Source organism: Diabrotica virgifera, chromosome 7, assembly GCF_917563875.1.
Source record: "Diabrotica virgifera virgifera chromosome 7, PGI_DIABVI_V3a".
Taxonomy (NCBI): domain Eukaryota; kingdom Metazoa; phylum Arthropoda; class Insecta; order Coleoptera; family Chrysomelidae; genus Diabrotica; species Diabrotica virgifera.
In genome coordinates this window covers 4,637,854-4,709,942 of record NC_065449.1, presented here as the reverse complement: position 1 = coordinate 4,709,942, position 72,089 = coordinate 4,637,854, and positions in this window count along the sequence as shown.

The following is a 72,089-nucleotide window of genomic DNA, read 5'->3' as shown; positions in this document are numbered from 1 at the left end:
TATAATATTGCATATAAATAAATTTTTTTTTAAACTGACTATTACACCTATTTATGAAATATAAACGTATTTTAGTCCTCTTGTGCTATAAGAGCAGTTTAGTTTTGTTCTATTTTAAACAGTTTTGGTAAAATTTCCCATTCCAAAAGGAAATTTCTATGAAAACTTGTCACACGATTATAATACCTTTATAGTACTTTACTTCCAACAGAAAATGAACAAAGAGATTTAGTTCCATTATTTTGCTTTCTTGTTACATTAGAGTCACTATGGTCGGAACACTAAACTTTTATATTAACTGCTATTATACTTAAAGCGGTTACAAAAAAGCAGTTCCGTTGCATATACTAAATTACGGGTAATTTTAAGCTTAAAGTGTAATTTCGTAGACCTTAATGGTTTATATAATTAACACTTTTTTAATTGCCTTAATTAATTCTAAAATAAAGCGCCATTGTTATAACTATTTAGAGATGGACGAGACGAGATTGAGACAAGATTTTCATGTATCGTATGAGACCAGGGCGCATCTCTAAAAATATTAGTACATTTGGATGTTGAGAGGTGACTCATATTTTTTTGCAGAAATTGCTTGCAAATAACTCATATAATAATATTTGAGTTATCCTCCCACTTAAAAATGTCCGGAACATTGTTTAAATAATCAACATGTCAAAAAATTAAGGAAAATTCGATCTTTTTCTTGTTTTTTTGATTATAACTTTAAAAGTGTTCATTTTCTAGAAAAGTTTCACTGACATAAAAATTGCGTAATTAAATTTCCTACAAAAAACGATTAGTTAAGAATATTAAAAATTGTCACCCTTGTTGCAAAATAGCAATAATTGCGAAAAAAAACATAGAAAAACAAGTATTCGGATTTTAGGTTTTTCGACCATTTATGCTACACCTAGGACCTTCATATTTGACCTAGAAAAACTTTATAAAACAATAAAACAATACTCTAAATTTCATTAAGATCGGTTTAAAAGATTTTACAAAATAAATTTTGCAATCCAGCATTCGCAAAAAAAAATTCATTTTTTCAAAATGTTGCAGGACTGATAATAAAGCAGACAGCAAGTTGAATTTTCTTTTACATCATAATATATAAGAATAGTGTACGTTTTATTTGCAATTTGCAAAATTAAAATCGGTTAATTACCACGACGCCAGGATTTTTTTAAATAAACATTAATTTTTGGTGCTACGCCCAGGATAGAAGATACGTTTGCTCTGATTGGGCATTTCAATGGCCTTCGATAATGATTGATAAATTTTAATTTTTAGTACATTTCGATATAAATAAATAAATGTGTTTATTGCAAAATAAAAACACATACTCTGTCCTTTGAAATAACACTTTTTTTAGCAAAAATTTTCGTTTTTCATATATTTTAACTTAGAGAATGAAAGTTTATTATTTTTAAACTAATGCAATTGTTTAAACAATATTTCACAAACAATAATCACATTAGTTTGATATTTGTGGAATTAAAATATTAAAATACAACAAAATATAGGGTAAGAAAATAATATATTAAATAAAGATTGGACGAAATTTTGGTGGAAATCAACTTGTGTGAATCGAATACCGCTATCTTGCGCGTAGCACCAAAAATTAATGTTTATTTGAAAAAATTTCTGACGCCGTGATAGTTAACCGATTTTAATTTTGCAAACTGCAAATGTACGGTATTCTTCTATATGAAAAAAATTTCAACTTGCTATCTGCTTTATTTTCAGTCATGCAACATTTTGAAAATGAATTTTTTTTGCCAAAGCTGGATTGCAAAATTTATATTGCAAAATCTGTTGAACTGAATTAAACGAAATTTACAGTATTGTTTTGTTGTATCACAAAGGTTTTTGGGTAAAATATGAAGGTCCTAAGTGTAAAATTAATGGTTGAAAAACGATCAATGGAAGGGATGAGAATGCGGAGTCGGAATTTCGCAAAGAAAAGATATACACTGTGAGATGAATATCGGAAGAGAGCAGTCCAGTTTTTGAAAAGTGAGAAGTCAGTGTAAAGTGGTGAAATCGATCTTTGCGAGCAGAATCAAGTTGAAACAAAATTGTTGACCGGTTGAGAAGTAAAATTTTCCTGTGTCCGAGGAAGATTCCTTTGTTCTGTCTAGAACGAGTAGCTGATTTGTATCTATTTGCCCAAGATATCGAGAAAGGAGAAACTGAGGAGAATTCGAGCGAGTCCTGGTTTTGTTTGTTTTTTGAAGCAGTTTGGACGAGAGGGACCTTTTCGCAACATCCAAAGAGTACGTGTGGGAGAATCAAGGACGAGCCAATCTGGGAAAAGAAGGAGTGAAGAAACAAAAAGGTTAGTCAAATCATTTGTCGAAACGGAGAGAGCTTGTTTATATCCACACCATATATTATATGCTTAATTTTTTTTTGTATTGAACAGTTCTATAACTTAGTTAGTCATTCCAACTTTAAGTAATCAATTCAAAAGGAGAAAGTAAATTTTATTAAATTTTATTAAATTTAGTGTCAATAAATAATCAAGTCAAGTCAAATTTATTCATCACATGCTACATTATACAAAGTACATATCTGTATGAGACATGTCAAAGTTACGGACAATCTTAAAAGTATATTAATTAATAAATACGACAATACATACTTAAAAGTTCTTTTTAGAATATGGCTCTAGGTCACAAATGTATTGATAATAATTTTTCCACCTACCTCTACCGAAAGTATACTTTTCCGGACCTGATTATAGGGAGCAAAGTTGTACTTTTCCTCCCTAGGGAGCAAAATAGGGAGGAAAAGAAAAAGTGACGTCATCAAATTCATTCATGAAATATAACTTACGGACGCCCTGTACAATATCTATTTTCTATTACGTAAATATCTATACATTTTAACGTTTATTTATAAAACACCCTGTATTTTGTAGAACGGTAAAAAACAGTAAATTGTTATTTTTATTTAACAATATTTACAATAATTTGTAACTATTGGTAAATATTGGTATTTGTAACTAAATATTTAACTTCATTCTCGGGAGGAAAAGTAGCACTTTCCTCCCTTGTTATACAAATAGCTATATTTAGATAATTCTTTTGTGTTAAAACAAGGAAACATCAGAATTAAAGCTTGATTTATTAAGTAAGAAATTGTTGCAACAAATTTAGATTTTAGTATTTTTGTTTAAATCTTATTTATACGGCATATTAAATAAATATATAATAGATTACATTTATATGATATTGAATGTGTTTAATTTCCCTGTCTTATCATGGAAGGAGTAAGCAACTAGAGATACTAGAAGCTACGAATTTAAAGGTATTGCATCGAATACAAAATTAGCCCTGAGAATAAAGTTGATTATAAAATTTAATTAAATTTGGTTTTGTTTTACATAGGCAGAAATTAAATTAATTGAGTAATTAATTGAATTAAGAATTTGCTAATCAATCTAATGAAAGAGATAAAGTAGAGTATAACAGTATAGTATTGTAAATTTACAGTCACGAAGTGACTGACAAAATAATACGAAATGACTGACAAAATAATATAAATAAATACTCTGTTTTTTGTTTTTTGGTTTTAGTCACGAAATTTCACAGTTTTGGTACATATCTCTGAGTAATTCTCACTGCGGAGAACAATATTCCAGAGAACGTGTCGGTGGAAAAGAGAAAAGTGTTCGACCGCAAGAAGCACTTAGCAATGAAGTAGGTGTAGGTAGAAGCAGACATACACTTTCGATACATCAGAAATGGGAAATTGGGATTCGGTACACACAGGGATACGTGACAGATTTACTAGACATCTAAAGTGGATGTACGTACATCTGTACTTAAATCTAATTTGATTTTATCCTGAAATCTGATTTTGAATTATACGGATTAGAGTAGAATATCTTTTTAGATTAGCATAACCCAACATATTTCAATATTAAACTACACTGCGCGTCATTAAAAAGAGGCCCCTAAAATTTTTGGCATTTTTAAATTTTTATTTAGTGAGAGAAAGAAAGTGATTGTCATAGTAGGGGAGCAGAGTATGCTAAATGTGCAGTTACTCGAGCGCTTTGGGGACCTATTGGGTTGTGATTATTAGGGCCTAAAACCAAAAAAAGGTAAGTAAAGTTTACCATTTTAGTGGGGACTTTCCTTTTTTAATTTAGTTTTCCATTTTCAACAATCTTTTTTTTCGATTATAGCGCCATGTATCCAGAATTTGAAAAAATGTTTCGAATAAAAGTTGCTTATTTTTACGTAGAGAATCCAAATCTGGAATAAAAATTTGGTACTCCTATTTAAGATTTTAAAGTAACCCCCCACCCCACCTGCGTGGGGGGTCGTGTTTGGTACCATTCGATAGATTTTTCAAAAATATTGATTAAGTGTATTTTGCAGTTTTCGATATAATGTTTATTTTGCGAAATATCGCGGGTGTTGTATTTAAAATTTTAAATTTACCCCACCCTTCTCCATGGGAGTCATATTTGGTATCGTTCGATAGATTTTTGAAAAATATTGAACACGTATTTTTTAGTTTTCCGATCTAATGTTCATTTCGCGAATTATTCGTTTTTTTTTGTGAAAGTTTTTCACTCGCCCATTTCCTTACTCAAATCGTCAGATTTTTGAAATATACACTCTTTTGCATGTAATTAAGTTACCTTATCTTAATCTGGCAATTTGGAGTATTTTTAAGGATAGATTTTTTTTCGGGCCCCCATTAAAGAACTTCCCTGTGTTAAGAGCCAATATATGGTAGAGGTACATCTGCAGGCCTAAAAGACCTACAAGTCCTCATGGGCAAAATCACGTATTACAGTCAACAATATGGACTCAATGTAAACGTAAAGAAAACAAAGCTTATGATCGTCAGCAAGAAAAAGATAACAGAAGGTCAACTCTATATCAACCAAACCCCTGTAGAAAGAGTGAGCCACTACAACTACCTCGGCAGCATAATAAATGAAGAATGGACCAACAAACAAGAAATAAGAGCGCGCATCGGAAAAGGTAGATCAATCTTCAACCGTATGGGGGCGTTTTTCAAGAGCCACAACCTTTCTCTTGATATAAAAGTAAGAATGCTGAGATGTTACGTCTTCTCTGTCCTCTTTTATGGTGTTGAATCATGGACCTTGAACGAGGATATGTGCCGAAAATTGGAAGCATTTGAAATGTGGCTATATCGGAGAATTCTTAAAATCCCGTGGACTGATCGGGTCACAAAAATGAGGAGGATCTTAAAAGAATGGGGAAGGATCGAGAAGTACTAACCACCATCAAATCTCGAAAGTTGGAATACTTTGGACACATTATGCGAAATGAATCCAGATATGCCCTCCTACAAGCCATCCTGCAAGAAAAATATTTAGAAAGCGCGGTCCAGGAAGGAGAAGAACATCTTGGTTAAAGAACCTCAAAACATGGTTCAACACAACATCTGTGCAGCTTTTCCGCGTTGCTGCAGATAAAGTGAAGATTGCCATGATGATCGCCAACATTCGTCACGGATAGGCACATCAAGAAGAAAACATCTGCAGGGCACCAGGTTTCTTCCCATAAGATAATCTGACGCGCTCGAGTAACTGCAAAAATTCTTGCTTGGGCTCCCCTACCATTAGATGTTTGTGTAATGTTTAAGAATATGTTGAGTATGCAATTATTACTTAAGAGGAAACAGTAGCGAGCAGCAGGTAGCGAAAACGCGTTCCAAGATTGCGGCTGTAATTTTGAATATTTTTTCGAGATATTTGGCACACGTATTCGTAATATATTAAAGAATGGCGGTACAGAGCCCAATTTGAAAAATATATTATTATGTGGAAATTACTCTGTAATTAAATACAATATTAAAAAAACGAGCCTGTACCGCCATTAAGAAGAACAAAAAAAAATACACTTTCTTCAAATAAACTTTTTTATCCGATGCCTAGATTTTGTGTCATTTTGGAACTACTAAAATTTTTCATTTCATTAATTGTTCCAAAATGACACAAAATCTAGGCATGGATAAAAAAGTTTATTTGAAGAAAGTGTATTTTTTTGTTCTTCTTAATGGCGGTACAGGCTCGTTTTTTTAATATTTTATTTAATTACAGCGTAATTTCCACGTATTAATATATTTTTCAAATTGGGCTCTGTACCGCCATTCTTTATTATATTACGAATACGTGTGCCAAATATCTCGAAAAAATATTTAAAATTACAGCCGCAATCTTGGAACGCCTTTTTGCTACCTGTTGATCGCTACTGTTTCCTCTTAAATAGCAAATGTCAGAAAGAAACTTCTCCCAAAATAATGATTTTAATGAAAAATTAAAAAAATTGGCATTGTATATTTTTTCTGTTTCTTTATAAAAATTACAATAAAGTCGTGATTTTTAAGATTCTGTATTACCATCTCTATTTTGAATTACACTCCTCATTCGACTTGGCATTGAATTAATCAAATTCTGGATGTTGCCTTGAGGAATAGCTTCCCATTCTTCCAAGAGCGCCAACCGAAGCTGCTCACAATTTATTCGGGCAGGTATTCTGTTCCTTACTTTTCGTTTGAGTTGGTCCCAAACATGCCTAATCGGGTTAAAATCTGAGCTTTGAGCCGGCCAATTCATTTTTGACGCAACGACGGTTAACAAATATTGCATTATCACCCTGCGCGTTCTCTTGCTTAAAAATAAAGGTTTTGACCATAAACCCAGCAAAACATTACATGCGCATCTAGAATTTCGGCAATGTATCGGTGAACATTCAATATTCTGTATCAATAAACACGAAATCGGCACTGCCTTCGAATGAAATGCCTGTTCAAAAGATTACCAAACTTTCTCCAAAAGCAACACGTGCTCGTCTAACACAACCAGCACATAGTTTCCTACGTCTTCTGTATGATTTTATGCGACGATTTGAGCCATAAAGAACCATCCTGGACTCATCACTAAACAAAACATTTTTTCAATCTTTTGTTGTCCAATATTCGTGGTCTCTAGTAAACTGACGTCGGCGTTGTGGATGTGCTGCTATCAACAAATGTCCTGCTGCTGGACAGTGAGCCCTTAGACCAAATTCCCTCAACCTTCTTACGATAGAAGCGCTTAATGTCCACCCGTGAGCATTTTGAAAATGATTTTGGATTGCTCTAGCCGAAAAAAAACCGTTTTTGCAAAGAAGTTAGTTGTAAAGAACGGTATTTTCTAGCCGTCGTGATTCTTCTCTGGCTCTGATCTAGTCTCTACGAATCGTTGGTATGTTTTTTGGACCACACGATGACTGACTTCAAGATGTCTGACCAATTCTCTTTGACTCGTTGCATTATCAATCAAAGTAATAATTTAACAGATCTAACAAATGTTTCAGCCATAGTTTTAAACATTAAAAAGTGCACAAGTTTGCTCTTTGAACAACTGTTCACCAATGAAAGATTTGAGCGACAATTGATCCAGTCTCCCTGAATTTTTCAATTACTCTCTTCTTCTTTTTCTTCTTCGTCCTCTTTATAAGCAATTCTGCTTGTTTATTGGCGGAAGATATCTCTATGGAAGATTATCACTCCATCTATTGCGCGGTCGGCCGATACTTCTACCGATTGGCGATTTATCTCTTGCTATTCTGACCACACGTGTCTCCCCATTCTGGTTATGTGGTTATTCCACTCTTTTCTTCTATTTAGAGTCCATTCGTTTATTCACTGTACGTTACATTGTCTTCTAATATCTTCACTCCTTTTTCGATCTCTCAGCGTATTTCCTGTAATTTTTCTCAGTACCCTCATCTCTGCCGTTTTCAATTGTCTTTGTGTTGTGGTTGTATCAGGCCTTTTTTGTGCGTCAGATGCATCAGAAACAATTACTCTATTCTTAGTAGTAAATATTCCCACCATATATTGTTCGACATTTTCCAACTATGACCGCCAAACTCCATTTTTACTATTCTTAAACTGTCAGCTGTCAAACTGTTTTTGTTTTATTTTTGTTAACTCTTTACTGTACATATGGCGGTAAATTCAAATCTTTCTCGAATTTTGTGACACCTTGTACAACTTATTTTTTAATCTACGATGCTTTTTTCATTAAAAGTTCGTGAGTCGATTATCTGTCTTAACAAGTTTTTTTAACCTGTTACTTAAGTGTTTCTCGGTTACAACCCTTTTATATGAATTGACAATCAATCTTGAACATCGTTACCCTCAAAAACCAATTTATCACCAACTTATCAAGGGAGTCCATTTTATTCTCCTTACTCTTCGACTTTGGAAGTATCAAGTGCTCTTTAGAGGATACAAGGGCTAATCTCGTTCTTGCCTGTCACAAATTCTCTTATGTACTTCTACGGGGAGAAAACCGTAAAGGTTTGCTTAATGTAACTTTGTCAAGTTGCATCGAATCGTATTCCGTACCTGATGCTGTTTTCAAAATAGTCAACCAAATAAAACTTAAATGAGATAATGTTATTCAATTCAAACCGTTGCGTTGGCGCAAAATTTAGGGCCAATGCTTTTTACATATAAAGTATGCGGCAAAATAAACAGTACTGAAATGAATATTGAAATCTTTATGATTATTTTTATATCCAGTATACTATATGATATAGCCTTGCAAACATTATTCACGACCACGCAGGTTCCCGATAAAACAGATGTTAAAAATAATATGTGCTCTGACCAGTGGCGGATCTACGCCCCTAACAAGGTACAAAATTAAAAAAAAATTGTTCAAACATAAAAATATATTAGCTGACATGAAGCCGAAGCCATAAAAAGACAAATTCGTCCCTATAAACACGCTAGCTAGGAAAATTAAGGGAACTTAATGCCTATAAGTTTTTATTTGTCTTTTATGTAATCTGAGTTTATCTTTTTTATGTCTTTAGGTTGGTTTTGCCATGGAAGTTCCCAGATAAGGCAAATTTCCCCTCCCAAGGCAAATTTCCAGATCCGCCACGGCCTCTGGGGCGAAAAAATCTTTAATTCTAGTCCGTAATTTCGAAATGGCAGACGGTGGATCTGTTTCACTCCTTCAGCATTCCCCATGTGTACGCATCTGGTGGCGTTATTTCTGGTGAGTGGCAACTCCCAAAATGATCGCGCAGTATTCGAAGAGACTCCCTGGCAGTGTGACAGGTTATCCCGTCCTGCTAAAACCATTGTTGTTTATAAGATTGGACCGTTTTCGTGAGCTTTTCCGTATGACCGAAAATAGTACTCCACCATAAAATTTTTTTCTGCAAAACTGAGGACCACTCTGAAGTACCTAACATTATCACGACATTCACATATATTCCAGGGTAATAAGGTTTTTTCCATGAAACTTGAACAGCCAGGGTACTGAAGCGTTTTTTCGACAGGTAATACCTCGAGGGTTTAGTGTCAAACAACGTTATCTACATTTTTTGTGAAATTGAGATATATCTATAATCGAGTTCACCGTTTTCGACTTCATTTAGTAACAAAAACCTGTATCTCTATCTGCAGCCGGTTACAAAATACATTAAACGTTAACTACCAATTGTGAAAAAATTGTTCATGTCAAAAACATCTAAGGGGTGATAACGTTATTTCACAGTGAATTTCGTGATACATCAAAGACAGTTATCGACTGTTAACGTTTATTGACACTAATATTTTAAGCTGTAATTGTAGACAGCGTTATTATTTATAATTCGTATTTGTTTGAAAAACGTCATTTTGATACTGGATAGCTAAATACATTTGTTTATTTTTGATTTGTTCGATTCTACCATCTGATTACTCATTACATGATTATATGATTACAATAATCTGATTACTCATTACATTTTTTAGTTTTGCCGAAGTTAAAAGAAAACATATATGTTATTTTCTTATTGTCGGTTACGTATATATTTGTCGTAATTATTTAATATTTTGATTTTGTCAGTGTTTAACAGAAAAATATCCAGTCGTAGCACAAAACTTTGTATGACACGAAGCACTAGCGAGTCGTGGACCTTCTGATGTAGCCTCTTGCCTTACAAATACAATGAAAAGTGATGTTATTGGGAAAGACTTCGCTTTTATGCCTGAAAGTTGTTCGGGCCAAAATGTTTCTGTTTGCTGTTGAAACACTAAATATTTCAAAAATCGACCAGTTATTTTTTGAGCCCGGATATTCCCAAATGGAACGTGATATGGTCCATGCCCACATTGAAAACGCGAGTAAAGGCTTGGAAATTTATGATCCATCGGGATGGTATATGTACAGTGATTAAAATTGCTTTAAAGAAATCAAAATACGAAGTAGTTAAAATAGATCAGGAAGACATTTTGAATTTTAAAGAACTTTAAATTCAAATGATTAAAAATAAAAAACTGACATTGAAGGAAATGTTGTCAAATGGTTGAACATAGTTTGAGTTTGGCTACAATATACATATTATAAAAGAAGACACTGCACACAGTTATTTCAAATACAATTTTAAATCAGATAACTTTACGAAATTAAAAATACAGAGAAGGCAACTTAGAACATTTTCAATTAACAAACTTGTGCCAAGAAGAAAAGATGACAAACCGTTAACGATTAATAATAAAAAGTTAAAAGGTTTAGTAGAACTCTGTGAGCAAAAATCAAAGACCAATATCACTTCTTTTACTAGAATCTTCAAGGAAGGGGTGATGATCATAATGAAAATTTTTCAGAAGATGAAGACGTTTAAAGATGGTGCCTATAAGTATTTAGACATTTCATAAGTTTAATATTTGTATGTTATTAGAAAAATAAAGTTTGTTATTTAAATACACTTATAACATTTTTTATAATACAGGGTTAGTGCTGCATTGGATATCCTGAAAATTTTGAAAATACAAGCGAATTTAAGTTAAAGGATATCCTGAAAAAAGCGGAAATATCAGTGAAATTTTCTAAACATTTTAAGGAAATTACATTTTTACATTTTCAACCAGCAGTGTTAACCCTGTAGTAAAACTATTATTATCAGGTGCGACGTTAACGGTTACAAAAAATATATATCGGTAATAACAAAAAACGTTATCAGGTCATTATTAGAAAAAAATTCTATTTTTTCTCTGTAGAATAACAATAACCTGTAATAATTTTTTTCATATGTCAAAGAAACCATAATAATACTATATAAATTTACAGATTTATATTCTAATGTATTTTGCCTCCGTAATCACAAATTTGTTGGCCGATATTACGTTTCAAAACAGTTTTTCGCATTTTCTGCCACTTCACGTTTTTGTAGTTAACGATGTTTGATACTAAACCCTCGACCTATAAGAGCAAATTGTAATTATTTCCTGCGTAGGATCTGGCGGCCATCTTTATTTATAAACAATTAAGTGTCAAAAAATGACAATTTTTCAGATTTTTGTTCAAATCAATGGAAAACAGGGAAACTTATGGATTTTTTAGTACAAATATCTTCGAGATTATGGAAAAAGCTTTAAAATGACGTATTACAAAGGTTGATATACTCATTTATTATTAATTTAATTGCGAAAAAAGGTCGGAATCGCAAAAAAAATTATTTTCGCAATAACTGTTGTAAAAATTAGTGTACAGCTTTGAAATTTTTGTCAAATAAGGGTTCTTTGGTTCTTAATATGTAATAAAAATTTCAAAACGATTCATACAATTTTTTAAATTTTATTCAAATTGTTTATCCCAGAGAGCATTTTTTTGCAATAACATAAGTCGGAAGAAAATGACGTTAAAACCATTTCACAGGTGTCAAATAAAAGAGCATGAGCTATATTTTCAATTTGGTTTAAAAAAGTGAATAAAAAATGCATTTATTAGTAATAAATAATTATACAAAAGTATCGTAAATCTTTCCTTATAAACTTTTTATTTTGTTATATAAGAAATTATACATATCTATTACAATTTTTTATCAATTATGATATAGATATCATAACTTGGTAGTTGTGCACTTAAAACAGGGTAAACAAGTTAATTTTTTTTTGGAAAAAGTTATTCAAAAAGTTTATAAAGAAAAATTGACGATACTTTTGCATAATTATTTATTACTAATAAATTATTCACTTTTTTTAAACCATGTTGAAAATGTAGATCATGCTCTTTCATTTGACACCTCACCTGTGGAATGGTTCTAAGGTCATTTTTTTCTGACTTACGTTATTGCAAAAAAATGCTATCTGGGATAAACAATTTGAATAAAATTTAAACAATTGAACGAATCGCTTTGAAATTTTTATCATATATTAAGCACCAAAAAAACCCTTATTTGACAAAAATTTCAAAGCTTTACACTAATTTTTACAACAGTTATTGAGAAAATATTTTTTTTTGTAATTCCGACCTTTTTTCACAATTATATTAACAATATTAACAATAAATGAGTCTATCAAACTTTGTAATACGTCATTTTAAAGCTTTTTTCATAATCTCTAAAATATTTGTACTAAAAAATCATAAGTTTCACTGTTTTCCGTTGATTTGAAAAAAAAGGGAAAATGTCATTTTTTGACAGTTGATTGTATATAAATAAAAATGGCCGCCAGATCCAACGCAGGAAATAGTTATAATTTATTTCCTACGCAGGAAATAGTTATAATTTGTAATAGGTATTACCTGTACCCTATAGCAGCAGTATCCTGACTGTTGAAGTGTCACGAATATTTTTGTCTTATTACACCCTGGCCTAATACGAATTTGAAGCATACGAATTTCAGTACTGTTTACTTTGCCGCATACCGTAGATAGCAAATACTGACCATTACAATTTAGAAACAAAAGAATTTGTAATTTTCTTCTATGTTTGCACTAATAATAATTTTATACCTATTTCTTTAAATGAATGTAAAACATATTATCAGTTAAACATGTATTTTTGCTTGTCTTTTATCCCTAAGCCAAAATAATAGTCCAAAAATTCTTAAAATACACTGTATATTAGATTAGAGAATCAATACTTTACGCACGTGAACATTTAATTTGCGTGAAGATTGATGAATAAATTTTTCATGAACACGGTGAAAATTGATTTAAAAACATACAATGCTTGCTAGGATACACAACCCTTTATGCTTAGGTACACATAAACAATATTTAAATACGGTTAGCTACATGTTTTTCAGTAAGTATCATATTGAATAATGTTTTTCTGTTCTGTTTTCATTGGTTAAAAAACAAATATGTAAATGGTCATAAAATGTCATTAATAAGAAGTATCTAACGTCAATTCAATGCGTGTAAATATACAGTTGATCAAAGCCAAATGGAATAAATTTATTATTTCGTGAATGAAAGATTTTGAAAATAAATCCCGAAACCGGTCGATTTTCAACGAAAACATTTCGTTTATGAATTCGCAAAAGTGTGTGTGTTATCGCGTTGCCGCTCCTGCAATACACAGATCAGATTTATCGATGGATCCATATGTAGTTTTTTCTTCTGAATCCAAATCTGAAAACGGCGTTTCGATATTTCTAACCGTTTTCGAAATAATCGACCTCAAAATCTAAAATGTGACGTCACAATCGTTTTATTTTCTGCCGACACACTACACGTCCACCTGAAATAGTTGCTATTAAGTAGGCTAGTTTTTTAATTTCGATTTGTTAAGCAAAGCATAGGTTATTTACATTTAAGTGTGACACTTCGTGAATGTCAAACTAAATTTTAAATTAAGTATTAATAAAACATCAATGACATTTGATAGTGAATTTAATTATTATATAAAATAAATAAGATGTTCAAAAATACAATTTGAGTATATTTTAAAAGCAATAATTTATTAACAGCTTTAAAAAGGTTTATACGAGTATGCGGCCTCCTCTTTATGATAAATGGAGTGTTCCATTTGCTATGAAATTAAAATATAGTCGGTTCGCTAAACTCGACACAACTGGCTAGTGATTTTAGTAGGTCATTTTTTTTTACTTTTTGCGAATTTTGCCAAAATTGGCAAATTTAGTTACTAGTTATTTAGTAATTATTAACTAATTAGTAATCATTTTTTTGCCAAATTGGCAAAATTATTGACTAAAATGTTGCCAGTTGTGTCTGAGTTTAGCGAACCGACATTATATGAAATAATATTGTTTGGTATAAAAAATTATGGTCTGATAGGTGCAATTACATGCTTCTAACGGAAAAAAATTTAAAGATTTTTCTCAAATTATGGATACCAACAACATTTTCATTTATAACTCTTTTATTTTTAATTTGACGAAGAAAAGTTATTCTTCATAAAAAGCTTTTCATGTTCTAAGATTTATGATGCAACCATCATTTATAAAATTTCATTAATTTTATACGAGGTATATAAACAATATGAATTTCGATCAAGAATAAACTACCTTTATAGTTCATAACATTTTAATTAGAATGATATAATTGCACATTAAAACATAATTATTAATTCTAAACAATTTTTCATAATAGCAATTTTCCATATGAATTAAAATACGTAAATAAACAAAGTTTTCGTTATGATAATGCTCGCATTTTCAGCTTGTTATTTTTAAATTATGATTTTTTGGCATTATATCATACTAATTGATGATTTTTTTTAAATGTCAAATGGGTCGTGTGCTAGCTTATTTGAGCGGCAATTCAATTCTCTATTCAGTAATATAAACATTAACATAATTATTTATACAGGGTGTCCAAAAGCAATTTTTTGAATTAAACTAATTATTTATTGACACAATAAAAGAATGTGTAACAGGTAAGAAAACAGAAAAGGAGTTTATTTGACAAATAAAAATTGCTTTTCGCTTAAATTAAATGTTTAACCTGCCAACAATCTGCCTCTTGGCAGTTTGAATATTTATTTTAAGCGAAAGGTGTATTTGTCAAATAAACATTTTATTTCTATTTTCTGACAGCAGTAAAATGTATTTTAAATTAAATAAATTACGCACATTCTTCTTTTTGTATCAATTAGGTAATTTAATTAAAAACAATTTTTTGGACACCCTTTATATATAACTGTTAGTGTTTATATTACTGAATAGAGAATTAATTAACTTTTCAAATGAGCTACCACACGACCCCTATTCCTATTTATAAAAAAATATCGATTACGTCATCACGCCCAGATGGATAACGGCACTAGTATGATATAATGCCAAAAAATTATAATATAAAAATAAAAATCGACCTCTTACGGGATTTATTTCCAAAATCCCTAATTCATCAAAAAATGAATTTATTCCAACCCTTTACGTGATCACTGTATATTAAATACATCAATAAATTGTATGTACATAAATTGGGTTATTTAGCTTTATTTATTTTTGATTTCTGGTGTGGGGGTAACCAAAAGAAGACTTATTTTATGGATTATTTCAATTAAGATTTTTGTCTAATAAACCATTATGGTCATTTTTGAAAAATATTCGCCAAATATTTGTTTTTATTATAATATAATAAAAGTTATAAATAATTTTGTCAATTTTCTCAAGTTTAGTAATAAATCTAAGCAGCAAACTGAATTTAAATAATTTCAATAAATTTAAGAGTTTGAATGGGTGACGAGGTCGTAAAGGTTAAAAGAATTGGTCCATTCATTTTGCATTATTGGTTGAAAGTGTCCGTGCGCAGATTGTCTATTACCATTATTGTCTGTTTCGGAAGATTAATAGTATCACTTCAGTAAAAATATACCGAGACCCCATGTATTTTGTGGAATGCAATATTGAATGAGATATTATTGGAGTTAGGCAAATATGAAAATAAAAAGGTATGAAATATGCGCATAAGTATGCAGTATTTTACGCAAAAATATGCATGTTTATTCAGATAATATGCATGTAATAAAAAATATTTTTTATTCACAATATCTTCACATGTATAATGTTATATTAATTAACATGTATGCATTTTTCTAAGTTTTTATAATTTAACTAGTTTAACTAAGTCTATGTAATTAAATATTTAAATATTTTAACAAATAAATGATTTATTTCGAATTGTGGTAACAATGAATTATTTAATGCTGTTCAAAATTTTCATCAACAAAAATTTATCGCTTCTATCTGAATACACAAAATATATTTGTATAATAAATATAAAAAACCTCTTTAGACATCAACTGATGTAACTGGGACATTTTTCAAATTTACGATAGTGTCGGAAAGTGTCCCATGTTCATGTTGTACTAGAACTACTTCAGAAAGAACCTGAGTAACCACTGTTTCTCCATGGTTGCTTTACATTTTTGGAAAATTTCCTTTCCAATATTACCTTTAACGTTTTGACTCAATGATTCAAATGTTTTTATTAAAGATGTACCGTCTAACAATGATAATTCTATTTGGGTAATAGTTTTCTGAACAAAATTATGCTATTGTTCGACAAAAAAAAAAAAATGTTAGCGACCTTTCAGTAGACTATTGAATGATTTGAATTTTGAAAATCCTATTTTTCATCGCATGAAATTTAAAAAATGCTTGAAAAATAAAAAATACATCGATTTATTGCAAACCAACCTTGTGGCGGCACAATTAAAATAATTTTTAAATTTTTATAATCTTTGTTTTACCACCGTGTGATTATTTAAAATAAAATAACAAATAATATGTAGGTACATACTTACGGTTTTGCCACAAAATGAGCAGTAAACTTTATTCATATCCATTTGTAATATTTTATCAAAGTTAAAGCACTGTTTATTTTTGGCACTTCCAAAGCACAATACTTCACAATTATTACAAAGACACGTGTTCACGGCTTCAATTTTGCAACAAAAGTTAAATTAACTGTCAAAATAAAAATTTTTACCTAGAGATATAAACTGGCAGATTTTTGAACCCTTTATATTCAAAACTATATGGAACAGAACTATAAGCCGCTATCTTTTATGTGTTGTTACCTACTACATTCTGATACCAAAAATGTTAATACCAAGAGATTATAAAACAAAATTAAAAATCAGGATTTCCATGCTATTGGTGACATGAATATTAGGGTGGTGCGAAAAAAGTCAAGTTAATAATTCCGTGTTGCTATAGTGCGGAAAAGTTGCGATTGGTAATTACAAGAAAAACAAAAGAATAATTATTCAAATCGGACTTTATCTTCAGATCCCGCAACAGGCCTAAAAATTATAAAAAAAATGAATTTTTACCTTTTTTCAAAAAAGTTTTATTTATCCTTCGTGTACGTTTTATTTATCGCTATAGTAAAATTTATTTACAGTTCGCATGATAGAGTCATAAAAAAAAATAAATTTACGCATTTAATGAATATCTTCCGATCCCGCAAGGTTAATCAAAATCTATAAAAATTTGAAATTTTTAATGATTTTGATAAATTAAGACACATTTAGTTATCTCATTTTTCTGTTACATTGTGAAACTCTTCGCTTGTTTAGATATTGTATGACAATACTTAAACAACCCAGAACTCAAAAGAGGGAGTGGTTATGCAGTTCTAGCTCCACACGCACCCCTCTCTCCAACCAACCAATGAGTGTGTGTTTTTTACATTATTTACATATGTACATTTCTTTTTCATCTGTTTGTGTCCAGCTCTTAAACATCAACTTTGTATTGTGATTTCTTGGTAAATCTGGCAGCATGGACATTAATCTAAATGTTTTCCTGATGAATCCATCTGTTGATTGGGGCCCACATACATTAGCATTAGACAATGCTTCCGTGGGCAACTTTAGACACCGCTCGTCAGCTTGCATGTGACTAGCTCTCTAGTGTGTTTCCTTTCTCCCTACTACTTGAAATTTTGAAGCACAGCACTAAACTAAAATAATAGACTGGAATGTTGTAAAACTATCTTCTCCACCACTTCCTCGAATAGTTTCAAATGAAGATATAACTCCTTGTATCAGGCGACATGTCAGACTGGAATGTAAAAAACTGTCCCTGCCACAAGCCAGCTGATGAGCGGTGTCTAAAGTTGGCCACGGAAGCATCGTCTAATGATAATGCTAATGTATGTGGGCCTCAATCAAGAGATAGATGCATCAGGCCAACACTTAAATCCATGCTGCCAGATTTTACCAAGAAATCACAATGCAAAGTTGGTGTTTGAGAGCTGGACACAAGCAGATGAAAAAGAAATGTACATATGTAAATAATGTAAAATACACACACTCATTGGTTGGTTGGAGAGAGGGGTGCGTGTGAAGCTAGAATTGCAACTACCCCCTCGTTTTGAGTTCTGGGTTGTTTAAATATTGCCATACAATATCTACACAAGAGAATAGCTTCACAATGTAACAAAAAAAATGAGATAACTAAATGTTTTTTAATTTTTCAAATTCATCCAAAATTTCAAATTTTTATATATTTTGATTGACCTTGCGGGATCGGAAAATATCCGTTAAATGCGTAAAACAATTTTTTTTAGTACTCAACCATGCAAAGTTTAAATAAATTTTACTATAGCGATAAATAAAACGTACTCGAAGGATAAATAAAAAATTTTGAAAAAAAGGTAAAATTTTATTTTTTTCATAATCTTTAGGTCCCTTGCGGGATCGGAAGATAAAGTCCGATTTGAATAATTCTTTTTTTGTTTTTCTTGTAATTACCAATCGCAACTTTTCCGCACTATAGCGATACGAAATTATCAACTTGACTTTTTTCGCACCACCCTAATGAATACACTTAAATATATAGTTACAACCAAAATTTAAAATGATATGCACACTTGCACACTTTTATAAAAATATGCAAAATTTGAGATTTTAGCATTTTTTATCATAATTTATAAACTATGCTATTTACCTATTTTCCTAAGTCTAGCTATTATTAACTATGGAACAATATGGAATTTCATGTTCACCATTGGCGCACATAAGGGTAATATTATTATTACCCGTATGCGTGCCAATAATGAATATTAAATTCCTAATTGTATATTAAAAAGTGCGCAATAACAACCTCTTAAAACCCACCAAATTTTATTTGAATATATTATCTTAACCGGTTTTAGAGCAATAAATAAATCGGCCATTTGTAAGAAAAATTTAAACACCCCTAATGTCGGAAACGAAGCATTTGCTGACATACGTTTATAAAGCAACCTTTTTTTGGAAAATTATATTTTATGCAGAATTACCCCTTAAAGCTTGCCATACTTATTTAAAAACACCCTGTATTGACAAAAAACAAGGTTAGTTGTTAAAGTACCTAACTTTTATACTATCCAACATAGCGAATGAATCAAAAAACAGAATGTTAAGAAACCATGAGGCTATAGTTGGGTTTTAATTTTAATATTTTATAAATGCTAGAATATTCCACATGGTCACGCGAACCTTAGGAAAAAATTACAGTTTGGTTGGCACACCCGGTATACAATGACAATTTACCTGTCTAACAACAATATGACATATTACATTGATATTGTTAAAGAATAAGGCTGATGATTAGTAATTTAGAAAACGTCACAGTTGACAGTTTTTAATTTTTGCTAAAAAAACCTCATCAAACCTAATTTAGTGTGAAAACAGTTGTTAATTCTTGTTAATTTTTTATTTATCGTTGATAAGAAGTCGAGGTCCGCTGGGATGAACAGCCTCGGCTTCTTTTCGCAGTGAATATCTGTTGTGAATTTTGTTGTGTTTGACATTTGATTTTTTGGAAGAAAACTTAAAATAGACAAATCTGTGATTATCGTTCGAGGTGAACGGACGACTCATCCAAAGGGTAAGGGCCAAAACTATCTATATTTCCCTGTTAATTTCTAATTTGCATCGACTGGCATAGATTTTAAATTCGTCAATCTGCCGCATAAGATGGAGGAAGAAGTTCCTCCCGATCCTCCTCCACCACCTGACCCTCCTAATAAAATCAACCAACATGAATGTCAATCTCAACCTCCAATTATTCAGAAAAGTCTTAAAGGAAAAAAACAAATACTATTTTCGGAGACCGACATAGGTCCTTATGAAGTATTTGTACAGGGTCAGGATAAAAATATTGGAGATTACCACGTGTTAAGTATAGCTAAATCTATTTCTGTTTTAAAAATTAAAGACATCACGAAAATCAGTAGAAAAGGTAAAAACAGGATAGGGGTATTATTTGCCACTAGAAAAGCAGCCAACGATTTCGTTGTGAGGAAAGATTGGGAAGCCCTAGGGTATGACGTGTTCATTCCATTTCATCAGATTTCTTGTAGGGGTATAGTAAGGGGAGTTAACAAAAGATTCACAGAGGAAGAAATAAAGGAGGCATCAGAAACCAACTTGGCTTTATGTAAGATATTAAGTGTAAAGCGAATGAACCGGAGAGTACAAGTGGATTCAAAGGTTGAATTTGTCTCCACGGGAACTATTAGCATAACTTTTTCAGGAAAAACTATTCCTAAAGAAATTTCCATATATCAACTACCAATGAGGGTCACACCATTCATCAGCCCTGTTCTTCAATGTGGAAATTGCTTACTTTATGGCCATTCTACGAACCAATGTAGAGGAAAAAAGAAATGTGCTAGATGCGGAACTTCTCATGAGGATTCTTCATCTAATACGTGTACAAAATATTGCATTTTCTGCAAATCTTCTGACCATGAATCAAATAGTCGTAATTGTAGAGAGAGAGTCAGACAAAAAGATATTAAGGATCTAATGTCCTTTTCTAATCTATCTTTCTATGAGGCAAGTCAGCAGGTTCCTAGGATCCATAATATTTCATCTTTAAACATAAACGATTTCCCCCCCTTACATAGCGATCAGAATAATTCTAATGGCATCTTACCACAGGAGAGGAGGTCTGCAGCCTCAGCTCAATATTCAAAACCTTTTAGTCAAGTCACTCAATCTCCACCAAAAAGAAGAAGACCTTCAATACAAGAAAATACAGGTTATGATAAAATCTCCCACCAAAGACTACTTATTAATCCATCAGGTAGAAGAATAAATGAGCCTTCGACTTCAAAATTCAATCCTGCTCACTCTGATTCTCAAATCACTAACTCACAATCTTTATCCCAACTTCATTTGGATTTCAATCAGGCCATGTCTATGCTGAACCAATCTCACAGGGAGCTCGTCATGACCTTCATTGGGGACTTAATAAACTCAAAATCATACTCCATTCTTTACAATATGGCAGATCTAAAGACTAGCATAAACAAAAGTGTATCACCTTTCAATACAAATGTAAACCAGGGTCGGAGGGGAATAGAGGATCTCGAGCCTGAGGATTCGAGATCTTTTGACTCCTTGGTCTAGCAAACATACTCTTTATAATGAATCCTAACACTCCGATAACTATTATTCAGTGGAATATACGTTCGTATAACACTAATTCTGACAATCTAAAAATCCTTATAAAAAACCTTAACCCAGATATAATCCTTATTAGCGAATCTTGGCTCTCAAACCAACATGTTATAAGATGTAGAGGGTATCAAATAATCAGAAAAGATCGAGAGGATGGCTATGGCGGATTAATTACTCTTATCAAAAATAATATTGATTATAGGGAAATTCAAATTGCCAATCCAGGCTTCAATCATGATGTCCAATTCCAACTCACATTTCTCCCTAACTTTAATTTGAATATTCTTAATATATACTGTCCACAAGACAACTCTATCTCCAAATCCAACTGGTTTTCCCTTGTTAAATTACTTAATAAGCCATTTTTAATCATGGGTGATCTAAATTGTAATCATAAGGCATGGGGTAGTTCTAGAGACAGTCACAATGGTAGGATTATTTTTGATTCTTTGGAGGAACTTGAGCTAGTATTTCTCAATGATGGGTCCCCAACTAGACTGGTGGCCCCAGGAGGCAGTAAGTCGGTAGTAGATCTAACAATGGCATCAGTCGATGTGGCAGCCAGTGTGGGCAAGTGGTCCACTATTTCAGATACTGGAACTAGTGACCACTTCCCCATAATATGTCAGATAGGTGTATGTCCTCAATCTCCCCCGCATTCATGTAAAAGAAGAAATCTAAAGAAAGCTGATTGGTCTACTTATCATAACAATTTAAACAGCATTTTCTTAGCTTCTCCCAGGGAAGATTACGAATTTTTTACTAACTCCATATCATCGGTAGCTGATGAAACAATACCTTGGCTTCACCCTCCTAATAATTCCAAATACCACATTCCATGGTGGGATGACTCATGTGCTGAAGTCGTCTCTGCGAGAGTGTCTGCCTTAAAAAAATTTAAAAATATCCCCTCAATGGAAAACTATATCGAGGCTAAAAAGAATATAGCCAAATCAAGAAAATTCCTAAAATCAAAACGTAAAAATAGTTTCAGACTATTTTGCAGTAAATTAAATAGAAACACTCCTCTAAAAGTTGTGTGGGAGAAAATTAATAAGGTATCGGCTTCGAAACCTTCAATATATACACAATTGCCCTCTACTCCTATATCCCACGAAATTCTATGTTGCTTAACCCCCCTTTCCGCTGTCAATAAAGTATTGGTTAGATCTCCTCAAGCCCTAGAACCGCCATTTGCTCTCGACGAGTATCAGAACTCCCTCTCAATTAAATCTGACTCGGCTCCTGGTTTGGATCAGATTTCCTACTCAATGTTAAAAAATCTTCCCGTTGTTGGATCTTTGTTATTAATTCAACTTTTCAATGAAAGTCTTAGAACGGGTATAATTCCTGTTCAGTGGAAACAATCAGTAATTTTACCTATAATCAAAAAAGATAAAGATTGTAATAATCCGTTAAACTTTAGACCAATAGCTCTTTCTTCATGTGTAGGCAAAATGCTCGAAACTCTTATAAAGAATAGAATAGAGTGGATTGTGGAACATAATAAGATTTTTAATCCACTACAACTAGGATTTAGAAGGGGTAGAGGTTGTACGGAATGCCTTACATACCTCACCTCAACAATTCAAATAGGCTTCGCTCAAAATCAATACACTGTTGGCATATTTCTAGATATCTCTTCTGCTTATGATAATGTCAATATATCACTCTTGTATTCCAAATTATTAAAGTATAACATTCCAACCCAACTGGCTAATTTGATTTTCTGCCTTCTAAATGATAGAGAGCTATTTGTCAAAGACAAACTGGGACAAACCCATGGCCCAAGAAAATCAAGTCTGGGACTACCCCAAGGTTCCCCATTAAGCCCTATCCTCTTCAACCTATATTGTCTTTCCCTGTATAATTTAATCCCCTCTTCATGCAAACTAATTCAGTATGCAGACGATTTGGTTCTTCTGATTAGAGGGAGTGATATTAATGAATTGGTAATTAATGTAAATAAATTATTGATTCAGATGGAATCATGGTTGCTAGACCACAATTTAAATCTGTCTGAGAACAAATCTTCTGCAATATTATTTACAAAAGGAAACACGAAAATCTCTCCCCCTAACGTAATATTTTGTAACCAGAATATTGGTTGGGTGGATTCAGTCAAATACCTGGGGGTAAATATTCAAAAAAACTTAAAGTGGAATTCATATGTAAACTCAATAGAACTAAAAGTAAATCGTGGCCTGAATGTGATGAGAGCTCTTTGTGGGACTTATTGGGGAAGTGATCCAAAAACCTTACAAATTGTACACAATGGTCTGATTCAGAGCCATCTGGACTTTGGCTGCCAGGTAATTTTCGATTGTCCAACTTCCTTAATTAAAAGATTGGAGAAACTAAAATACAAAAGTATCCGAATTATAACTGGATGCATGAAATCTACCCCAATTCATGCTCTCTTAAGTGAAAGTGGTCAGATCTCGCTTAAATCTAGATGGGAATGGCTTAGCTCTAAATTTATATTAAAAAATTTAATGTTAATTGGCAACCCAATTATTTCCGCTCTCGACCTGTTAGACTTGGCAATTCAAAGGAACCAAAATCATTGGAAAAACAGAAGTATTCCATTTCTAGTGCTTTTAAAAAACAAATTTAAAAGTATTTATCCCAACTTATATTTAAGTGACTTATACCCATGCCATAACTTTGAACTAGACCATTAATTATCAACAATTCCAATCATAAATATCCAATCTAATCGTTCAGATGAACTTGCCTCAGTTCAACTCCAAAAAATAATTCTAAATAAACCTAGTCACACCAAATTCTTCACGGACGGCTCGGTTGATGATGAAGGATCAGCAGGCTTTGGTGTCTTTAGCCGAGAGATCAACTATTCTTATACCAGTAAACTACCTAAGTATACCCAAATATGTACGGCTGAGATTGTCGCAATTAATCATGCCCTCCAAATTATTTTGAAAAATGGGATTAAACAAGCAATCATCTGCTCGGACTCTAAAAGTGCCTTACAGAAAATAGGCAGTACAACCTATTCTATGGAAACAGAACATTCATCGTTCATGACCAAGAGAGGCATCATTGAAGCGAAAGAAAATAACGTTAATATTAGTCTGGCATGGATTCCAGGACACTCGAATATTAAAGGGAACATGGTGGCTGATAAACTAGCTAATATAGGTAGAACCTTAAATGTAGCTGCTGGTATCACTCTTCACTATTCCAACTTTCTACCAGACATCAAGCATTCCATCTGGAATCGGTGGAAGCAAGAATGGCAGGGGAAAAATCGAAATAATTCATTTTACTCTAAAATTGTAGGTCAGATAGATAAACTCCCCTGGTACCACAATTTTGCATACCAAGACAGAAGACATATAACCACCATTATTAGAATGAGGACAGGTCATTGTGCTACTCCAGTTCACCTATTCAGGATAGGAGTAAAAGATGACCCATATTGTGACTGTGGCCGAGTTGGGTCCTTAAATCATCTGATTTTTGAGTGCCCTATAAATATGTCACCCAATTTTGACCTATATAAAGAATTAGCCAAGACAAATATCCCTACTCCCATTGAAATTTGCTTACTTATGTCCAACCTTAATCCACGTAGGATTAACCTGATCCTTAAATTCCTTAACTTAGCCAAACTTAATTTATAAATTAATCAATTCCCAAATTTGAATTAAAAAAATTAAGAAGATAAAGATATAAAAAGATATTGGACCTCCAAATGATAAAAGCCTTAACCCTTATGGTATAATATTGCCTTTCCTGTAGGGACTGTCTGGCCCTATACGAAGATGTTCCTGCTAATATATATTTAAAAAAAAAAATTGAGGCTTTAACATATATATTTGGAAATATTCGACTGCCCAGAGCAAGACAAGAGTATTTCCCTGGTGTAAGCTGGGCGAATTATCCCGAGGGATATAACCCAATAAAGGAAGAAGAAGAAAGAATAAGGCTATAACATATTAAAAAAAATCACTTAAATCGGACAACAGGTTTAGGAAATTCGAGACATCAAAAATGACCCATTTTTAAGGTGGTGCGTTAATTTCTTGGAGAAGTGTATAATATGAAGACTATTTTTATAACCTTAAGTATTTAGTATGTTTAAAAAATAGAGAATATTATTGGTTATACAATCGTGGGAAGGTGTTTGATTCCTTTTAAATATTAATTCATACTGAATTATTAAACAAGCTTTTTTTCTTTTGCCAAAATCGATAGAATATTAAACAGGGGTCGAATACTAGGACATCTAAATAATTCACTTTAAAGATTTCGTCTGCCAGAAGATATAACCAAAGTAGCATCTGGCAGGAGTAATAAATTTAAACATTTACAAAAACCTTCCACAAAGTGTGACGTTCCGCCCCTTATAGAATCGATTATTGATGGGAAGATATTATTTAACTATCCAAAATATTATTTAATTATTTTCAGAATTATTTTCTTTCAATGTTTATTCAAATAGAACTTAAACCCATCTCAGAATTTTTAAATGCTTGATGACGTCACATTTAAAACGTGGCAACATTGGTTTCCCCACTTTGACAGCCAATGCTTAGTAGAGGGGTACGAAGGATTCAGCTGTGAATGTGAGCCTTGGATTGCCATTGTTTCTCGAGTGTTCGGTCTGAATCGTAGTGTGCGGGGTCATTAGACTCAATTATTCACCTCTAATTCTCAGTTCCAAATTGATTAAATATTACAATAAAAGTATAGTGAAGTTATCCAGCAGCAGTGGATTTGAAGAATTTTAGAGCATACTATATCCAATGAGTTCTACCCCGCACCTACCATGAAATCTTAAAGCCACCCTACAACAACACCAAGGCCAGACCACACAGAGAGAAACAATCAATAGGCGACCAGCCTGGATTATTTCCACATTTTCTTTTTTTTGAGTACCTCCAGCTGCTTTCCAACAGTTTTGAGTACCTTCAGCTGCTTTCTACCAGTCTTCCTCTCCTGTACCTCCAGCAGGACAGCTGCTAGCGAGAGTTAGCACCCTTGGGTGCTCATTACATCAACTTCAAGATTAGGAAAGAGTGGTTTGTTTGGGAACATTTACTGTGCTCTTATTAAAGACAGACTGGTTTTGTGATATTTAGTACATTTTTTTTATAGTTCAATTGCACACACATTTTTCCTGCTTTATATTTTTTATAGGTTTTTTTTTCTTTACAACATAATATTTAATTGATAGCGTTCCCCAACACTCTGCAATCTATAAAGGTATAAATTTCTGAGCTCGGATATTTTCCCTGATAATAGTAGTCGGTACTCTTATCTTGATTATTTTTAGGCTGTGTTCCACTTTTGTATAATTATTTAAACTCATTCCATTATTTTAGTATATGTTTAATTAAATTTTTAAAAATTAACTTCACATATTAGTCAAAATTGTAATTATTAACTTTATTTAACTTGAACTTATTAACTTTACTTAACTTTAACTTATTAACTTTATTTAACTTTAACTTTAATTTATTAAATTCATATGAACTTCTGGATTCTAATCCCTCAGATTAGTTTTTGGTTTCACTTGTTATTATTACTATTATAAACCACGAGTTAGGAAAAGGATCTGTGTATCCACTCGTAGGTTTATTTATTCAATAAGGCTTGTGCCTGTCCCACTCACAGTGAGGTATTTATATGTTATATATAGTATCAGGTAGTATTTAATTAAGGTGTACGTATTATAAACGTACAATTATTATTTGGTGAGGGTTCTACTAACCTAGTTGTAAGTTGTACTTCCTGTATTAGAGGTACCCGTAGTCAGTTTTTCTAACCTTATAAAGAGTATTCTTAGATCATAGTTGTATGATGATTTTGTAATTGACTTTCACTAGTATCACTTTTTCCTGTCATGTTAGAGTTACACACTAGTTACTTGTCCTAACTCAGAGATTGTTAAAAAGATCTAGTAGTTACATTCAATAAATATACATTTATTGTGATTTTTTTTTTCTTATTACTCCTTTATTTTTAGTAGTATATTTTATAATTTAATAATCTTTAATAACTTTTCACATACTTGTACTACAAATTTAACATACTCTATAGCAGCGTAGAATACCTGGAAGAGCGTTAACCTAGTTATCCTTCTTCTGGCGCCCAAAAATTCATTCTATTTTCAGTATATTATTATATTTACTCTATCTATTTTCTGAACATTATCTTCATATCTTCTTTTCGAGCCATCATTGTCACTTCCTTTAATCTATTGTCTGGCCAAAAATAGCCGTGCAAATTGGCCGAATCCTTCCTTGAGTGTCAAGTGGCCCTTCTCATACATATTTAGCTAGCCATTCAAGTTATATCTATCTATTAATGATTTCTCATCTCTAGTCCTGTATCAATTCGATATTCTTTGTCTTGGCATCCTTCCATACAAATACTACTACAAAGTTGTATTTTAGTTACTCCAGCTTCTTCAACGGAGAAGCCACACATTTTTGTCCTTTGGCTACATTAAGTAGATCTTCTTCTTTTTACTACTTCTGTTGGAGTTTACCACTCCCTTTTCATTCACTCCAACAGAAAATCATCAGCTAGTTGTTACATCGGCTTTCCAACGTGGTGGCTTTATTTTTGGTCTGAGACAGTATTCATTTAGGTCAATTCTTCTCTTTTATCTGAAATCTCTTTGTTATTTCCGTTTGGTATCCTATACACATATTGTTACTTATTTATTTTATTTTTAATTTCTGATACATATCAGGTATTCTTAAACGCTGTTTTGATTTTTGTTTATATTTTGGGACCTCATTATAGTATATGTTTGTGCAGCTTACATTCTGGGTTAGATTTTGAATTTTTATTGGGAACTTATATTTAATATTGCTATTAATAATATAATTCATATAACAATTTTATTTCTTCAGTCAATAGTGGTATAGTTGGAGGTACAACTAAGTGTTGATTATTATTATTATTATTATAGATATATATTTTTTCTAGAGTGGTGGTAAGTTACATATAAATAAAAAAATTTACTTCCAGTATTTAGGTAGTAGGTTTACTTGAGTATACAATATTTATTGGATTATTTATCCATTTATTTGATCTTATATATTTATTTGATCTTATTTATTAGATTATATACTGCATTATATATATATGTTTTTTTTTGCTGGCTATTTTGATTTTGTTGGTGTGTTGCTGATATTTTCTCGGTTTATATTATATATATTTTGCGTGCAAACTTTCATATTTTCATATTTTTCATATTTCTGTTCTTTGGACTATTTGTCAATAACTTTGCTCTCATCATGTGTGCTTTTAAAGCTGAACATCTTCTGGTGGATGAATTGGATTATGAATTAAAGATTCGGGACATAATGCCAGAGGAGTCGACAACTGTCGATAAAAAACGCAATCTTTTGAGAGGTGCTTTGAAACAAGAAGCTGGCAATAGAAGTTTTCTCCAAATTTCAGCTGTATCCCTTCCTTTTGAGGAACAACAAAAAGGAATCACTGAAACATTGGACAGCTTGTCTAAAAAAATCGAAAAGTTTAGGGGAACTGTAAAGGATACAGAGTATGCGCGATTAACATCTCGTCTAGGCCATATTTCTGCCCGTGTACACTTGCTACACTGTCCTTCTGAAGAACAGGAACCGTTCAAGAGGTCTGTTTCTCTTAAAATATTAACACTAGAGGGTGAACTTGATTCTAGAGTTAACCCCATTGCTACCTCTACTCCTAATGCTTCAGTCAATGTACCTAGCTTTACGTACTCCAAACCTGTTCAAGTACACAAATGGGGTATTTCATTTTCAGGTGAAAAACAGCACACTGATGTGATGTCATTTTTAGAAAGGGTTGAATGTCTTCGAATATCTAGAGGTGTTTCTGAAGAGGATTTGTTTGCTGCTTCTGCTGAGTTGTTCACCGGGACCGCTTTTACATGGTTTATGAATAACAGGGGTAATTTTTCTTGTTGGTCTGATCTGATTAAAAAGTTGAAGTCGGATTTTCTTCCGTATTCATTCCAGGATGATTTATTAGATCAAATTAAGAATCATAAGCAGAAACCTGGGGAATCTGTTACTATGTTTATTAATACTATATTAGGTATGTGTAGTCGTTTAGACACTCCTTTGTCAGATTTAGCTAAAATTAAAATCATCCTTAAATGTCTATTGCCCTTTTATCATCAACAATTAGCTCTTATGGACATTCAGAACATTGATGACCTTACTATAAAATGCAAACGTTTGGAGGAAACGTTATCCTGGTCTTCTCAACCTCCATCCACATCTCGATCCTCTTCTAACTCTTCTTCTCAGCCAACTTCCTTTAGGCAACGTTCTTGGCTAAATAAGGGTCATGAACATAATGTTTCGGTTGTTAGTTCTCTTGTCTGCTGGAATTGTGATCAGCCTGGTCACCCATTTTACAATTGTGGGATTCCTCAAAATCGTATTTTCTGCCATGGTTGTGGCCGAGAGAACACCCTTAAAAGAAACTGTTCTAAGTGTTCGGGAAACGACACGTCGGAGGTCCGTCCCCTGAACGTTTCTCCGTCCAACATCCAATCAGGGAATCAAACCCCATCGTCAAACGAAACTGCTGGACCAAGCACATCCAGCAACCCAAACCCATCTTCACGAAAAGGGAAAGGGGTGTCGTTCAAGAAAGCAGCACACACCACAAAACAAAATTAAACCAGAAATTTATTTCTATAGATAATACGTTAGATTCGCTTGATTCAAATGATCACAGATGGTCATTTACAAACGCTTCTTTGATTGGTAGTGTTCAACGTAACAATAATAATTGTGATAGTAATGTGGTTCCATTATCTATATTAGATTCTAGTTTTGTTAATGATGATGATACGTCTGGGTTAGTTCCATATAACGGTTGTAGACAACCAAATACTTTAGATCTAGATATTAATTCGTTATTAGTTAGGAAACAAAATGATAATAGGCCATATCTTCCTATTCAAATTTTAGGACAATCGTGTTTAGCTTTGTTAGATAGTGGCTCTAATATTTCATTGATAGGGGCACATTCGTTAAATTTATTGAAAAATTCTAGTATTCCCATTATGCCCATTTCATCTTTGCAAGTATCTACTGCAGATGGTACAGTTCAGTCCATTACGGGCAAACTCCAAATTAAAATCACAGTGGCAGATTTATGTAGGGAAATTACATTTTATGTTATTCCTTCCGTGCAGAATTCTATAATTTTAGGTATGGACTTTTTCAATGCTTTCAATAGTACCTTAAGTTGTTCTGATTTTTCTTTTTCCATATCTGAATTTAATTTATCTACCCTTAGTGCTATTCACGATTTTGCTAGTTTATCAAGCTCTGAACAAAGGCAATTAGAGAGTATGATCTCTAAATTTACTACTCTTTCTTCAAAAGACAAACTAGGTCGTACGTCGTTAATCTCTCACACTATCGAAGTGGGAAATCCCACTCCTTTCAGATTATATCAGTACCCCATACCTCAAGCCTGGCAGGCAGATTTAGAAAAGGAAGTAGATTCGATGCTTGCTTTAAATATCATAGAACCTTCAACATCGTCCTACTGTTCTCCGCTCTGGTTAACGAAGAAGAAGGATGGATCCTTCAGGATCTGCTTTGACGGTCGAAAACTAAACAGTATCACAACTAACAGGGATGCTTATCCTATCCCCAGAATAGATGTGATTTTGAGCAAACTTCAGAATGCCAAATACATCTCTTCTATTGATTTGTCTAAGGCCTTCCTACAGATCCCACTGAGTGAAGAGAGCAAGAAGTATACTGCTTTTGCTGTCAGTGGTAAAGGATTATTCCAGTTTGTCACCATGCCTTTCGGTCTTGTTTCTGCTCCTCAGACAATGTGTCGTCTGATGGATTTAGTCATTGGTCCACCGTTAGAGCCCTATGTTTTCTATTATTTAGACGATATTTTGGTTGTCACTCCTGATTTTTCCCTTCATATGGAAATTTTAGATAAGTTATTTTTACGTCTTAAGGAAGCTAATCTAACGGTCAATCTGGATAAATGTCAGTTTTGTCGCCCTAGTCTTAAGTTCTTGGGTTATGTTGTGGATAACCAGGGGCTGAGGACTGATCCTGAGAAAATAGTTGCTATCAAAAATTTTCCTATACCAAAGACCACCACCCAAGTCCGTAGGATATTGGGAATGTGTGGCTATTATCGGCGATTTGTACCGTCCTACTCTACTTTGTTGTCACCTCTTACTGATCTTTTGAAGAACAGGAAAAAGGGACAGACCATTACTTGGACTCCTGAGGCTGACGAAGCTTTTAGGCGCGTTAAAGATGCTTTAACGAGCGCTCCGGTTATGATGTCACCTAATTTTGATGAGCATTTTTATCTAATGACAGATTGCTCTAATACAGCTTCTGGAGGCGTATTATTTCAGTTGAAAGATGGCTCCGAACACCCCATAGCGTACACTAGTAAGAAGTTGAACAAGGCCCAGAAAAACTATTCAACTACGGAGAAAGAACTCTTAGCTATCATCCATGGGTTAGAAGCTTTTCGTTATTATCTGGAAGGTCGTAATTTCACTATAATTACTGATCATAGTTCCTTAGTATGGCTTCATAGTATGAAAAACCCTTCACAGAGGCTTTCTCGATGGATATGCAAACTGGCTGCCTATTCATATAAGATTGTCCATAGAAAGGCAAACGGGGTAGTGGTCGCAGATGCTCTTTCACGTGTCCATGATATTAATGTCCTAGATCTGTCCTCTTTAAGTCCTGATATGTGGTATCAGAATATGATTGATAGGGTCACTCAAGACCCACAAAAATATCCTGATTTTAAGGTAGAGAATAATATTCTGTACAAACACATCTTAAGTCCGATAGAGTCCTTATCCAATATGTCGGAGTGGAAAATAGTTGTACCTACGCCAAATAGGGAAAATATTCTGCATATGTTTCATGATGAAGTTACGGCGGGTCATTTTGGTTTTTATAAGACTTATCACCGTATTGCCGAATTATATTATTGGCCTGGTATGCGGAAGTCTATAAAAAGGTACATTTCTAAATGCATGGTTTGTGCTACTTGTAAACCAAGTAACCTACCACAGGCTGGACTTATGGGTTCCTTCAGGAACATAAATTTTCCTTGGCAGATGATCTCAATGGATCTCATTGGACCTTATCCTCGGAGTTACAAGGGTAATACCTATTGCCTGGTAGTTGTGGATTATTTCACTAAATTTCCTTTAGTTTGTCCCCTTCGCCAGGCCACAACTCCAGCAATTTTAAAATATTTGGAGGAACAAGTCTTTTTGGTGTATGGTGTTCCTCAAATTGTGTCATGTGACAACGGTCCTCAGTTTGTATCGAAGGCCTTTAAAGATCTTCTAGCTAAATATAAGGTTCAAAAGACCTTTTATAATGCTGCCTACCATCCACAAGCAAATCATACTGAGAGAGTAAATCGCAGTATTGTCACAGCTCTAAGGTCCTATACTTACCCTGATCACAGAGCTTGGGATCAATATATTCATTCCATAGCTCAAGCCATAAGGACTTCTGTCCATGAAGTTACCCAGTGCTCTCCAGCATATTTGAATTTTGGTAGGAATGTGGCTTTATCAGGTGATTATTTTGGTGTAATTTCAGACAATTCCGAAAATCTTCCTCAAATATCTGAGAAACTTCATCGCTTAGATGATCTCCAGACGTTACCTCATATTTTCGCAGACATTAGGAAGAAGTTAAAAACTTCTTACCTAAGGAACCAGCAGCACTATAATTTGAGGAAACGAGATCTGCGATTCTTTGTTGGTGATCGAGTCTTAAAGCGCAATTTTGTCAAATCCAATAAGGGTGATGCCATTTCTGCAAAGTTTTGCCAGAAATATGTCCCATGTACTGTCTCAAGGGTAATATCTCCTTTGATTTATGAATTAAAGGACAATTCGACTAATAAGCGAATTGGTCAATTTCATGTAAAGGATTTACTGCCTGACAACACCATGGACGATGTGGATTCTTCAACTTCATCGGAAGAAGATTAGCTTAACAGGGTTGTTTAAGCTAATATCTTCCTGTGTTTGCCTTTAATTAGTTTTATTATGGTATAGTATTTTAGTTTAAATTGTTAATCACCAGATAATGCCTGACCATAGCAATTTTTATCCTTCGGCATGGCTTGATGATTTCTCACGTATTAGTTATTAGGTACCGAATTCTTGTGTAATACCGCTTGTATGAGTTTATTATTATTTTTTTGTATTATAGATTGCATTTGAGTCATTATCGACAAATATTCTCAAATACTAATCCAGCCAGTAGTATTACCAAGTTAATAACCTCCACTTGTACTCTTAGTTTTGTACTCAACCTCTCAGAATAAAAGGGCTGTTGATTATTATATATTAAGATATTTGGATGTGTGGGCTCATACAAGTATTCTTGCTTAATATAGATGGAGCTATGTTACACTACCATATCTTAGATTATGTGTTATATCTTGGATATTTGATTACATACCTATTATTTTTTTTTATTGTTTTTATATCATGTCATTGGATTTGCCATATTGGAAAGAAGTTGTGGTTGTTAATTTGTTATTGGGTTACTTTATTGATATTTGTCACAGGTACCTTAAATACTTTATATTCATTCGGATTCTTACTTCCTCCACAGGATGATTCTGGAATGAATTTGGAATTTTGATTTATAAATGAATTCTTGAGTCCTTCATATTTCTTCTTATGAACTAGTCTGTTAATGCTCAAAGTTGGTGAATACGTGGGTTCGAAGTTCAGCAACTGATCACTGCTATCCGATTTCGTAATCCATGTCTTTCTTGTCAGAGTAGGCAGATGTTTATCCATGATAATATTTCTGGTTGGGAAATGGTGTACAACACTTCCTAACCATTCTTGTGCAATTGTTCCAAATATTCCAGGCACATTTTCACACGATAATAGGGAAGTCTAGTTTGCTTATTTTATGTCTCTTAGTTCATAGTATATAGATGCTTGACTTTCCATAGACGTAGAGTCGTAATGTTAGTGATTAACCCACTGGGACAAATTATTGATTTTCTTTTTAGTAGATTCCCTCTTCTTTCCTTAGGCATTAATTGTTGCTTAGATTCAGGAATATCTCCTGGATAATCCTATGTATGTTCACATGAATATACAGTCTTATGAAAGATTGGGAGCTCGTTCCCGTCATATTTTGTATTTACCATGGAGTCATAGAACTTATAAGTTCATCCTTTATTTTTACTATTTAGTTTCGATAGGCTCATATTACCGGATGAGGGTAGATCTAGAGCTAATTTAGTTAGTTATTTAGTATTAGTGAGAATTGGTCCATAAATCTTCCTGATCGTTCTTCTTTGGATATGCTCCTATAAATCTGGTGTCCATTGCTAGTCCGATTTTGGATTAAGTGTCCGATTCTTCACTTATTTTGTTTATTTGGTTGTATAGGTTCGTATTACCGGATGTGGGTGTACGTAGACCTAATTTATTTATATGATTTAGTATGGATGTGAATTGGTCCATAAATCTTCCTGGTCGTTCTTCATTGGATATGCTTTTGTGAATCTGTTGTCCATTGATAGTCTGACTTTGGATTGAGTGTCTGATTCCACATTTATTTTGGTTAATGTGTTTGCATTCCTTTGGTATGTTCACTATTTATATTAGTTGGTATTGGTGAAAATTATTCTATAAATATTCCTAGTTGTTCTTCTCTGGATATGCTATTACGAATCTGGTGTCCATTGCTAGTCCAATTTAGGATTGAGTGTTTGATTCTTCACTTATTATAGTTATTGATTTCATTGGTGACTTTAGTATATGTACTTGCGTTATGGTATGAATTGGCTCTCACCTTTGCCTGGTTGTTCGTCCTTGGATATACTCCTTATAAATCTGATGTCCATGGATAGTTCAACTTTGGATTTACTGCCAATTCGACACTTATTTGTCATTATAAATTATGTCTCATCTTTAGCACTTTTACTAGGACTTCGGGTCATATTTTGCAATTTCCGTTATTTGCTGCAGTGACCATCCTACTTTCCCTTGATTATTAGTGGTGATTATTTGTAATCTTGCGAATCAACGGGGAATGATACACTAAGCACTACTACTCTAGTTTAATATTTTGAAAAAAAAAAAAAAAAAAAAATTTTTTTTAAATAAAATTTTTTTTCTGGTGGTTGAAAGGGAATGTGACGTTCCGCCCCTTATAGAATCGATTATTGATGGGAAGATATTATTTAACTATCCAAAATATTATTTAATTATTTTCAGAATTATTTTCTTTCAATGTTTATTCAAATAGAACTTAAACCCATCTCAGAATTTTTAAATGCTTGATGACGTCACATTTAAAACGTGGCAACATTGGTTTCCCCACTTTGACAGCCAATGCTTAGTAGAGGGGTACGAAGGATTCAGCTGTGAACGTGAGCCTTGGATTGCCATTGTTTCTCGAGTGTTCGGTCTGAATCGTAGTGTGCGGGGTCATTAGACTCAATTATTCACCTCTAATTCTCAGTTCCAAATTGATTAAATATTACAATAAAAGTATAGTGAAGTTATCCAGCAGCAGTGGATTTGAAGAATTTTAGAGCATACTATATCCAATGAGTTCTACCCCGCACCTACCATGAAATCTTAAAGCCACCCTACAACAACACCAAGGCCAGACCACACAGAGAGAAACAATCAATAGGCGACCAGCCTGGATTATTTCCACATTTTCTTTTTTTTGAGTACCTCCAGCTGCTTTCCAACAGTTTTGAGTACCTTCAGCTGCTTTCTACCAGTCTTCCTCTCCTGTACCTCCAGCAGGACAGCTGCTAGCGAGAGTTAGCACCCTTGGGTGCTCATTACATCAACTTCAAGATTAGGAAAGAGTGGTTTGTTTGGGAACATTTACTGTGCTCTTATTAAAGACAGACTGGTTTTGTGATATTTAGTACATTTTTTTTTATAGTTCAATTGCACACACATTTTTCCTGCTTTATATTTTTTATAGGTTTTTTTTTCTTTACAACATAATATTTAATTGATAGCGTTCCCCAACACTCTGCAATCTATAAAGGTATAAATTTCTGAGCTCGGATATTTTCCCTGATAATAGTAGTCGGTACTCTTATCTTGATTATTTTTAGGCTGTGTTCCACTTTTGTATAATTATTTAAACTCATTCCATTATTTTAGTATATGTTTAATTAAATTTTTAAAAATTAACTTCACATATTAGTCAAAATTGTAATTATTAACTTTATTTAACTTGAACTTATTAACTTTACTTAACTTTAACTTATTAACTTTATTTAACTTTAACTTTAATTTATTAAATTCATATGAACTTCTGGATTCTAATCCCTCAGATTAGTTTTTGGTTTCACTTGTTATTATTACTATTATAAACCACGAGTTAGGAAAAGGATCTGTGTATCCACTCGTAGGTTTATTTATTCAATAAGGCTTGTGCCTGTCCCACTCACAGTGAGGTATTTATATGTTATATATAGTATCAGGTAGTATTTAATTAAGGTGTACGTATTATAAACGTACAATTATTATTTGGTGAGGGTTCTACTAACCTAGTTGTAAGTTGTACTTCCTGTATTAGAGGTACCCGTAGTCAGTTTTTCTAACCTTATAAAGAGTATTCTTAGATCATAGTTGTATGATGATTTTGTAATTGACTTTCACTAGTATCACTTTTTCCTGTCATGTTAGAGTTACACACTAGTTACTTGTCCTAACTCAGAGATTGTTAAAAAGATCTAGTAGTTACATTCAATAAATATACATTTATTGTGATTTTTTTTTTCTTATTACTCCTTTATTTTTAGTAGTATATTTTATAATTTAATAATCTTTAATAACTTTTCACATACTTGTACTACAAATTTAACATACTCTATAGCAGCGTAGAATACCTGGAAGAGCGTTAACCTAGTTATCCTTCTTCTGGCGCCCAAAAATTCATTCTATTTTCAGTATATTATTATATTTACTCTATCTATTTTCTGAACATTATCTTCATATCTTCTTTTCGAGCCATCATTGTCACTTCCTTTAATCTATTGTCTGGCCAAAAATAGCCGTGCAAATTGGCCGAATCCTTCCTTGAGTGTCAAGTGGCCCTTCTCATACATATTTAGCTAGCCATTCAAGTTATATCTATCTATTAATGATTTCTCATCTCTAGTCCTGTATCAATTCGATATTCTTTGTCTTGGCATCCTTCCATACAAATACTACTACAAAGTTGTATTTTAGTTACTCCAGCTTCTTCAACGGAGAAGCCACACATTTTTGTCCTTTGGCTACATTAAGTAGATCTTCTTCTTTTTACTACTTCTGTTGGAGTTTACCACTCCCTTTTCATTCACTCCAACAGAAAATCATCAGCTAGTTGTTACAAAAGACAAAAAAGGTGGATATTTCATAGTTTCCTGGTTAATTTTCTCTTCGCCATGTATTTTTCTAGCTATTAGAGTCTCTGTAGAATTTATTGTAATTCCTATATTAACTGCATTCCCTAAGTATCAGTGCATCTTCTTTTGTTTCATTCCTTCAAAATTTCCACTGCTCTATTTTTATTTATTTTTTATTCCGTTCCTATCTATTTGTCCCTCTCTGTTTTATCTCTCTCTATCTCAGGCAATTCTTTCACGATCTTGTTACAGTTCTTCTCCAGTTATTGTCCCGTCTTCCTCTTCTTCTTCTTTCGTCCTGTTGGTATTCGCGTACCTGTCTGGTTATATTATTTTGGTGGTTTCTTAGTATATGTACAATATATTTGAATTTCATCCTTTTTACCGTGATTGTTATTTTCTCCTGTTTTGTTCTTCTCCATAGTTCTGTTTTTGTTATTTTATCAGACCAGTATATTTTTTAGGATTTTTCTCAACCATCTATTTATAAAGGTTTTTATAAAAGATTTTATATAATTTGTAAGCTTTGTATAAAAAATAGAAGCAGACATAGATGAAACCCAATTTGGATTCAGAGGAGGACTAGGAACGAGAGAGGCTCTGTTCGCTTTTAACGTTCTCGCGCAAAGACCACTAGGTAAATATAAACCAGGATCTTTATGTCTGCTTTATAGATTATCAAAAGGCTTTTGATGGGGTACGACGTCAGAAACTCGTAGAACTTTTAAAAGAAAAGAATGTGGACAGTCGAGATATACGGGTTATTTGCAATCTGTACTGGAATCAAAAAGCAAAGGTTAGAATCGAAAATGTAGAAAGAGAAACACTAGAAATCAAAAGAGGTGTTAGGCAGAATTGCGTGTTGTTTACATTGTTATTCAATCTGTTAAGCGATGCTATTATTCAGGAAGCAATATCAGAGGAAGAACAGGGTATATTAATAAACGGAAAAATCTTGAACAACATAAGTCTCGCAGACGACACCGCTATTTTTGCAGATAGTCTAGAAGCATTGCAACGATTAATAAATAGATTATTGTAAGTTAGAGCCCGATCAAAGGACAATCTGACCCAAAAAAACAAAGGAAGGATGAAAATTTGGGAATAGGTAGTTGAAATTGTCTATTATCATATAAGAAAAAGTTTACAATTCTACATCCGCTCCATTTTACAAAAATGAACAAAAATGGACAAAAATACATTCAAAATAAGACCGGAATTGGATAAAATGACTAATTCTCAACAACTTTTATTCTATAGAGTTTTTTCACTAAGTCAATACTTTTCGAGTTATTTGCGAGTGAATATGTTCATGTTTAACAAAATAAAACATCTTTTTTGACGTTTTTTCGGAGATAACTCAAAAAGTAAGTATTTTAGCGAAAAAAATATTCTTAGCAAAAATATAGCCCATCAAAAATTGAAAAAATGGTGTATACATGAGGTCTGTAGACCCAATAGAAGCAGAGTTGCAGCTAATGAAAAGTAGGTTCTTCTTCATCAAATTCCAAATCGAATATAATTTCAATGTGAAATAACCCAAAAACGGAGCACTTTTAGGGGAAAATTCATTTTAACTTTTTTAAAGTGTTTAAAAAAGGTTTATTTTTGTTAAAAAAAAACTTGTAATATTAAAAGTAAGTGAATTATGCTCCAAATATTGTTGGCCCCTTTTATTTTTTGGTAAAAAAATCGCGAAAATCACCTCCTAATTAGCATCACATATACATTTTAACATTACCACTTCACAAGTTACTTTGTCTATGTATTATTTATATGATCTGTAAGTTTCATCGGTTCAAACTGCTTCGTTTTGAAAAAGCTGTAGTTAAAATGGCTTGAACAAGTAACTAATCACGAGTTTAGGCAAATTTTGAACAGCCATAACATAACCAATTTTTGTCTGAAAAGAAAACAAAAAATCAAAAATATTCAGAAAAAGAAACGCTCATTTTATTACTCTTTGAGATTTTTGGTATTCCTAATTGTTTTTAAGTTATTTCCAGAAACAATCACGATTTTTTTCAAAATAAAAAAAAATGTTTTATTTTAAACCCAATTTTTTTCAAAACTGAGCACTTTGAACCAATGAAATTTATAGATAATATAAACAATACATAAGTAAAGTAACTTGTAAAGCGGTAACGATTAATTTTATTTGAGAAGCTAATTAGGGGTGTTTTTGGCCATTTTTTTACCAAAAAATTAAAGGGACCAAAAATATTTTGAGCGTAACTCACTTACTTTTAATGTTAGAAGTTTTTAAAAAAACAAAAATAAACCTTTTTTTAAACACTTTAAAAAAGTTGTAATGAATTTTCCCCGAAAAGCACTCCGTTTTTTGGTTATTTCACATTGAAATATTCGATTTGGAATTTGACGAAGAAGAACCTACATTTCATTAGCTGCAACTCTGCTTCTACTAGGTCTGCAGGCCTCGCGCATGCACCATTTTTTTCAATTTTTTATAATCTATATTTTTACTAAGAATATTTTTTCGCTAAAATACTTACTTTTTGAGTTATCTCCGAAAAACCGTCCAAAAACTTTTTTTTTGGTTAGAAATGAACACATTCACTCGCAAATAACTCGAAGAGTATTGACTTAGTAAAAAAACTCTATAGAACAAAAGTTACTTAGAATTAGTAATTTTATCCAATTCCGGACTTATTTTGAACGTATATTTTTTCACCGCCGATAAAAAAATGTTCACCCCGTATTTTCCAATTTTTGTAAAATGGAGGGGATGTAAAATTGTAAACTTTTTCTTATACAGGGCGGTGAACTGGAAAACGGGCCATAGGAAACTCAATGTAAAATTCTAAACTGTTGAATTCCTGCTTCCCTAATTATTCCACATCAAAAGATATGAGAAACTATTTGTACAGGATTGAAATCTTTATTGAAATCAATTGTTAAAATTGTTCTACGAATTAAACACATTCCAAAATTTTGTAAAATATAATAAATTTTATCAAAGTATTTGCCAAATTTAGGCCACACACAGTGCAAGAATGTGTATAAGGTTGTCTTCGGTCACAATGAAATTATTATATATTTATATTATTTATATTTTGAACTGTCAGTATTTTTATTTTATCGTTTTTATTGTTTAAAAAACAATAAAGTCAAAAAGATGTCCCCAGTTGAGGAGAAAGTAGTAATAATAAAGATGTTTTATTCAGTCAATAGTTCGCGTAATATCAGAAATAATAACGTGTGGCCTTACTTTTACGCACTTACTTAGGTATGGCAAATGTATTCTATTTTTGAAAATTTTGGACTCTGTATAAATTGTAGAACAATTTTAACTTCTGTTTTTAATACAGATTTTAATCCTCTACAAGTTTCTCATGACTTTTGATGTAAAATAATTAGGGAAGCAGGAATTCAACAATTTAGAATTTTACATTGAGATTCCTATGTCCCGTTTTCCAATTCACCACCCGGTATAATAATAGACAATTTCAACTACCTATTCCCATATTTTCATCCTTCCTTTATTTTTTTGGAGGTTTTCGTAAAATTTTGCGTTCTCCGATCGGGCTATTAGTATAAAGTATGGACTATAAATGAACGTTAAGAAAACCAAGTTCATTATTATTTCCAAGCAACATACCTACAGAAGGAAGGCTATATCTCGAGGGAAAACAAGTAGAAAGAGTGAAAAACTACAAATATCTGGGAACCTGGGTAAATAAAAACAATGACCAAGATAGAGAAATCAGGACATTTATTGAAATTACAAGATAAGAATTTATAAAAGTGATAAAAATGTTTGTTAATCGAGACCTTCCTCTGGAGCTGAGGATAAGAGCCTTAAGATGCTACGTGCTATCGCCTTTGTTGTGTGGAATGGAAAATTGGGCACTGAAAGTAGACAATATAAAGAAGTTGGAAAAATTTCAGACGTAGTGCTATACATAGAAGGATTTTGAAAATACCACGGATCCAACGAGTCACAAATGCAAAAGTGTTAAGAATGCTACAAGAGGATTATGAGGTGATAAATAACGTCAAAAGAAGAAAACTGGAATATTTAGGCCACATTACTAGACGTGCGAAATATGAGATATTAAGGCTCATAATGCAAGTTAAAATTAAGGGTAAAATATCCATAGGTAGAAGAAGAATTTCCTGGCTGTGAAATCTAAGAAAGTGGTATAGTTACAGCTCAGTAGATGTTTTCACCGCAAAAATGGCAAATTACCGGGTCCAGATGGACTTCCATTGGAACTTCTTAAGCTTGTGGAAGATGAAACAGTAAATGTTTTGGTTGACCTCTTTAACTGCATTTATAAAACAGGAGAAATACCCAAGGAATGGCTTCTGTCAACTTTTTTAACTATTCCAAAGAAAACAAACGCAAAACTGTGCACCGACCATCGCACAATAAGCTTAATGGGACACACACTAAAAGTATTTCTTAAAGTGATACATACAAGAATTCACAAAAAACTAGACGCTGACATCAGTGATACTCAATTCGGGTTTCGAAACGGGCTTGGAACAAGGGAAGCACTATTTGCACTTAATATCATGTGCCAAAGATGCCTAGATGTTAACCAGGATATATATGTGCTTTATTGACTACAACAAGGCGTTTGATAAAGTTCGCCACGAACACCTGATGAGACTGTTGGTAGAGAAAAACTTGGATAAAAGGGACCTCAGAATTATCTCCAATATTTACTATAACCAGAAGGCGAATATTAGAGTAGAACGGGAAGCAACCGAGGAACTCGAGATCAAAAAAGGCGTAAGGCAGGGATGCACACTTTCACCAACCTTGTTAAACTTATATTCAGAAGATATTATAAACAGAGCCCTTGCTGACCAAGATATAGGAGTTAAAATAAATGGCACTTTAATAAACAATTTGAGATACGCTGATGACACAGTATTAATAGCAGAAACCCCGGAAGATCTCCAAACACTGATAAACAGAATAGTAGAGTGCAGCGAAAAGTTCGGTTTATCACTTAACATCAAAAAAACAAAAATAATGATGGTGTCGAAATCTCCACAAAATTTTTCTGACATAACCGTACATGATCAAAGAATTGAGCGTGTTAGAAAGTATAATTACCTGGGAACTGTGATTAATGAAAACAACGACAACTCTGAAGAAATTAAGATCAGAATAGAAAAATCTAGAGCTACTTTTACCAAAATGAAAACAGTTTTATGCGGAAGAGAGCTAAGTTTAAATCTTAAAATTCGCCTCATGAGATGTTACGTGCTGTCAGTTCTTTTCTATGGAATGGAAGCTTGGACACTGAAAAAGATCGATACAAGGAAAATAGAAGCATTCGAGATGTGGATGTACCGCAGGATATTGAGAATATCGTGGACAGAGAGAGTGACAAACATGGAAGTGTTGCGAAGGATGCAGAAAGAAAAAGAAATTGCGCTTACTATTAAAAAGCGCAAACTGCAATACTTGGGACATATAATGAGGGGACAAAAGTACCAGCTACTACAATTAATTATTTAGGGAAAAATAATAGGTAAAAGATCCATTGGCAGATGAAAACATTCATGGTTGAAGAATTTAAGAGATTGGTACAAGTGCAGCAGCTGCCAATTATTTAGATCTACGGTATCAAAAATACGCGTAGCCTTGATGATAGCCAAACTTCGGAACGAGGACGGCACATGAAGAAGAAGAAGATCTTTTCAGAGCAGTCGCCAATGTACGGATAGCTATGATGATAGCCAACCTCCGATAGGAGAAGGAACTACAAGAAGAAGAAGATTGCGTTTTGATTGATATTTTTATCAATTGTGTGTGCCATTGTGTTTTTCAAGTCAGATTCGTAATCAGCGATGCCAAAAATTATAAAATAAGAAAGAAATACTGAACTGTATGAACGATATACGCTTTTTAAGGTTCATGACATGACCACGTTATCGGCATTTGAAACCACAGTCCGATGGTGAAACAAACAAACAAAAATTGAAGCCAACCCTGACCTCTAACCCTCTCGACTTTCCCCTATACAGTACATTGTATGCCATGTTTGCTGCTGTATGTAGGTAAACAAGGAAAATCGGGAAATTGGGCGATGTATGGGCGTAATACATTTAAGGGGGATTTTATTTCTATACCTACTGTAATGGATTAATGGATTTGGGGGATATATAAAGTAGACTAAACACCTACACAATATAAACGATGTGGTAGTTACAGATTTTTTTCGCTGTAATATCGGTATAACATTTATTTAATATTTCGACAAATAAGACTAGTAAGTATGAAGAGATTCTTCTTCTTCTGATTCCTATCCGTTTCGGATGTTGGAGATCATATTGGCAATCATAACCTTGCTTGCTGCAGCTCGAAACAATTCCGATGATGTTTTATTAACCCGCCGTTACACGCGTCTTCTATTGTGACGTGGTTGCACGCGTATGAGCGTCGCCCTCACCTACATATATTCGACTTATTTCGAGGAAGAATGAATGTCAACATGTACAAATATAAAATGGGTTGTACTCACATATTATAGAAAGTCTCGTAAACCAACTTTTTTTATTAATTTAACAAAACAAAAATAAAAATAATATACATAGATCAAAAGCAAGTTTTCTTAATTTTCAATTTCAGCAAGCCACTGAAGAAATTAACGTTCTTTACGCGAATTCATTTTACTAAAAATACAAATTACAATTAACAACTGTTCTGAAGATATTTCTTTGTGGCATTTATGTAATTAACTATTAATATTTTGTATTTTGATAACGACGTCCGAGGTGGAATGCGAAACGTCAATAAAATCAATATTTCAAGTTAAATTGTGGCTTATTTCCCAATTAGAATAGGTAAATTTAGAAATGGGTTCTTAACCAGTGGCGCGCCTAGAATTTTCCTCTGGGGGGGAGGAGGGGTTTGCTTGGGCACCGAAAGTTTTTTGTATTATTTGTGAAAGACAAGTTACATTTTCCTACTTTCTTTTATATATATTTCTATATGCTCTGGGTGGGATTTTAACCCCCAAACCCCCCGCTCGGTGTGCCACTGTTCCTAACCTAATCCAAACAATAATATTTTAATTAAACCTACCTAAATATTAAATAAAAACCTAAAAGTTTCTTTGAGATAACAGAAACGTGATTTCACCGTGATTGCACGCGCAGTGAGGAATTCCCTCACTTGAAGAGGGATGTCTCTTCTTTCAACTATCCCACAGCACACTGACCGCCTGAAATATTCTATAACTTGTTCATACCCTCTCATAAACCATGCTAGAGGCATTCCTGGGTGCTTAAGGTTATCGTATTACTTTACACAATTTCATTGGTTATAAACAAATATGGTGAGGGATTCCCTCATAGCGCGTGTAATGGCGGGTTAAACCATGTTCTCAAATTCTGTAGCCATGATATCCTTCTTCTACCGGGTCCCCGCTTACCTTTGACATTACTTTGCAATATGGACTGCAGCAGGAAGTACCGGTGCTGATTTCTCATAACGTTTCCCAGATACTGCAATTTTATGCGTTTGATGGTAAACACAATCTCCGGTTCTTTCTTCATGAAGGGGTTATTAAGATTTTATTTTATTTGCATTCTTCTTCTTAGGGTGCCTGTCCGTTCCGAACGTTGGCGATCATTCTGGCTATAATGACTTTGTTAGTTCCTATACCGAATAGTTGTGTTAAGGTCTTTCTATACCATGCTCTCAGGTTAGCAAGCCAGGATATTCTTCTTCGTCCTGGGGCCCGTTTTCCTTCAATTTTACCTTGTAAAATGCACTGGAGTAACTCGTATCTGCCTTGATTTCTTATTATATGTTCCAAGTACTGCAGCTTACGGCCCTTCACGATGTTGACTAAATCTGCGGTTGTGTTCATCCTCCGTAGTACTTCTTCATTGGTGACTTTGTCTGTCCATGGTATCTTCAGGATCCGTTTGTACAACTATAGCTCAAAAGCTTGAAGTTTCGAAAGAGTTTCCGCCTTCAATGTTCACGTTTCTACTCCGTATACTGAGTACACGTAACATTTAAGGAGCCTTATTTTTGTTTTTAGAGTGATGTCATGGCCCTTGAACACAGAGCCCATAGTCAAGAATGCACTCTTTGCCTTTCCGATGCGACATTTAATCTCTTGAGTATTGTCACACGACTCATTGATTATAGTTCCCAAATAGTTGTATTGTGAGACACGTTCAATTCTCATTTGGTTCACATACAGATTTACTCCAGTTATGTTTTGCTTGCTGATGATTATTTGCTTAGTTTTGGTGGTGTTTATATCTATTCCATATGTTCTATTGGTTTCACTTATTTTATTCATTAAGTTTTGCAGCCATTCCATGGTATTGGAAAACACTATTGTATCATCTGCATATCGCGGGTTACTGAGCTTGACTCCATTTATTGAGATGCCTTCATCAATATCTTTTAGAGCCTCTTCAAAAATGTGTCTCACTCCCCTTAAGATTTTGACCTGATCTGTATATTCTTCATCTATTCGGAGCACTGCTGATTGATTCCAATACAGGTTAGCTATTATTTTCAGGTCTCTTCCGTCAATCCCTGTCCTCTTCAGCCCTTCCATCATTTGCTCATGTCGGACTCTATCGAAAGCCTTTTTGTAGTCAATCAGGCATGCAAAAACATCACACCTGATATCTACATTTCTGAAACAACACCTGCACGCTAAATAAAGCCTCCCTCGTACCAACGGCGTTCACAATCCAAACTGTTTGTCCAAATTTGTTCTTCGCATTTTCAGTAAATTCTATTATGGATGACTTTTAAAAACAGCTTGAGGAGATGGCTCATTAGGCTTATGGTCCTACAGTCTTCACAAACTTTTGCTCCTGGCTTTTTGGGCAACGGTACAAACTCAGATTTGAGCCACTCTGCTGGTATTTTTCCTGCCTTGTATATGTCATTAAATATTTCAGCTATTATTTTTATTTGTGCTCCATCTAATAGCTTTAGCAGTTCTGCAGGTATTTCATCAAGTCCCGGTACTTTTCCATCCTTCATTTGTCTGATGGCTGTGCTTACTTCTTCTGGTAGGATTTCGGGACCTGAATTATCTTTAATGGTGGCTTCTTTGCCTGTTCTAACGTCGTGGAAAAGTTTCCCCAAGTATTCTTCCCATACTTTGTTTTTATCTTCTTTGGTTATGGCAAGATTGCCTTCATCATCTGTTATTTTTCCCTTGCTGCGTTTTCGGAACTTTCCAGCTATTTCCTTTTCCTTTCGATGGACATTGAAATTGTCATATCGACTCTGATACTCCTCGATTTCTTGACATTGTTCTGTTTTTTGTTTCTCTTTTGCTTCTCTTATCTTTCTTCTGACGATGGTATGTATTCTTTTATATTCTTTGAGATTTTCTTTGTTCTTTTTTCTCTGATCCATAAGCTCGAGTATTTCATCGGTCATCCACGATTTCCGTTTCTCTGTATCTTTCTTCAGGTGTTGTTCTTTTATTTCTCTCACTGTTTCTTGTATAATGGTAAGACTTTCATCTATAGTCCCTGCATTTCTGCATTTTAGCATCTTTGTATTGAGGTTTTCACTTAGCTTCAGTTGAACATTGGAATATTTCAGCTTTCTAATATCATACTTCTTCATCGACTTACTTGTAACCCTCTTCATTCTGACTTTGAAATTACCTACAACTGGTACATGATCAGAACTTATGTCTGCCCCCGGGTATGTTTTGACATATGTACAGCTGTTCCTGTACCTCTTATTTACTAATATATAATCAATCTGATTTCTCACAATCCTTCCCACTTTATTTGCATACATCATACAAAAACAACGAATGTGGCATTTACATAATTGAAGAGAAGCTCAGTGGGTTGAGATTCGCAGAAGGCATCGTTTTTATCGTATGGATCGTACGGATGATGCAGTAATAATGTTGGAAAAATTATATGACGCTTCCTTAGATGTCGGAATAAAGATTAACATAAACTAGACGCAAATAATGAGTAATCTGGCGATAAATCGTAATATTCTTGTTGATGGAAGGGATTTTGAGTAGACTGCATCTTATAAGTACCTACTTGGGATATGAAATTCGGTTGGGTAGAGATAACTAGACGTGTGAGTTCCCACGTCGCATAGGATTAGCCTGGACAGCGTTTGCTAAAATTCAACTATGTGTTTATATCGGACTTACCCATATGTCTTATAAGGAACGTCTTTGACCAATATGTGTTGCCTGGCGTATGGAGCGGAAACATTAATGCCTGTTGTTCTGAAGCTATTTTCTTGTGGCATTTTTATAATCAATAACTTTTAATGGGAAATAAGCCACAATTTTACCAAAAAAATGATTTTATTAACGTTTCGAAGCCCAAATCGGGTTTCTTTATCAAAATACAAAATACTACTAAAATAAACAAAAATGTTGTTGCTAAGTAAAAAAATAAAATAGGGATGGCGGTTGTTGACTAACACCGGTTTTCGGTTATACCGTTTTTTTACCTACGGTTTAAACTGGCGGTTATAACCGGTCAAAAAACCGGTTATTCCAAAAACCGGTTTTCGGTTTTATTAGTCAATAGCCAATACCCAGTAGGTTACAATTACATTGCTCTTTATTTTGCGATACTCCATTCGAATTGATATCAGTCATCAGTGTTGTCAAATCGGTTTCAGTAAGCTTAAACTTGATCGTTCGCGTGCGAGCGGCGAAAACTTTTCTTATTTTTTCTCTAAATTCATTATTTTTTCCACTTATCCGGTTTTCACCGGTTATTACTTTAAAATGAAAACCGGTTATAACCGGCACAAAAAACAACCGGAAAAACCGATTATTGCGGAGTAAAAAAACGGTTTTAGGTTATAACCGGTAGATTTTTCCCATCCCTAATCAGTAATGACTTGGTTAGGAAAAGACAAGGGGTAACTACAGTCTCAAAAAGGATTCAAATAAATACTGCAACGGTTTTGTCACCTTAGACATAGAAATAAAAACTACGTTAGACGAGGATAGGGCTGTTAAAAATTAATGGAATGAGTGGTAGAGAAAAACCGAGGAGAATATGAAAGGCCTGTATTGCAAAGGACTAGGTATAGACAGAAACGTATGGATGAAAAAGACACCATGGGCAGAAATAAGTGAAGAAGAAGATTAAAGAACAGCGACTTCTGAAAAGGAAAAATCTGAGGAAGAAAAAGAAGAAAAAGACGTTGTTACTTAAATTGCAAATTGGCCTAGTCTATTATTTTTTTTATAACTTTACTAAAAGTGTATACCTACCACCAAATATTAAATCTAAACGTTGTATTCATACTGTCAAAAATTTTATTTAATTAATGGTCAACACAGTGGAATATATTGTTGTGAATGCTTTGTAATGTTAATTATTGTACGCCACTGGCTATTCTTGAATGACCTACTTCCTACGAACGGACTAGACAAGGGTTGAGGGTTGAAAAAAAGCAACAAGTAGATACTATTGATTTATGGCTCCTCTTTATCCAACAAAAATATAAAAGTTATCCTGCTTCCTTACTAACACTTAAGCAAAATAAAAGAAATGTTGTTTTAAGAAAATAAAAAATAGGATTCGAAATGATGGATGTATTTCTCCGAAAATAAATACCCAAGAGATGTTTTTGAAAGTCTGCTTAATTTATTTTACAAAGATTCCTAAATAAACTTAAATCAATCATTTTGTAAACTCCAACTGGAGAAATTAAGAGTATTTTTTAAAGAAACTTCAAAACATTGTTAATCGAAAATGTGATTTTCATTACACCAATAATAATTGTAGCTAAATCCCCAAAAAATATAATACGTATATTTTTTGTTTATGTGATGCTACAATCAAGTCAAAGACCAATCAGTATAACAATCATAATCAACATAAGCGAATGAATCAAAAAACAAAATGTTAAGAAAACCTGAGGCTATAGTTGGGTTTTAATTTCTGTATTTTAAAAATGCTAGAATATTCCACAGGGTGTGGTGAACTTTTAGAAAAACACAGTTTGATTGGTACACCCGGTATACAAGGACAATTGAGGCGTTGAGAACCAAAGCACACCATCCACATAATAACTTCATTGAAGATAAATGCGTTTAAAAAATGTTCGATTTTTCACAATTTTTTTAATGCTGGTAAAATCATTTTCAGAACGCTTAATTTTTGGTAAAATCATAAGAAAAGGTAAAATTTTGCTACATCATTAAAAATATATCACAATTTGCACTCAAGAAGAAGTTTTTGTGACTTGATCCACTCTGGCTTTATAGGGGTTTTTGTTTTTCCGTAGTGGATCAAAACCAAATAAGACAAATATTTTAATTTCAATATTATTTTATTACAAAATAAACATTTTACGGCATAGATTAACTTAAAAAATCATAATTTGTTAAATATTGAAAACTTTAATCAAAATTTTTATCAACTATGGGAATTCCATCGTGCGCTGCTAATGAACATTTTAAAGACTGAAAGAAGTTATGATAGATAGGTGGAATAAATTCAATTAACTGTAAAATATTTTTCTTTTTGGCGTCGGTTATACAATTTCCATTTGTCTCATAATAAAACACTGAAAATTTTTTGTTTTCTATACTTCCACAAAATTTATTATTTACAACTATGTGACTACAGCTGTTTCGGCAGAGTGCCTTTCTCAAGTCACTTGAGAAAGGCACTCTGCCGAAACAGCTGTAGTCACATAGTTGTAGATAAAATGAACTTCCGTCAAGTAACGGTCGAATCCATCAATTTCCATTTGGGTACAATAGAAGTAATGGTCTTTGGAAATCTTTCATTAACACATTTCTTTTCTGAATTCTAAATTTTTGTACAGCATGAACCTCATTGATGACGTATTTAAAATATACAACAAATGGGTCTTCTTTTTTTATGACAATTCAATACATTTTTAAGTCGTTCTATTTTGAGGATTCTAAACTTATTTTTTGTTTGTAATAAGTTTTTCTAAACCGACCGTAGAGTAAAAGTAAAAGGTTTATTTTTCCCTTAAGACTATTATAAATGGATTTTTTTCTTTGCTCCTAAAAGGACATTAAGAGGAAACAGTAGCGATCAACAGGTAGCGAAAACGCGTTCCAAGATTGCGGCTGTAATTTTGAATATTTTTTTCGAGATATTTGGCACACATATTCGTAATATAATAAAGAATGTCGGTACAGAGCCCAATTTGAAAAATATATTAATATCTGGAAATTACTCTGTAATTAAATACAATATTAAAAAAACGAGCCTATACCGCCATTAAGAAGAACAAAAAAATACACTTTCTTCAAATAAACTTTTTTATCCTATGCCTAGATTTTGTGTCTACTACTAAAATTTTTTATTTCATTAGTAGTTCCAAAATGACACAAAATCTAGGCATCGGATAAAAAAGTTTATTTGAAGAAAATGTATTTTTTTGTTCTTCTTAATGGCGGTACAGGCTCGTTTTTTTAATATTGTATTTAATTACAGAGTAATTTCCACATATTAATATATTTTTCAAATTGGGCTCTGTACCGCCATTCTTTATTATATTACGAATACGTGTGCCAAATATCTCGAAAAAATATTCAAAATTACAGCCGCAATCTTGAAACGCGTTTGCGCTACCTGTTAATCGCTACTGTTTCCTCTTAAGCCAGTTATTGAGAACGTAAATATTAGGAAAGAATTTTTAATTTTTTTTTTTCAATAAGATAGAAGTCCCTATCGCACAAGAGAAAAGAACGACTGCTAACCAAAAAATTATGTTGAATTTCTTCTACCGCCAATTATTGAAAATGAACAATGTGCATAGTTGCAAATTAAAGTCATTTTAATACTCCTGTTCTGGCCTCTGCAGCTATCAGAATACATTATAACGTTTTTGGTTTTTACATTATTTTTAATATAGTATATCAGGCATGATTCCATCTCTTGGGCTCCCATGGGATCCCATCTCTTGGGCTCAAAAGATGCAATCGGTGCATCCCATATAAACATGGTGTCTTCATTGTTCTGCAAATTATAAACTCCTAGACAGGATGTCCATAATTGTCTCTTATAATAAGTTATACCAGTAGAGATGACGGGTGTAGGTAGGGTTTTCATAAGATCAAAGGTGATAACTGTAACATCTTCTTTCGATGGAATTTTTGCAACCTGATTCATAGCATCTCGTAGTTGTTATGCTTTGCGCTGGTGAAGTTCTAGTTTCAAAGTTAATTCCTTCAGTTTGGTTTGATCTACTTCATATTTTATTTTATTTACTAAAGAAATGCAAGTTTTGCAGGAGTCTACAGATAGATACGAACAACTAGGTAATGCCATACTTTTCAAATTAAACTATGTAATGCTACTAAATAGTTAAAATATTAATACCTACACAAAAACACGTGTAATTTATATCGAACCAACCCATAGTAAACAATAATTGAACTATCTGCCGCAGTGGACTAAGCCACATGATCCAGTATGACATCGACAAATTAATAAAATCGACCGACTGGACCAAACTTTTCAGTAGCGGCATCTATTGTAGAATAGTAGTAGCACACTTGGTCCATTCTGGATTTAGGCCAGGAACCGAAGCTTTTCACCTCGCAATTTTTACAGAATGGATCGATTTGCTTGAACATTTGAGAATAAGCAGTGGATAGTCCAAATATCAAAATCTATATAATTCCGAAAGGCGCTTTTACCATGGGGGTGGTTGCCACCCCATCTCTGGGGTGGAAATTTTTTATTATATTTTGACCACAAAAGTTGATAAAAACGTTCATTCTACGCAAAAAATGTTCTATACATACAACGATATTAGTAAAGGATAAGGCTATCACATATTAAAAAATATTTTATCGTGCTTTGAAGAAGCTGCATTAAACATCGGTTTAAAAATAAATGAAGATGAAACAAAATACATGGTCGTCTCAAAACAAGAACGAAGGTGAATAGGACAATAGACCAGGAAGGATCTGTTTTTAGGTGGATGTGAGAGGTGGCAGTCAGGGCCGGTGATAACGGGCCTGCAAGGGATGCGCTGCAGGCGGGCACCCCTGCTTAGAGGGCGCCAAAATGAGCTTTTTTGGCTGGTATTATACAAAATACTAATTAAAAAAAAACGAAGGGCGCCTATACTAGTTTTGCAGGCGGGCACCATATACCCTAGCGCCGGTACTGGGTGGCATTCGGATTTTTGTGGATAAAGTTAGGTGATAACTTCGTTAATAATAAGTGAATTATACTCCTTCTCAAATATGCCCGGATCATTAATAAAAAAAAATAAAATATTTAAAAATTTCCAAAAATTTCGTTTTTTTTTTCTATTTTCTTTGCTTATAACTTTAAAACGATTCATTTTGGAACAAAGTCGTATAGAAATAAAACAAAGATAATTAAATTTTATATCAGATACGATTGGTTAAAAACGTCTTAATTTAACACCATTGCTGCAAAATAGCAATAAATATAAAATAAGGGGGCAAAACAAGCCTGTCTTTATTCAATGTTTTTCCATTACTTAGGTTACACTTGGAACCTTCCTAATTCGCTTAGAACATTTTTGTAATGTGCTTAAACCGTCCACTAAATTTCATTAAAATTGACTTACTAGATTTTGCATAATAATTTTGCAATCTAAACTTTTTTTTTAATTAAAATTTTTTAAAATCTTGCACAACAAAAACTAGAACATACAAAGATTTGTCAATTTTTTTACATATAAAGAAACACCCCACCTATCTAATGCACTTTACAGAAGTATAATCGGACTATTTAAGCGGCCGTAGCAATGTTTTAAAGTTATAAACAATTTTTTGGCTTATAAACAAATTAGTGCTGTGTCCAGGAGGGGGTGCTACGGGCTCCTTTATTTAGATGGACTAACCCAAGCTTTTTTATATATTTTGACCCGTAGAATACGAATTTTTTGGGTAACAGTTGATCCGGATGTCGATAAGATTGTTATAAACAAAGAACTTGAGGAATTACATAACATCGATTTTTCGAAAAATAAAACATTGTTTTGTATTTCTTGGGTAATTCTAAGCAAAAAATGTTCTTACAAGGTTTTTCGTAGGATGCATAGTTTTCGAGATAAACGCGGTGGAACATGCAAAAAATCGAAAAATTGCAACTTAAGAATAACTTCTGATTAAAAAGTAAAATAGCAATTCTGCTAACAGCATTTGAAAGTGTAAGTCAAATTATACCGAAATAAATATATATAAACAGTACATCTAAATTACATACAGTTGTATACAGTATTAAGTTTGTTCTAGCAAATAGTCAATCTAGTCAGAAACCGTCAGCAAACAGTTGGTCAGTAAGAGAACATAATACAGTCATCAGTGGTATCTCCTCTACTCGCGCTGGTCCACTATTCGCTAATGGTTTCAAACCGTTTGAAAATGATGCTAGAACAAACCTATTGTTTATTTCTTGGTAAAAAAACTCAAAGTGAAAAAATGTTTGTTTTGACTGATGAAAATCGGTCCGGGTTAGCCGGACTTCCTGGTTATCGGAGGCCGACTTATTGGGGTTTCACTGTATATTTATTATATTATTTTTTTTTCAAAAAATTCGTATTTAGTTAAAGTTTTTGCCAACAATTATTGTTCAGAAATAATTTCTTTGTGGCATTTTTCAATGTGTTTGTGTGTGTTTTATTCTTTTATTTTTTAAATTTTTGATACTGTTTTAATAAAATTTTTGGAAAGTAGTACTTAAGTCTTAAAATTATTTTAATATTTAAATAAAATATAAATAAATTGTTTAAAGTACATATTAATTTAGTTGGAATAATATAATAGAAGTATAACTTCTTACGTGCGTACAAAGTACACACACATTCTTTTTTATTTTTGTATAAATTTTTGACAAATTTTTAATTAGATTTTCATTAATACGTTAGTAAATAGTTTTTATCTTCCTGAAAACTATTTTGTTTGTCACTGGCCACTGCAGGAGCAGCTGCTTCACAAATGAGAAACTTTCTAGAGAAAAATCTATTCATATTTGCGTTCTGTCCCATGAAAAGGAGCGACGGCTATTCTTCTAGGAACTCAGTTTTACGTATTGATCCACCTCTACCACTACTAGTAAATGGATTAAAGATAATATAGGTGATGTATTTCAGAGCAGAGAGAGCTTTTATATTTCTCAGACGGATCAGATTTTATTCCTGTACTAAAGTAGATTTATGTCTGAGTTGTGCAGTTACTTGTTGAATTTAGATTATATATCACTGTAGTTGGAAAGATCGCGACAAAAGAGTATGTCTGTCCGATACATTTCTCATTTAAAGTTGAGATGACCCTATTTTTGCCTGTTCTCTCGTTTTCAAATAGGCTTAGTTTTGAAAAGATATATTTCGGTTTTTCGAGAACAATTGTTCAGAGAAAAGCAATTATTTAAAAAGCACATCAAAATAGAATAATCCATTAATTCATTGATGTATTAACTCATTGAGGTATTGTGGTTCCGCGAAATTATGTCATAATATAGAAGGTGTTTCATTAATAATTGTCCATATAATAACTGGAGAAACCTTAGCACAAAATACGAAGATTTAACCTAAAACAGTTAAATAAAATGTGGTTCCTTACTGAGTTACAAGGTGTTTTATCTAAAAATTTAAAAACTATTTTTGCTCAGCCTTTTAAAACTATTCGGCATATCATTTTCATACTTAGCATGAATGCGACTACTATACACCCTACTAAATTATTATTAACAAACGTTTATAGCTACTACCAGAGGCGTACAACAGGGGATAGTGAATGGTTGACCCTTCTCAAATTCTACTCCACTGGAGGAATTACTATTTTAGTGCTATTTTTATATTCTCCAATACTTTCTACGTAAATAATATAATCTTTATTGGTAACGATAAAATCATTAGTTTTCGAGATATTTGAAGTCAAATATGAAACAGCACAGTTATTTTGTAGTATAATATAATTCATATGATTAAAATTTAAAAATTATTTGTACCCAGTACTTTAAAACTATTTGGTGTATCTTTATCATACTTGGCAGGAAGTGTAGGTACTGTACACCTTACTAAATTAAGATAAATAAACATTTCTAGCTACTACCAGAGGCGTTTGACAGGGATAGTGGCTAGTTGACCCTTCCCAAATTCTACGCCACTGACGAAATTGCTATTTTGGTGTAATTTTTTGATTTTCCAATACTTTTTATGTAAATAGTATTCTCTTCATTCGTAACGATAAAATGATTACTTTTCGAGATATCTGAAATTAAAAATGAAGCCACACAATACAGTAATGAAAATAACCGTATCGTTAATTTTTAACTTCAAAGATCTCGAAAACTAATGACTTTATCGTTACGAATGAAGAGTATATTATTTTCATAGAAAGTATTGGAGAATTCAGAAACTGAACTAAAATAGCAATTCCGCCAGTGGCGTAAAATTTGGAAAGGGTCAACCATTCACTTTCCCCCGTCGTACGCCTCTGGTAATATCCAGAAACGTTTGTTTAACATAATTAAGTAGTTTGTGTAGTACCTATACTTCCTACCAAGTATGAAAAGGATACGTCGAATAGCTTTAAAATTCTGAGCAAACATAATTTTTAAATTTTTAGATAAAACACCCTGTAACTCAGTAAGGAACCACATTTTATTTAAGGGTTTTAGGTTACATCTTGGTATTTTGTGCTCGAGTTTTCTCCAGTTACTATATGGACAATTATTAATGGAACACACTGTATTACTTCTAAAAAATAGGTATAATTTCCAAAAATGTGTAGCAATTTATACCAAGTTTTAAATTCCGCATTTTCACTTAGAATATGTGGAGTCCAGAGATATTACAAATATAAAAAAATTTAACCAGCTTACTTTACTGGTAAAAGGTAAAGAGATTTGCCACATGAAAACCAAATTAATTATCAAATATCGTTATAGCCTAATCAGATAGAAGAGTGAATTCGACCAACCCAAAAGAATATACAATTTAAATTTGAAGAAAGCACCAGGATATGATCTAATCACTGAAAAATTACTAAAAAAACCTGCCTAGTAAAGCCATAGTAAAATTGACCAACATAATCAATGCTGCATTTAGATTGAGATATGTTCCAATTTTGTCAAAAATTGCTGAGGTTATAATGATACCAAACACAGAAAAATCACCTAATGAAGTCTCCTCCAACTAACTAATAAATACATTTTTTTCAAGTATTATAATACTCTTTGAGCCTTGAAAATCGCCATCTTTCGTTCTTTTTTCAGTTTTAAATTGTTTATAACTTGAAAACGATCAACTTTAGGGAGAAAATGCAAAATACCTTTTTTGTTTAGAATGACCAAAAAAATCTGAAATAATATCTGCTTAGGTCAAATTTTTTTTTAATTTATAAGAAAAATGTCATTTTTTAATTATTAATTAATTATAGTTAGAACAAGATTAGATCGGGTAACCCTTGTTTTTTGTAATGGTTAACATGCTAAATTACATATCCAATAATTTTTATCCATTATACAGATCGGTGCAAATCGACCTTATATTGTAACTTAGACTATTCAGAGAAAAGCGATTATTTAATAAGCTGCATATCAAAATATAGTAATTCACTAATTTGATTATGTATGTATATTATGGAGTGTGGTTCAGCGAAATCAAGTCAAAAGATAACACTTTTAATAATATATTACCTATGCAAAAAGGAATAGCGATCTATACTGAGTTTCAAATACGAGATATTTATTTATGTACATATTTATTTTACGGGCAAGCTCAATTCTGTAAAAATTAAATTATTATATTATATATAATTAAAAAAAATTAATAATTAAATTTATGAAAGGGTACATGAAATGTACATGCGACATGCGGTATTAATACATGAAATGTTCATACTTGTCTAGTGAAGCGAGGTGGTACAAAGAGTACAATCTTATTAAGAAGTTGAGAACAATTGCATATACCATTTTAAGATACTGAATAATAGGTCTCTTTGTTTTCTCCGGATCGCAAGAAAAGGAACCTGCAGTTGATGTTACCATACAGCGTAATCCTAATACGTATGAAGCTTAAAAGCAATATAATGGAAGAAGTTATTTTGACATTGATCACGTTTCCTAATGTAGGCCAAGTAGAGTGGGGACCACACTGAAGAGCAATACTTAAGGTCTCACTTACCAAGGAGAAGTAAAGAACTCTAATACTGGATACGTTTGTAAAGTCACAAGTTGTTCTTTTTACGAAACCCAACATTTTCATAGATGTTTGAATAACATCGATGATATGACTATTCAAACAAAAAGAATTATCTAGTGTAATCCCCAAGTCCATAATTTTATTTACAGTATTGAGCAATTGGCCATCAATGTAATAGTTTGATAATATAGGGTGGTGACTACGGTTAGTTAATTATATGACATTTGCTGAAATAATGGTTCATACCGTTAAGTGAACACCATACAGAGAGTTTAGTCATTTCTAATTTCAATATGGCAACATCATAATGATTTTTTATCATTTTAAAGCACTTTAAATCATCAGCAAATAGTAAGGCGTCACAATCGTGAAAACAGTTGGTAATATCATTAATAAATAGATTAAAGACTAATGGACCCAAGTGGAACCCCTGTGGTACACCTGACTTAACCGAAAAAGTTTGTGAATAGAAGTGGTTCAAACGAGCCGTTTAATTCTTTCAGTTATATAAGTATTTAACTACTACAACAAAGATCCACTTACGTCATCTGAGTAATCTTACGAATCAGGAGTTTATGGTTTACTCTGTCAAGGCCTTGGAAAAATCCGTATAAATTGAATCCACTTGAAGCCCCTCTAGGGAATATAAAAAAAGTTAGAACAAGATATTGGACAAACTCAGTTCGGATTTAGAAATGCTCAAGGAGCCAGAAAAGCATTATTTGCAGTAAATTTGCTAATACAGAGATATTTAGATGTAGATAAACCAGGACATCTATAATGCCTGCTTCCTAGATTATAACAAGGCATTCGATATGGTGAAACATAATCCGTTAATAAAACTACTGAGAACAAAGGACATCGATACACGGGATATAAGAATAATAAATAATCTGTATTATGAACAAGCAGCTGTCATAAGAATAAATAATTTAAACACCAATAAAATAAAAATCAAAAGAGGCGTTAGACAGGGCTGTGTCTTGTCGCCATCACTGTTTAATGCATACTCAGAAGAAATGTTCAAAAAAGCATTAGAAGATGAAGTAGCAGGCATAAAAATAAATGGACTACCCATATGTGAAATTAGATACGCCGATGACACAATACAAATAGCAGAAACTATTACAGATCTACAAAGAATTTTAGATAAGGTTGTTGCAACGAGTGAAGAATTTGGTCTGTCACTAAACATAAAGAAAACAATATGCATGGTTATATCAAAGAAAAATATACATAAGAAACATCAATCTACACGTAAATAATAAGACGATAGAACGAGTTCAGAATTATAACTATTTAGGGACAAACATTAGTGAAACAAACGAATATACCAAAGAAATCCGAATTAGAATAGAAAAGGCTAGAAGTGCATTCACTAATATGAAACACATATTATGTAGTAGAGACCTCAGCATAAATTTTAGAAAGCGAGTACTAAAATGTTATGTATTTTCTGTTCTTTTCTATGGTGTGGAGACATGGACCCTTAATAAACAATGCCTCAATAGATTAGAAGCATTTGGGATGTGAACGTATCGAAGAATGCTGATAATCTCCTGGACAGACAGAATAACCAATGAGGAAGTACTATGGAGGATACAGAACAGCAGGGAGATACTGGATTTCATCAAGATAAGAAAACTTCAATACTTGGGTCATATAACACGGGGTGACAGATATGAACTTCTAAAATTAATTATGCAGGGAAAGAATCAAGGAAGGCGCAGCATAGGTAGGAGAAAAATGTCCTGGCTGAGAAATCTTAGAGAATGGTTTGGATGCAGATTAGCTGAACTCTTTCGGGCTGGAGTGTCAAAAGTGAGAATAGCAATGATCATTGCCAACCTTCGTCGCGCAGATGGCATGTAAAGAAGAAGAAGCCCCTCTTCCAAGGTTTCAGACAGAAAATCGACATAGGTCAACAAACTCAATTCTGCGGATTTATTTGTAGTAAAACTTCGCAGAGAAGTTCGAACTTCTCTGCGGTATTCGTGAACAGTTTTGGGATTTATAGCACTAACTACGTTTGTATTTCTTCTTCTTTTTTTCCTTCTTGTATGTAGGCTTTAAAGCGTGTTTCTTCTTCAATATTAGCCTCCTAAATTGTTTAAGTTATCGCACTATCTTTTTCGTGGTCTGCCAATACAATACTGGTCGTCCATTTGGTGACTTATCTCGTGCTATTGGTACTATCCTATCCTCTGCCATTCTACTAATGTGTTCGTTTTACTCCTGTGTTCCTTTTGTGACCCATTCATTTATGTCTTTTACATTGCATGATCTTCTTATGTTTTCGTTTCTCTCACTATCCAACAGACTTTTCCCTGATATACGTCGGAGTATTTTTACCTCTGTTGTTTCTAGTAGCTGTCTCGTTTTAGATGTGACAGGTCTTGTCTCCGCCGTGTAGAGTCCGTCTAATTTACTTACCGTTGCACGTCATTATCTACGCCAGAGATCTAAGTAGACATAGTTGCCAAAGTATAAATAAATCCTGAATCCATTTTAAATCAAATAGATCACATAATTATTGTAAACGTGGATTATACAACAAAACAAATTAATATTCAATGTAAATAAATAAAAACTTTAGAAATAGAGAACAAGAATTAAGTTATAATCTTACGCTAAAGTAAATAATAAAAACAGTAAATATAATAAAACAAATACTTATAGTAAAGAATATAAACAAATATGAAGTGTCATCACTGCAACTGTCAAATAAAATAATAAGAATAAATAATTTATTCTAAAATGGCACCTTCGTTCGATTAGAGTTACAGTGTGTTCCGAGCAAATGTGCTTTATAAAAACGCTTTATAATCAATCCATTTATACCAATTAAATGAAACATATATTTTTGTCTATTTCTTTAAGTTAACATTAATAGAAATCTTCAAATATTAATTCTACACGTATATAATAAAATATGTATAGTGGCTGTAATTCCAGTATACTAGGCAAAATGATTCTAAAAAAGAACACACCTACCGCCTAAACATTTCGTGTTGGTATCATGTGACATCACAGGCTATGACGCGGTCTAATATATAATAAAGTATATGTTAATATAGGTCTAATTGCTGCTTTATAGATTCTTTATTTTGTGTCTTGTCTTAGGTGTTTGTTCTTCCTGATTGTGTGATTAAGAGATCCCGCCGCTTTATTTGCTTTTAAGCTTTGTTGTCTTACTTTCTCTTCAACATCTCCATAACTAGTTATATCTATTCCCAGATATCTAAACCTTGCTTCCTGCATTATTATTTTCCCATCAATTTCGATTTTACATCGTAGTGGGTATTTAGATGTTGTCATACATTTGGTTTTTTCTGCTAATATTATCATATTGTACTTCTTGGCTGTTGTATTGAAGATGTGTGTTAATCTTTGGAGATCGTCTTCTGTCTCGGCGATTAATGCGACGTCGTCTGCATAACATAACATTTGGATTTTTTTGTTCCCCATTCTGTAACCATGACCTTTACATACTGCTTCTATAATTCCGTTTATTATTTTATTAAAGAACAGTAGGCTTAACGAGTCACCTTGTCTGACTCCGCTTTGTACTGGTATAAACTGCGTTAGTTTTCCATTTATCTTTGCCTTTATTCGATTATGAAAGTAGATGTTTTCGATGGTTTGTATAATATTAATTGGTATGTTTCTTTTATACAGTAAATGCATGACGTCTTCGACTTTGATGCGATCGATAGCCTTTGTCAAGTCTATAAGCATAGATATGCTGGTTTGCTGTACTCAATGGCCTTTTCTGTGATTTGTCTCAGTAAAAATACGGCGTCTACGCAGGATCTTCCGGTTCTGAATCCTTGTTGTTCATCTGATAAAGTTGTTAGTTTATTGATTTTGTTGGTTAGGCCTTTTGTGGTTAGCTTAAGTGCGGTGTTCAGTAGATTTATACCTCTATAATTGTTGGGGTCTTCTTTGTCTCCGTTCTTGAACATTGGTATCATTATGCTGTTTCTCCATGCGTCTCGTATCTTGCAGTGCAATATTAGTTTTTGTATAAGTTTTGTCATCTCTAGGGTTATACTTTCTCCTCCGTATTTTAGAAGTTCGTTGGTTATTTCGTCTGGTCCTGGTGACTTTATGTTTTATGTTTGTATTTAATCTGAAATATTACTTTTTCAGGTCTTTACGAATATATTGGATTTAAAAGTTGAGTATGTACCGAAGAACAACCTAGTAACTAAAATCTGTATTCTATTTTAGTCCTTGATGTTCACCACAAAACCGTATTTAAGATTATCAAAACTTAAATTTTTCTTGGAAACTTTTTGAAAGTTTGCATAAAAACGAAGAAAAAGTTTCCTATCGAACGCGGAGTGATGAATTAATGTTTTATAACTTAGACACGCTTTCGGTCAAGCCCTTATAGCAAAAGTTTTAATTGTTCTCGGTTGTTTAGAAAAATACAACCAAGTGATAATAAGAACGGAGTTTTTAAACTTTATTTAAATATAATGACTTGCACAATATATCGTAGCCTTGTTACTATAACTTGATATTTCCAAAATTGACGTTTTTGAGATAACTAGTTGACAAGATCTATTTTATTTGCCTCTATATTGTGTAAAAACTTGATAACTGGCTTCAAACGGGTTAAGTATTTATTTACGATTGACGAAAGTTGATAAAACTCAAATGCCGCTAATATTCAGTGCTAAAACTTGGACAAGATAAGTTTACGCCAGTCAATGGGAGCAAGAATAATAATGCAAGAAATAAAGGATATTACCTCCGACTTCTATCCTACTGCATGGATTTTAATGAAATTTTGGGTCTAGCCTCTACTTATCTCCTAATTCAAAGTCTACCCTATGCCGATGTGTGCTCTTATCTTGGGGGTGGTTCCCACCCCTTCTCAGGGGTGGAAAATTTTTTGGTTAAAACTATCACGGAATTCACTAGAGAAACTAATTCTAAGTAAAAAATGTTCTACTATATTTTTTTTTTGAAAACTCATTACTTTTTGAGTTATTCGTGGTTGAAAATTGGCCATTTTCATTGAAACAGAACACCTCTTCGAAAGGTCCCTAAGGCAGGCCGCACATCAAAGAAACATGAAACGTAAATTACGTTTCATGGAAATAAACCAATGCTAAACAAATATATGTCCGGCAATTTATGAAACTCTCCGAAAATAAAAATGTGTCAGGAGCATGAATCACACTTGTGTTTTCTTTTCATGAAACATGTTTTTCGTTTCATGTTTCTTTGGTGTGCGGCTTGGCTTACATTAAAACTAAAAGAGATATGCTGGAAACAAAATTGATAACTAATTTTTTATAAGAAAAATGAGAAATAATTTTAACCCTCATCCACCAAAATGTAAATGCATTGTTTTCCTTCTACAATACCTTTTACTACAGTGTTATTTCTATGTTTATAAGTTGGACGGGTTTAAAATGAATGGTTTTTGAAAAAAAAAAAGTTCAAATTATAGAGAGCATTTTTAAATATTCTTAACCATGTAACTTGAAAATGATAAGAGATACAGTAATGAAAAATAAAAAAGAAATTTTTATCTAAAAAACTCTACATTTTGCTGTGGTACTTTTTTTCGTATCTCTTATCATTTTCGAGTTACATGGAGAAAAAGGCAAAAGGGCATGCCGGTATACTGGGTAATGAGAAAGTGGATGAGTTGGCCAAAGATGCAATAAAAAAAGGTGAGATACTAACTCACATCTTATCGACAGATGCAATAAATGACGTCAAAGTTAGAATAAATAAAATATGGAAAAAAGAATGGAAAAATATTACAAGCATGTCAAAAAATTTATATTTTTCTTTACATCAAGAACTTCCTCCGCCACCTGAATACATATTTAAATATAACCTGCCAAAGCAAGATATTTCTACTATCGTCAGATTAAAAACTCGACACGGGAAATATGAGGCACATCTGCACAAATTAGGAATAATTAATTCATCAGTCTGTTTTTGTGATAATGTTTCGATTAGAGATTTGAACCATATTTTCTTGGAATGCAAAATTAACGAGAGATATTTAAATCAATTATATTACAATTTACTATTTGGTACTACATTAATGCAAACGGATTACTTATAGGTTTTTGTGGTTGCTGAACACGAATACGTGATCAGCACTAACACAGGAGAACCTGGGGCCTAAGACAGGTTATCTTCTGGAGTTTCGAAGGAATCAAATGGTGGATTCAGTGGATTACTCTTAGGTTTTTAACTCCAGAAGATAACTTGTCTTAGGCACCAGGTGCTCCTGTGTCTGTGCTGATCACGTATTCGTGTTCAGCAACCCCAAAAACCTATAACTAATTTATTTGCATTAATGTAGTACCGAATACCCTCGAAACTCCAGGAGCCCCTTTCATTGACCTTGGAAACCAGAATCTCCGGGAGTCGGGTCTGGTGGCATATTCGTGTTTAGCGACCTCAAAAAACCCACCAGTAATTCATTTGCATCAATTGGCGAAAACCATCAAAACTCTAGAACGTGACGTTTCTTACACTGGCCCTGGCCACCACATCCTCCGGAGGTCAATTCTGATGGCATATTCGTGTTTAGCGATCACAAAAACCCATGAGTAATCTGTTTATATCAATTTAATGCCGAAAACCCTCGAAACTCTAGAAAATGACGTCCGTTGAAGGTCAAGGTCAAAGTAAAGGTCGCCATTGGATAGCCAGGAAAAAATCCTAGACTACTAATACTTTTCCTTGATCCAAACTTCTACATGTTGACGGATAACCAGTAACTCAAAGAATTGGAATACCCAGTAAATCTTACAATTTTCCGAGTTTGTGCCTCTATATCTTGAAAATCCTTCATACGATTGAGTTGTGCCCATGAGAACTTTTTATCAAGACGCTTCAAAGAGTATTTTCCCAAAGTATGAACGAAATCCACTGGGACCTAATTTCCATAAGGTTTGTGCGGGGTAATTTAGATCATTTCATCATATTTTTCACGTTAACTTCTATGAATTTAGTCTATTTGTATATCAATGTTTTATAAAAATTGGTCCATGAATAAATGTTATTTAAGATTCAAAGATCTTCTAAAACGGCCGTGTTTTATGTAGTATGTATCGATTAATTATTAGCAGTAATGGATAGGGTGTACTTTATTAAACATTTTTTGTTGTTTTGAGGCTGCCAATTGCCAATAAATTATCGACAACGCTTTTTTTTATCCATTGGAAGCAAAATCTACAGAGAATAAGAAATAACAAGGTATTGGAAAATTAAATTCCCAGCGCGAAGATGTTCAACAGTGGAGAAACCATTATGCGGAGAAACGTTTGACCCGGGAGGCAATACGTGATAGTAGCTGAACGAACAAATATGTTAATAAATTGCATCCATTCACAAGTAATTCAAACATATTTTTTGGGTTTTTTAGAAAACTTAATCATAAACCTTGTTGTACAGGGTGTCATAAAAAGGCAAGTCATAAGTTAAATCACATATTTTGGGACCAAAACACATACTAGGGAAGATCTCCAAAATTTCACGCTTCAAAAACTCATAATAACTTAGAAATACAAATTTAAAATCTTATGCGATAGTCAAATAGTTCAAACTACCTGTGACGTCACATAGTTTGACTATATGGTTATATTTAGGTATATTCTTCTTCTTCTTTAGTATATTAGCTTCCACCTCCTTGGGTATATGGCAAGCTCATAGTCGCGGAATAGGGGAAAAATATTTATATTCTAATGACATTTTATCGTAGGTCATTGTAATAATATATACTAGTTTGTCAAGATTGGAGTTTGATACAGTTTTTAAAGCAAAGGAAAGACGGTTTACTATGGAAAATAAAACCATTTTGTAAAAGTACAAGTTTTCTACAAATAGTTCAAACGATCAAAAACACTTGTGACGTCACATAACTGTATTTTGTACTGACGTTTATAATATCTAATTTAAAATTATATACAATTTTGTTGGTGCAGAATGTAAACATTAACCATATGACGTCACGACACGTTTTGGGTTAGTTGCTGAATTTACAATCGTCTTTATAGGCCAAACGGAACACAAAAACAAATTTATATCTTTGATACATGTTTTGAATTATGCTCTTTTGTGATTTATAATATTTTTTTCGAATTTAAAATTTTATGCAAGTTTCCTATTACAATCCTTTGAAATTACAAAATAGATTTCTCGTACTTCAGTAAATATCAAGATGCAACTTCCAAACTCTATTCTATCAAAGCTGGCGTACCACAGGGTAACGTTCTGGGACCTTCCTTGTATCACTTGTTTACCGTATACATACCTACATCTCTTCAGGAACTACTAGAGGAGACCCCACTTATGGAAGAAATAATAATGATGTTAGGAATATTTGCATACAATACTGCAATGCTAGCTTCTAATGCTGATTCTTTTTGTGCCTCGCATCTCCTTTAAGCATATTTAAACAGAATACAAGATTGGTTTTTGGACTGGAAAATTAAAGTCAATAAAGGAAAATCTATTCATGTTACCTTTACAACACGAAGAGGAACTTGTCCTCTTGTAACTTTAAATAACCATCAATTACCTTTAGGTAACGAGGTAAAATATCTTGGTATTCATTTGGATAAAAGTTTCACATGGAGAAAACATATCTGGACCAAACTAGCTCTCCAATTCAAAAATATATATTGGTTAATGGACCGATCATCAAGACTATATCTAGATAACAAATTGCTGCTCTCTAAGGTAATACTTGCGCCCATCTGTCATCTATCAGTCTGTGTCCTCCAATTTTGAAAATTTCAGCTGATATGTTATCCATCCCTGGAACTTTATTATTTTTCAGTGCTTTAGTGGCTTCCAATATCTCTTGTCTTGTGGGTGGGTTTGCTAGTTCATTATTTTGGTTCTGATCTGCTATCTCGATATCAGGTACTGCATGGTCTGTGTTTGTTTGTGCTTGCTCTGTTAGCACCTGGGGTAGACCCTCAATATAGTTTTTCCAACCTACTTTTATTGCTGCGTCGTCACTGATAATTTGTCCTTCGCTATTTCTAAAAAGATTAGTGAGTGGTTTATATCCTTTCTGAGGTATTATTGTAGGATTCAGTATGATACAGTCCCTGGTCAATTTATAGCACTTTAAAATTTCTTCAAAGTGATACGGAACTACTAAATGGTGTAATGATAATTACTTAATAATCGTGATACATAATTAAGTTAAAAATGGTAAAATTTGTTTTTGAATTGTGAAAACTTGACAGATGGTAATAGAATGTGCTAAAAATGCGCAAGGACTTGACTTTTTTCAACTTTAGTTTTTTAATTAAATTAGTTATTGGTATATTGGTGTTCAATTTTCGTAAAATTTGCAGTGGTCTTTGCTAATATTGTTCTATATTAATCTTTATTTTTAATTTGTTTAATTTATTTTAAGATATTGATAGAAATATGTTATTGTATTGGATTGAAATTTTTTCATTTGAGTGATTGTAAAAATCTGTCTGTTAGGCAAATCTCTTCTGTTACTGCTCTATTAGAAAATACCACATGTATCAAAGAAGTTGAGCTAAAAATTTGGAGAGAAACATCCTGTTACATCGGTTTGGAGGGGTCGGTATGGCAGAAATATTTCAGTCACCCCCAGAGGGTAACGAATTTTAAAGAATTTGGCTGTAAAACACAGAAGAGTCATCCATAGCGATGTAAGGAATAAATTGGAAGAATAAGAGTGTTCAGTATAGGAGTCCACTGTAAGCCAAAATTTGTACAGTATGGGATTTGAATCTCATAGGCCAGTTAAGGAACCAAAACCATCACCACAAATGCCCAAGAAACGCTTAGTTTCGAGCCATTTGCATAAATATTATTATGGCAATAGAGTTTTTATGCAAATTGGCCCAAACTAAGCGTTTTTTGAGCATTGTGGTGATGGTTGTTTATTTGGTCCCTTAACTGGCCTATGAGATTCGAATCCCATACTGTACAAATTTTGGCTTACAGTGGACTCCTATACTGAACACTCTTATTCTTCCAATTTATTCCTTACATCGCTATGGATGACTCTTCTGTGTTTTACAGCCAAATTCTTTAAAATTCGTTGCCCTCTGGAGGTGACTGAAATCTTTCTGCCGTACCGACCCCTCCAAACCGATGTAACAGAATGTTTCTCTTTATGTTTTTGACTCAACCTTCGAACTGACGAATAGGGTATACCATATTTTCTTGCTGTTTCTCTTTGATACATGTGGTATTTTCTAATAGAGCAGTAACAGAAGAGAGCAGAAGGGATTTGCTCAACAAAAAGGTCTTTACAATCACCCATATGAAAAAATTCCAATCAAAGACATTTTTTTATTAATATCTTAAAATAAATTAAAAAAAATTAAAAATTAACATCAATAAAAACTAATTTTAACACTTACTACTGCAAATTTTACGAAAATTTGAACATCAATCACTAATTTAACTAAAAAACTTAAGTTGAAAAAGTCGAGTCATTGCACCATTTTAGCCCATTCTATTGCCTTCTGTCAAGTTGTCACAATTCAATCAAAAAGTATCACCATCTTTAACTTAATTATGTAGCACGATTATTAAATAATTGTTATATAACCCATTCAGTTCCGTATGACTTTGAACATAATTTTAAGGTGTTTCAAAGAAGAAAAAACTGATATTTCTGGAGGGAGTCTAATGAAATGAGCAGGGACTGTATATTTCTAACAATAAAATATTTAAATTTTTGGAAGGCAACTAACTACATATAAAACTCTTTCCTCTCAAACTTGAACAAAACTCGAATATATAATATCTAATATATTCTAAAAGTTCAATCTGCTCTTGATATAGTTGGTGGCTGCCAGAAAGCCCACTTTTATATTTACATCGTCTAATTTGTTTGAGTATTGAAAGTTTTGACAAGTTGGTCCCACGATTATAAATTTAAATGTCGAACTTTTATATATAAATAGTATGTTAGATTTACCCAAAACTTCACTTTTTGCGAACTTCTTTTTGCAAGAATGTGAAAAAGTTTTTAAACGGTTTGTTATGCGGCCAACGCAAAAGTTTGGTATAATATGTTGAACTTTATTATGTATACCGCGTTATTCAGGTTTACGAGAAGTTTAATGATAGATAACAAAAAGAAAAATATTTATGGTTGCGTGAATAAAAAAACAAAAACACAAACCAGGGTTTACATTCATAAAATATATACTAACTTCAATAATCTTTAGGAATAATTAAAACGATCTAAAATATCTACCATAACAACACAATAAAACTAAAAGTACATGTAGAAATAAATGACTCAATTGAAATTTTAAATGGACAAAAACAGGAGATTTTCTGATCTATTGCACAAGCTGATCATAAAAGCTGAGAAAAAAAGTTAAAATAATCTACTATTATCTTCAGACGATGTAATACTCTCAAAGTGTAGATAGTTTACAACATATGCTGCATCAATTTAATATAACCGCTATAAAATGTAATGTTAATTTCCCCAAAAAAAGGCCAAATGCATGGTTCTAACAGCAAAGTACCCCGCACAAACCTTATGGAAATTAGGTTCCAGTGGATTTAGTTCATACTTTAGGAAAATACTCTTTGAAGTATTGTGATGAAAAGTTCTCATGGGCGCATCTCGATCGTATGGAAGATTTTTAAGATAAAGAGGCACAAACTCGGAAAATTATAAGATTTACTGGGTATTCCAATTGCCTGAGTTACTGGTTATCTGGCAAAATGTGTAGAAGTTTGGATTAAATAAAAGTACTAGTAGTCTAGGATTTTTTTGACCCCCGAAGGACGTCATCTTCTAGAGTTTCGATGATTTTCGGCCTTTAATTGATGTAAATGAATTACTTGAGGGTTTTTTGAGGTCGTTAAACACGAATATGCCACCAGAACCGACTCCCGAAGCACCTGGTTTCCAAGGTCAATGAAAGGGGCTCCTGGAGTTTCGAGAATCTTCGGTACTACATTAATGCAAACGGAATATTTGTAGGTTTTGGGGGTTGCTGAACACGAATACGTGATCAGCACAGACAAATTGATGAAACGTTTTTCTTAATATTTGTAGTTTTTTATTAAAATAATAAACTCAATTTATATCCGACAATGTTTTTCCTTCATTTATTTTAAGATCGATTTATCATATTGTATTTTCTGATGGCATATTCGTGTTTAGCGATCCCAAAAACCAATGAGTAATCTGTTTTTATCAATTTAATGCTGAAAACCCTCGAAACTCTAGAAGATGACGTCCGTTGAAGGTCAAGGTCAAAGTAAAGGTCGCCATTGGATAGCCAGGAAAAAAATGCTAGACTACTATGTAGTACTTTTATTTAATCCAAACTTGTACATGTTGCCAGATAACAGTAATTAAAGGTATTTGAATAGGTACCCGGTAAATCTTATAATTTTCCGAATTTATGCCTCTATAACTTGAAAAACCTCCATACGATCGAGATGTGCCCATGAGAACTTTTTATCAGGATGCTTTAAAGAGTATTTTCCCAAAGTATGAACTAAATCCACTGGGACCTAATTTCCATGAGGTTTGTGCGGGGTACTTTACTAAGATGTAAATTAGAGCTGAAAAGTCAGATAATAGAACAAGTTACGGAGTTTAAATATCTAGGCATCACACTATGTAGCTATGGAAAGCTCGGAAACAGAAATGGAAGATCAAGTGAATAGAACAAGCAGAGCCGCAGATTACCTGAATGACACAATATAGAGTTATAGAGAAACAAAAATATCGAAAAAGAAATAAAAGGTTAATTTACAAAACAGTTATCGGACCAATAATGGCATACGCGGGAGAAACACGACCCGACACAGAGAGGACAAAAAGATTGCTCAAAACAACTGAGATGAAAATCCTTCGAAAAATCGATAGTACTATGGAACAGAGCTAGAAGTACAGATATACGATGGAGATGCAAGGTGGAGAACATTATTAACTGGGTAAGAGACAAAAGAGTAGAATCTAATGACCACATAAGCCGAATGAGAACAAAGAGAGTGGTAAGGACAGCGAGAGACGGTTCCACAATAGGAAGACGATCAGTGGGAATACCACGAAAACGATGGAACGACAACTTGCTAGAGGCACATTAAAAAACAGGCAGAGTCATGTCTATACAAAAAGAAGAAGACAACTAAGCTTTGTCTTTAAATCCTTTCTGTATTTTAAATATGTATGTATTACATCAGTGTCTACATAAAGGAGAAATACCCGACGTAAGGTATACGTCGGTATAAAGGACGTAAAAAATACATACCGATCTCACTGTTGTTACAAACCTATAAACTATTCATGAGCATTATCAACAACAGGCTAACACACAAATTCGACTTATTATATCAACCAGTTGAGCGGGCAGGATTCCGAAAGGGATATAGCACCACTGACCATCTTCTAATAAATAGGACACTTATAGAGAAAGCTAACGAATACCATATATATCTGCACTTAGCGTTCGTTGACTACGAAAAAGCATTTGGCAGCGTGGATAGCATACCAATTAACAGAGGAGTGCGACAGGGAGATGTTATTTCTCCTAAACTATTTACATTAGCACTGGAAGATGTTTTCAAAACAATAGAATGGACAAACATGGGAGTAAACATAAATGGAAAGAAATAAACCACCTAGGATTTGCAGAAGATGTAGTAGTAATAACATCAAGTTTTGATGAACTACAAACCATGCTAACCGAACTAGCAAATGAATCTGAACAAATAGGTCTAAAAATGAATTTTGCCAAAACAAGAACAATGACAAACACACAAGATAATAGAAAACGAAATATTAATCGACACCACAATAGAAGCGGTTAATGATTATACATATATATTTGGGACAGATAATAAAAATAAATAAGGAAAACCAAACAGCGGAGGTAAAAAGAGAGGTCAGATTAGCCTGGGCAGAATTTGGGAAATTAAAATGGGTCCTAAGGAATAAAAAAATACAACAATACTTAAAAACAAGAGTGTTTGACCAGTGCATACTCTCAACTCTCACAGACTTAAGCCAAACATGGACCTTGACCAAAGCAAACATGGATAAAATAATGAAAACACAAAGAACCATGGAGAGAGAGCAACGTTAGGAGTAAAACTAACAGAGAAAAAGCAAAACAACTGGGTAAGAAATAAAACAAAAGTAAAAGACGCAGGACAACATATAGCTAGGCTAAAATGGAGCTTCGCAAGACAAACGGACAATAGGTGGAATAGCACGATACAACAATGGAGACCATGGATAGGAAAGAGAGCAAGAGGACGACCCCAGATGAGATGGGGAGACGACATTAAAAACA